Raw genomic sequence first — 71,896 nt, forward strand, 5'->3', positions numbered from 1 at the left:
TTAACCTTCTTAAAGAGCATTGAAAGCTCTACTTTGCTAAATAGACATCATTATGAGCTTTTCAAACTGAAGAAATAGAGTGAAAAATGAAACTAGCTTTTACTGCGATGGCTTATTCACAAACAGGAGCAACTCAGAGAAAGTCTTTGACCCTGAATATGACTTTAAAAACTAACTCTGGAAAGTTATCAAACAGTAATCTGTCAACTTCAAGAGGGGGTGTCAGAATAAAGCTGAGGCGGGCTCAGCCAAGCGTAATAATATGAGCATTCACAAAGAGGTCAATCAGAACTCTAAATGTGTGTAAATGTGTGTTTCAGTCCTGATCAGTGTTTTGGTTTTTTTTCCAGCTCTCATTAATAATAATAATAATAATAATGGATTGGATTTATCGGCGCTTTTCCAGACGCTCAAAGCGCTTACATTGTATATCCATTATTCATTCACACCTCATTCATACTTGGTGACGGTAAGCTACTATTGTAGCCACAGCTGCCCTGGGGCAGGCTGACAGAGGCGTGGCTGCCAGTACGCGCCAACGGCCCCTCTGACCATCACCGGAACATTCATACGCATTCAAACACCAGTGGAGCCACACTGGAGGCAAGTTGGGTTAAGTGCCTTGCCCAAGGACACAACGACACTTGGCTGGCGGGAGCCGGAATCGAACCGCCTATCCTTCGATCATTGGCCGACCCGCTCTACCACCTGAGCCACTGCCGCCATTAAAACTCAGATGGCAGCATTTTGGATCAGATGAAGGCGTTTAGAGAGGATCAGGAATATGAAGCAGAGATGTTCAGTTGCAACACAACAGAAGATAAATGAGAGTCAATAAAAATGTCTCAAAAGATCACTTCACAAATCTAGAATACAGGATCCTGTTTGTAAAAAGTATTTTAACTCAGGAAAATAGTTTCACTTGTGTACCACCTGGTATTCATCCTGCATAAGCTTGCACTGCAGGCTTTCACCTCCTTCTGCTCCTTAACTCTGAAATATTGACAGTAAATTGGTTGTCATGCTTGATCAGCATTCTTCTCTTGACTGTGATTGGCCGTTTTAAATGTCTGTAGATAACACTGCAGCGATATGATGGCATGTAAACGTTCTTGTGGTAGAAGCTCAGTCTTGGGCCTGCATGTTGGCTTCATGTGTCTCTCTAGCACAGGGGTCCCCAACCTCAATCTGATTCTGAAGGAAGTTTTAGTTTTGGAAAACTAATGGATTCTCTCCACCACAACTGACTTATTTTTGATGCATCTCAAGTCGTTTGGTTACGTGTCCAAAATCAATCCAGCCTGCAAGGCCAAGTGGGCCCCATATGGTTTAAAAGAGGACAGCAAATGTGAGCCCAGAATGGGTTTGTCCGCAGTTTCTGTGGTTCACACGTGTTTGCCCACAATGACTTAAGTGGGAACTCAGTGAGTTGGCTCGCTGTGCTAGCCAGCCGTGCGGTGAAGGGCATAGTGTGCTACGGAGCTCCATTGTATGGGGCTAGCAAGCCCCGCTGTATCCAGCTAGCGAGCTCCATTGTTTCATGCTAACAAGCTCCTCTGTAGTGAGCTAGAGAGTTTTGTTGTAGCGAGCTAGAGATCTCTGATGTATCAAGCTAGCAACTCCTCTGTAGCATGCTAGAGAGCTCCACTGTAGCATACTAGCGAGCTCCACCGTAGCATGCTAGCGAACTCCCATGTAGCATGCTAGCGAGCTCCTCTGTAGCATGCTAGCAACTCCTCTGTAGCATGCTAGCAAACTCCTCTGTAGCATGATAGCTACTCCTCTGTAGCATGCTAGCGAACTCCTCTGTAGCATGCTAGCAAACTCCTCTGTAGCATGATAGCTACTCCTCTGTAGCATGCTAGCGAGCTCCTCTGTAGCATGCTAGCGAGCTCCTCTGTAGCATGCTAGCGAGCTCCTCTGTAGCATGCTAGCAAACTCCTCTGTAGCATGCTAGCGAGCTCCTCTGTAGCATGCTAGCAACTCCTCTGTAGCATGCTAGCAACTCCTCTGTAGCATGCTAGCGAGCTCCTCTGTAGCATGCTAGCGAGCTCCACCGTAGCATGCTAGCGAGCTCCACTGTAGCATGCTAGTGAGCTCCTCCGTAGCATGCTAGCAACTCCTCTGTAGCATGCTAGCGAGCTCCACCGTAGCATGCTAGCGAGCTCCTCTGTAGCATGCTAGCAACTCCACTGTAGCATGCTGTCGAGCTCCACTGTCCTGAGTTAGCAAACTCTGCTGTATCTAGCTAACAAGTTCCACTGTAGCGATCTAGCGAGTCTTGTTCTAGCGAGCTAGCAAGTTCCGTTGAAGCGAGCTACCCCCTGAGTGTCCACTTAAGCCAATGTGGGCAAACACTTGTGGGGCCACCACAGAAACAAACACAGAAGTCAACACTAGCATCTTCAGCTATCAGCACTAGCATCTTCAGTGGCCAAATTCAGCTTACAGCATTCACACTAGCATTATTGTAATGCTATATATCTAGTTCAAAATTATGTTAAAAGTTATGGTTTTAAAGTTTTAAAATGTAGTTTTAGAGTGTTCAATAAATGTTTATTCTGTTCGACCTAAGGTGTGATTTGGATTTTGCCCCATGTGCGATTGAGTTCGACCCCCTGCTCTAGGTGTTCCAGGGGAGAATGGAGAGTAGTGAGCTTGTCATCTGTTGATCTGTTTGACCTGATATTCAATTCAATTCAATTCAATTTTATTTATATAGCCCAAAATCACAAAGGAATTTGCCTCATTGGGCTTCAAAATATGAACAATAGTTGGGGTAAAGTTCCGGAGGGATTTAAGGTGCTGAAGAACAAGGCCTTCATAACCACAGACGTCAGAGAGCTACTGAGTCTTGTTCTTTGGCTTGTCTTCCTAAAATCGGGAATTTGTGTTGTCATTTGTTTTTCGAAGCTCGAGCCACAGATGTCGTCGTTATCTTAAGACAGCTAAGCCATCACTCTTCCTGGAAAAGGATTTGACAGGCTTAATAAAGTTCTCTGGTACAGATACCAGGAATCCTGCAACACCTTCAAACATTTCTCATGGACAGACGTGGTGTAGTGAGCAGGTAATTGTGTTTATTGACATATAAAAAGTGCCCTTTATCTTCAGAGATGGTAAAGAATCCTGGTTTGAGTTTGGATTTAAACCTGGAAAGGAGCAGGACTCGTATCTTCAACGCCCCCATCTGCAGAAATGTGAGAGAGCCGGCGCCGTCTCCTTCTGTGACCATTTACCATTCACTTTTATTCTCCTTTCATCTTTTGGACTCTCAGTCTTCTGCATAATACCAAATTAAATTTGACAGATTATTCACTGAAGATTTCCTGGGTTTTCTTCATGTCATCCAGAGAGCAGATCAGTGGAAGCGAGCGATGAAAACACTCCTCCCTGCAGTTACCACACTGCAGCAATCAGCTGAAATCTTGTACGGATGATGAAATGCTCTTATTCATGCAGAAAAATATAAGCATAGCTCATACATTTTTTAACAACGCAACTGGCTTTTCCAGCTTTTGCTTATCTGCCAGTGATTCTTCCATCAGCTTTAAGCAGGAAGGATGTTTTTATCAAACTGAAGCATTTAAGCTCATTGACTGGGTCAGTGCTTTACCTGTGTGAGCAACACCTCAGAAAAGTAATAATAAAGTGTTTTTACACAATTTTTCATAACTCAAAGAATTCCTGCTGAAGGTTACAAAAACATTTGATCTCACACAGATCTGTTTTGGAACAGCATATTAAAGAGCCCATATTATGAAGCGGAACAATAACAGAGCAGAATGCTGAGCTGACACTCACTGATACCTGTGTAATGCAGAAGGGATTTCCGCATTAGCCGCCCTCCAATGATTCTGTGAGTAACGGACAAAAAAAGAGACCTTCAGTCCAAGCCGCCAAATTAAATGTATTTCTCCAGGAGCTGACTGACGTTGAAAATAGAATCAATTAAAAAAGCTTCTCCTCCTGAACAGTCAGGTGTTCAGTTCATTGTTTGGCCAAGTCTCCTCTCTGAAACCAGCAGCAGCCATACATTAGCTGCATGTCCATCTTGGTTTTAATCCAATTTTGATTACCTCAGGATCCAGCCTTTGTAGTTGTTGTACTAAGATGTCTTCCTGTATCTCAGGTTTTTGTGTGCCACGTCACAAAAATGGACAACATCAATGCAAGGGTAGAACTGATGTTCAGTAAATTTTGAAACCACGAAGTAAAAAGAGTCAAAGATGTTCTGGGTATTCTGTTTGTGTTTGGGGAAAACATCCTTTGAAATCATCTTGGTTTTCTTGCCTGGAGTGTGGTGACACTGTAGTCCAGCCCTGGTCTGTGCAGCTGAAATCACAGACAGCACACAAAATGCACAATACCATTAAAACCAGTGAAAAGCAGACTGTGCAGTACAGAGTAGGGTTTATGGGAATAATAAATGGTGTTTATTTGTATTGCGCTATTTCCTTCAAAGACCCAAAGCGCTTTACAGTCACAGACCCATTCACACACTGATGGCAGCTTCCCATCAGAGGCAGTGTGGGGTTCAGTGTCTTGCCCAAGGACACTTTGACACATAGGCGGGCAAGGCGGGAATCAAACACGCAATCTTCTGATCAGGACTCCACCGTCCTACCACTGCCCCACAGCTGCCCCAAGACTTGAATTGCATTTGGTGTGAATGCAGCTTATTGTTATTTTTTCCTTTTTTTTTGTGATACTTCTCCGTTGTCTGAGTTATTCAAGTTACAAACTGACGAATCAGACGCCTCAATAAAGGTGTGTGGTGGCCGTTGTTGTCACAGGGTTTATGGCTTAGCCTAAACTGCCGTCATGGGTAGATATGGGCTGTCTGTAGGTTAAAAATGGGCAAACTTGTACAGGGCACACAGGTGGCCCGCACAAGATATTAAGGATGTAGACCGCTAAATAAACATGTAGAGAGGAAATGTTCAAGCACGTTTTTTGCTACACACATGCTGCAAACGACAGGTTGTGGTGAACACTTAAGCAACGCACAAGAGTAAAGGCTGAGGTAGAAGTCATACAAATTTTTCATGTTTTCAACCTGCCTCTACAAAATCCTGTAGATGCACAAGGAGTCTGTAAGTGTGTTCAACTTCCACTATCTTAACAAATACTTCCCAACACACGTACAACAATAGTACGCTCATTTTCAACTGTTCTGTAGGTAAGACACACCTGCACTCCCAAAAACATCTCTGCAGCCCTCCACAGACCTGGACAACCTAACCTCCGGTTAGACACACGTGACTATACTTTTATAAGCTCCTGATCATACGGGGTTTTATTTAGTTTAAACTGCCTGACCTTTATTTGAACCTCTGCTGTGGGACCAAATTCCCCTCATGTCAAAAAGAAAAAAAATTAATAGAATATTCCTGTCGACTCCCAGCTCCACATAAGATATGAAAGGCTTTAAGCATCAGCTCCTTCTGTGACAGAGGCTCTCCTCTAACAGCACAGAGGGGATTATCAATGAGGATCCCCACTCCAGTACTGACATTATTGACAATGAAATGTACCCGTGACCTTCAGTTTAACTTCAAGCACACTGAGTTGTTAAAAGTGACATCATTCTCATTCATGGATCGTTCATCTCACACAGAACAGATCTACTATAGCAGCAGTGTCAAACTCAGTCACACAAGGGGTCAAAATCCAAAACACACTTTAGGTCACGAGACGAACAGGATAAACATTTATTGAACACTCTAGAACTACATTTTTAAAACTTTGAAACCGTTACTTTTCACCATTATGAACTAGATATATAGGATTACCTGGAATAATGCTAGTGTGAATGCTGACCTATGGTAGTGTTAACCTGAAATAGATGGTTAAAAAAGCTGAAGCTGATACCCAGCTAAAACACATTAACTAGAGGCCAAATTAGCCTAAAAAATATTAGGTTAGCCATAACAGCCAGCATGAAAAGCTGAAAAAATAGCAAAACTTCAAAATAGATTAAGAAACTTAGATAGAGATTAAAAATTAAATAGATTAAAAAGCCTAAAATAGTCAAAACAGCTATCATGTAGCTGAAATACTAGCTAAAACAGCCTAAACAATCTTAGTAAATGCCAAAATAGTCTAAAAAGCTAGCAGAATGTAAATTTCTAAAACTTTAAAATAGTAACTTTTTAACATAATCATGAATAATAAAAACGTAGGAATATCAAATCAACTTAAACCTTAAATAACTTTCAATATTTTACACTCCATAAAAACATATTTTAATGAGTGCAAGTTAACAACGGGTTTTTAATAACAACGATGGATAGATAGACAGATAGATGATAGTAGAGCTGCTGTCTCGTGTGCCGTCAGTGAGTGATGGATGTGCCGTGGTGAAGATGAAACGGCGGTCTCCATGCAGTGACAGGTGAGGCTGTATCTCTATGGAGCTCTTTTAACTGCATGAGGCTCTTTGCTCAGAGACGGACTTAAAAGGCCCTCCAGGCCTTCTTTGTTTCCTGCAATCAATACAGAAGTACAGTGTTCAAAGGCGGCCCAAGCACTCTTTGGGGAGTTCAATTAAAATGATAAAACACTGTTTATCCTGGTAGAGTGCTTCGGCAGCATAAACAGGACCTTGAACGTTAAATATAAAAAGATGCATTTCAGCATCTTCACAAAGATGATGTCATTCTGAACATTGTTTACAATGATACTTTTTTCCAACACTCCATCCAAATTCATTCATTGGGTTTTTGCACCACAAGTACTTTAATTTTCTCAAAACTCAACAGCACACTACATGCATTAACTCTTACTGATATTAATTTGATTAAATCTCTAAATGTTTTAGTGCAACTTCAGCAAACTACGAAGCAATGCAGCTCAATGACTTGTAGGCAGAGCCTGGTGGAGTGATATGTACAGTACTTCAGCATAAGAGTGTTGTTTGGTACTGTGTGTCAACTGAACAATGTTGTGTTGGAGTGTTTTGTACTAATCTGTCGTCGTTCTATCCCAGCAAAGGAGGGGGAAATAGGAAGAACATACTGTGAATGCAAAAGCTACAACACAGCGTCAAAAGCTGAAGCACAACGACAACAAAAGCTGAAGCATGATGACAAAAGCCGACCACACGATGGCACAAGCCGCAGCACAACAACGAAAGCCGAAGTACAACAACAAAAGCTGAAGCACAATGACAGATGCTGAAGCACGACAACAAAAGCTGAGAGTCACGGGGTTGCTGGAGCCTATCCCAGCTACCTTTGGGTGAAGGAGGGGTATAGGGCTCCAGAGGGATTGGCTGTTTCTTATTTTTAAGGTCAAACCTCAGATGAAAGCTTCCAGTGACAGCTGCTGGTGAAGTATCATGTTGTGGTGAAACAGCATGACGTTTTCCTTTCTGCGTTTCTGAACAGTCAAATTGCAATCACAAATCCAAACAAAGTTTTTATGTCATTTCACAAAAAAAAAAAAAAACAGTTGTTCTTGGTTTTGTCTGTTCTCGTTTGATGGAATGTATTTTATATTTGCCTTTTAGCCAGATAAAAGGACCCACATCTTGACTTATTCTTAAATAAATACAATAACTGACAGAGGCAGCAATTGTGGTTTCTTATTTTGCCCTGTAGATTCTTTAAACAGAATACAAAGTTTCATACTTGTATATATTTTTTTCATGTTGTTTGCATACCATGTCTTATGAAAGTGCTTTCTTTTTTCTTTTAGCCGCTGGCAGAAACTGGCAGTAATTATACAGCACAGACTTATATACGGACACATATGGAAACCACAGTCTGACATGTATTTACAGTTGTTCTTTGTTTTCACTCAAAAATAGCTGTTCTCTTTTTTCTCCATCCTTTTTGACTTCTTTTACATTCTGGGAAAATGACCCATAAGCATCACCTCCATCAGGAGAAATGTGCACGGCTCCAGATTCCTGAGCCTCACACTCACAACTTCACTTGTTTTTAGATATTCTTCTTTTTAACTCAAACTGAAGACAAAAACAGAAAAACTAACAGGAAAGCTTCTGTGTGCACACCCTAAATGAAAAGAAAAAACAGAGTTAGACCAAACCTAAATTAGAAGCTCGTCCAGAAACAAACAGCTGGAACCAGATTACCTCAACAGAGTCACTGTTTGTGTCTGCATACCTTTGGACGAAGACACGGACGCAGAAGCTGAAACATGAACCTCCCTCTGACAAATACATAGGTAGCTTCAGTAAGCGCTAGCAGACAGCACACGGTAACCGTTTGACATCAGAGGTGAGAGCTCCTCTCCTTTCCCAGCAGCCATCAGAGGGAAAGGCCGCCTCGCCTTTTTCCTCAACAGCGCTCGACCAACATGCTGTGCTGCACGCTATAATGACATGTGTACATTGCATAATTGCAGTATTGCATGCACCCATATAGTTACAGCATGTTTTCCTACATGAGGTTGAAGAAGGGCCAAATCAAATTACAGACAGATCCTGCTCCCCTCTGCAGCACCGGCCACAGCTGTGGTTTCTGGAGAATAACCGGCGAGGAACCCATTCAGTACAAAGAGACGTTGTTTTCTTGAAGCACTTAAGAACATATTGAGATTTAATCACACAATCTCATGTTTCAGACTTTTGCTCACCCAGAAATAGATGCAGAAAGCCATTACTACAAAACGGTGTAGCAGAAACATGATCTTTACCTTCTGGGTCACCTGAGGGTCACATTTAAGAAGAACCGTGTGTGGATGTCAATGTGTGAAAACATTCATCTCTGTCCTCCAACACATTCAGTTTGAAGAAGACGGGACTTTGTTCCTTTAGTTTAAATCAACACCATTTGGTGAATTTGATTTTTAAAAAGTAACTGTGACGAAAACAAATCTACAGATTCTGAACTCTGATTTGGTCTTTTGATGTCTGCAAATAAGAAAAAAAAAGCATCAATCAAAACCCATATATGCAGTTTTTGGTGGTTCTTTACCAAATCATAAACCAATATTTCCAGACTGGTTCTTTAAGCAGTTGATTATTGATTTATTTGCTTGAGTCTGGTTTGGTTTTCTTCTAAAATGATCAAATTCTCTGTTATTTTCTGTGCAGTTCCCATGTCCCTCTCATGAGGTCAGCTCCTCACCAGCGACACCATGCAGCGAGGTCATAGAATAGCAATACTTTATTCATCCCAGGTTGGGAAATTAGGCCCAGTGGAACGCCGCCTGTTGCCCATCACAGCATGTATATTCCTTTACCTCATATGCATTTATGTTATACGATTATTCTTTTGAAAGACTATTTTCTAATAAAAATAGTGTTTTAAACATTTTTCTGATGATGGCGGACATACATCTTTATAGTGAGGAATGAACAATATAATGCATTTAAAACCTCAAAAAGCAGAATTTTCTTGGTAGGGCCCCTTTAAAAGTTTGTCTAATAAAAAAGGTGAATGTACGTCTGACTTTGTGTAGATGTGGTCTTTCACAGCTAAAAGATAACATATTGATTGGTCTGAGCCAAAAGTCTGACTAACTGATCAACCTTACTGGGGGTAGAGAGTTCTATTAAACTCCTACTGTTGACGATATAAGATTGTTTTAAACAAATAAAAGCTGAAATCCCTCCAGCGACATTAATCTGCTGTGATGCTGAGCGGTTTGGGCACTGAGGTTTAGGTGGATTATTGTTAACCCTTAACATCGGAGATGTCACTGCACACATGTTCTTTGACCGACCATAACGCTTCAACCGTTCTCAGGATCAACAAGAATCAGCTGATTCTGACACAGAGAAAAGTGGCTTTTCACATCGGGTTTGCACCGTAAAGTAACATTAAGTGTTGCCTTACAGCACAAGGCTGCTTTTCTCTGCTTCTGCATCTGCTGGAATTACATTGTTAGCTCAGAACGGTTGAAGAGTTATGGTTGAAAGAATGACAACCCTGGAGCTAAAGCTCTAGTGTGAAAGGGCTAAGAGTGTGCATTTATTTAACTAAGACTGTGTTTAAAATTAAAACATTCAAACAACTAAGAACTGTGGTTGAAAGCAAATAGATTTGTTTAAGAAAAAGAGACAGGTTTAGCCCAAAAAAGTATTTTGAAAGCCTCCAGCCGCAAAAGTGTTCCCTCTCTTCAAAAGTCCGTCTGCAGGCAGAAAGAAAAATGGGAGAATGTCTGAGATGGCAGAAGAGTGAGATGAAAGAGGACTTCACCGCGTGAAGGGAGATAAGAGTAACGGAGGAAGCAATAGAACAAAGCCCTGATGAGAGGCTGCAGGGTTTGGGGACTGAAACAGAGAGGAATCCACACGGCATGCCCTTCTGTCTGCCTGCTGCTCTTTCTTCCTGCAGTTGGGTTCCTGCTTCCTCAAATACCACACTTTCCTCTCTTCAACTGTGAACCATTATCACATCTGGAACATTCTTCCCGACATCCTGGGATCAACAAACATCAGCACCTGCCCAACCTTTCGCCTGACCGGAGACGGCCGGGTCACTGTCGAGGGAGCACCTGGAGGTTCAACTCTCTCTTTAAAGTGAAGCCGGAACACTGTGGAAAACGAGGAAAAGCACACGAAACATGTGTTTTTCTGGTTCTGTTTATCCCAAACTGATGCGAGGAGATCCAAAAGGTTTCAGAGTAATTCTCTGGTTTGTTATGAATCACAATTTGCTGCTACTTCCACAGAGAACGCACTTCTGTGTACAGCTTGCAGTTCAATGCCCTACAAGGACATGAGTTTAACGGATGATTACTCTGATTCTGCTAACCAGTACAATAACAGTCTGGACAGAAATCCTTCATTTAAGAAAACATGTTTCTAAGCAGCAACGTTTTCAGTAAAAACCAACAGGATCCTTCCTCTCCCAAACTGCAGTCTTTGGTTTTACTCCCAAAATGAACATTTAGCTAAAAGGTTTAAACACAGGATCACTGACACAAAGTTGGTTTAATGTTCTTCTTTTTTGGGCTGAAACGCTCCAAATAGTTGGTTTGGTTTATCAAGAAGAATGACACCTGCAGGTTTAAGCACTGGTGTCATACCCCCCTCTGGTAAGGACTGGGACATTCGCTTGGCCTTAAAGTCCCCCTATGACAATTTGTTTTTTTTAAACGTTCCCAGAAGTGTTTTAATTATGATTATGAAGTTTTTAACCAAAATCCCACAACAATACTACAAAAGTTCCCTGAAATGTTGTGACAATTACTTTTTAAAGAACAAAGTAAAATGTCATCATCTCAACAGAAAGTGCTGAACATTGATATTTGTTTTTTTAGCTTGCCATTGTTGGTAATTATATTGAGAAATCAGTGTCTTCAAATAGAGGAGTATCATTATTCATTATTAATAACATATAAATAAAGGCAAACTGAGCACTTTTTTATTTCAAAATGGTAGCCCTCCGTACAAGTTAATACCCATGAAGCAGCTCTCAGCCTCAAAAAGGATGGTGACCCCTGACCTAGAAGAACTGGCAAAGATGAACTTTTGGCCAGTGCTACATGTGTTAAATTTTCCCATTATGATAAAAAGTGTACGAGCACCATGGCCCTTTTGCAAGCTCGCCACAGTTTCCACACTAACTTTAAAAACCAACAATGGGTTTTCCAATGCTGCTGGAGGAGTTAGGAGGGACAGATCCACATGCGTAGACAGAGTTTACATTTGTACCTGGTAAGGATGTCCCGATCCGATCACGTGATTGAAAGTCGAGCCTTATCATACGATTGATGACTTGATCGATCAGGATCAGATATTTCATTTATTCTTATAATGATCAGCGCTTTATATTTCAGTCTTATTATTCCAGATAAATACTCCAGTAGAAGTCTGCATGTCATGAACAGATCAGTAAATGTTATTCCTGGAAAACGCAGCAGAATACAGCAGCAGTTTAAACAGCAGGCTAACCTAAACATTTCAGTTAAGCTGTGATCAGTTTCAGACTTCTGGGATCAATAACTCTTTTACCCCTCCTGCTCTCTTTGGGGTCCAGATGACTCCAACCACATATTGATGTGTGATTCCTTCCATGACAAATGTGGACAAAGGTGGACAGGATTATATCTCTCCCATGGACATTAGTGGAACTCAAAAATCAACGATAAAAAAAAGTTCAGCGCACTGTCTTGTGGGGTCCAGATGACCCACTTTTAATGTAAACGAGCCAAGGAGAGCAGAAGGGTTACAAACGCATTAAACTGACAGCTGGTGTCACTATTGGTTTTTCTTAACACAAACAACAACCTATAAAGGCATTTCAACAGAAAATGAGGGTTTCTGTTTATGTTTAATGCAAAGCTCTTCGTGCTGCTGACAGACGGCTGCTAACTGTGCTAAGCTAAGTGCTAGCTTCGTGATTTTACTCCTTATAACCCGAGCTGTTGTTTGATATCCCAGTTTTATTCATCTGACAGATAAAAATTAACTACTGTGCTAATAAAACTGAAAATGTGATGTCTTAAGAACTTAAAAAAGAATCCCATAATCTTAAAAAACTAATAAATGGCTCTAATGATATCAGCTATTCATGAACACTCATCAAATTTTATTCTAAAACAAAATCATGATTTATTTTTAAGAATTTTAAATGAGGACAGGAATCACATTTGGTCAAAAATGTTCAATAGCTCTAAAGATGTTAAAGCTAAAGTCACTAAACTTTCTCACATGACTAATTACCACTTATATAACAAGAAAACTGTACTTTTTTCCTAGTTTATATTTGCTGTATTTTTACTTGTTTATTAAAGCTACTTCACAGAAGTGTTTTATTTAAGTTTTTAATGATAAAAGAAGGTTATTGAAATATAAATAAGGGACAACACTAATCTGTTTCTTCAATTTATTCATGTTTTAAATGTCTTATAAAAGTATCGGATCGGGACTCGGTATCGGCAGATACACAAAATCAGATGACTCGGAATCGGATCGGGCCCAAAAAAACCTGATCGGGACATCCCTAGTAGCTGGTACTGAAGAGGATTTCCTTTAATTCAAGATGTAGCCTTTTCCTGAGGTCAAAGGCCAACAAAACCCTGTGGCATATTTTCATGTAGATCACTCAAACAAAAGTTTTCTTTTCCATATTGTTCTCCAAATGTGTGAAAATATTTCCGTATTTCCATATATGTGAAAATGACCAAACTTCACACTCTAGCCCAGTCTGTCCTGTGGCCATCCCATTATCATTTCAAAACCTCCGTTCGCTGACTTGTGTTTTGGTTTCAATAGAGAATTCTGAAATATATATTTTTTGCTTGTTTTATGACATTTTGGCCTCAGGTTACTCGTTTTTTTTTATCACCAGGTTGTAGGGCGGCGGAGCTAAATGGGGCTGTCTGCTATAAGAAATCCATTATTTTGCGATAAGGACCTACATAAATTTTCCCCAATAAATTGCGGAAACTCCGTGGTTCTCTGCGGAAGTCCCGCCCACCGGCGTTGCAGGAGGAGAGCAGTTAAGAATGGACAGACACACCTCCACCTGAGAGCAGATTCCAGAGACCTGAAATCCAGATGGATCAAAATTCTCCAAAAAAAGTCTTATTTTTCACGAACACAACAAAGAAACTTTATGAGAAAAAAAAGGAAAAGCTGAAAAAAAGGAAAAAAAACAGATTTCCATGAAAAATGTCAGACAGCAGAACTACTAGAAGAGAAATTCTTGCCTTTTTTATGGCTAAATCCTCCCAAGCAGACTGAAGCCACATAAGAAAGATCACATCACGGAGCTGTGAGGTCTGTGATGTTCCTCTATCAGCAGAAACTGTTCACGTGGCCCAAAGGAATCTGGGACTTTCACCTGGATTTTTTCGTATTTTCAGCATCAGGTACAGCAGTTGCATGTGGAGTGAGGAGGCGGGTTTGGGCAGATCTGATCTGAGGGCTGACATCCCAGCTTAGCTGCTTTTCACAAACGTCCCCATATGTGCTGCTTTTTTCTTATTGCAGCTGCTTTTCCTTATCAATACGGTCAATGCAAGACAAAGTCCCCATAAAAATGACACAAGCTGGTGGGAAGCTGAAGGTGCCTGAGTTTGGGAAGTTTCTTTTTCAATCATGAACTGCAAAGTCACAGCATTTTTTAAAATGTTAAAGGCTGTTTCAGTGACAGGAGGCTGAGCGCATCAGTTTATTCTGAATGGTGAATAATTCCAAGCCTGATTTCTCAGAGGAGTCAGTGTCTTGGTCTCCTAAAAAGATGGACAGACCTCGAAAAAGGAGAAGAAAAGGCAAACTGCTCCTTAACCTGGTTAGCCTCGGTGCCGAACCTGTCCCCCCCTCACAGCAACAGCAGCAAAAGCAGCTCTGTGAGCGTGAAGAAAGTGATGCCCACCCTCGAGCTGTGAAGAAGCCCCTCGCTCAGCAGAACACCAGCTTTAGTCCTTCAGTTCAAAGCCAGAGTGATAAAACACAAGCAGACGATGGGACTAAAGTGAATCGGAGGGGGGAGGCAAAAGGCAGCAGTTGCCTAGCAACCCAGGGGCCTGACAGGTGCTTTGTGGGGATGGGATGCTGGGTTCATCTAGTAGTTCGTGTTCCCTTTCTGATCCGAACATACGGACGTGATGCTGTCAGTTAGAGGGCTGCAGGAGAACTCAGCAGAGGAAGCAGCACCCAGATGCTGAAACATACAGGTTTGTTCACATGCAGGACCTTACAAATGACCAGAAAGGTTCAATTAATCTGCTACAGGCTTCACAGCAACCTCTAAGAGGATCCAAAATCTGTTTTAAAGTGCTGCATGATTGGATTAAAGATACTTAATCTGGAGTATATGATGCTTAACTCTTCAGGATTGGATCAGAAAAAGAGTCAGACCAGCAGAGGAGGCCCTGATCTTCATGCTGCAGAAGCAGCCACGAACAGCTCCTCATCTAAAACATAAGGGAGATTCAACTTTTATAATAACAAAGCTTACCAAAGATAAATGGAATTTATAATTACTCATTTTAAAGGTTTGCTTGTAACTCTATAGCAGGGGTTCCCAAACGTTTTCTTGTGAGGACCACATCACGGTTTTTCTTCTCTGATGGGGGGACGGAGTCGGTCTGTACGCTAGCAGAGAAAGTTTAACAATCACAGCCTAAAGGTGAACATTTTTGGTTTTCCAGAAAGCCAAACATAGCCAAATTTTGAATAATTCTTTACAGAAAAACAAAAAGACTAAAGCATTTTAAAAACTAGAAAAGTTGCATTACCTACAATAATACAACAGTGTGAATGCTTTTAGCTAAAGTTGCTGAAGATGCTGAAACTTTTTGCTGAAAATAGAGATGCAATTTACTTTAATCGATGAAGAGATTTGCTGAAAATTCAAAAGCTATTTGCAAAACTTCTTCTTCTTTTAGTAAATTTAACAATTTGCTAAAAGATGAGAAATTTCATTAAAGAACTATGAAAGAGTGCTGAATTTGACCTACATTTCTGAAAAAAATAGTAGTAAAATTGCTTTAAAATCACTAACACATGCCAATTTTGCAAAAATATTTAGAGCATTGCTTAAATATGAGCTAAAGTCCAAATTGGCCCAAAAAACCTTAGTAGATGTTGAATTATCTTAAAAAGCTAGCTCGTTGCTTAAATACTAGCTAATCTCCGAAATAGCTTAAAATTCCTCTGTAAACTAAATTGGTCAAAAACGTTAACCTGCTGCTAAAATAGAAGCTAAACTCTTAGCCTAAAAAACATCAGTAGATTACAAAGTAGCCAAAAAAGTTAGATTGTTGCTAAAATATTAGGTAAACCCCAATTTCATTTAAGTTACCATGAGAGACTTAAACATAACCCGTGAATGTATTTAAAGGCTTGTTGCTAATCTATTTAAAATTTTGAAATTTTAAGACTTTGTCGTTGGGGCATATTTGGTCAATATTTAAAAAACTAGAAGGTTTATAAATACCAAGAAATACAAGCAGTAATATCCTGAACGAGTTGAATGTTTTGATACCAGGATTACTGTAATTGCTGAAGTGTGGTTGAGTTTTTACGTCCTGAAAAACATACGGAAAGGAGCAGGAGAATCCCTATAGAGTGAATGTTTACGAAGCATTCACACAAGTAAACCAGTAAATATTCTATCCTCTCCCGTCATAGTTCAGTCTGCTAAAGGATAAAACAAAAAGTCTCGATCTGCCTGGTTGAGGGGGTAAAAAAAAATTGTGCGTCTCTAATAGTGTTTGGGGGGTCGGGTCAAATGTGGAGGAGGGCCGGATCCGGCCCGCGGGCTGTAGTGTGGGGACCTCTGCTCTACATAAAGTATTTGACAGAAAGAAAGATTTGGAGAGCTTCTTCGATCCCTTAAGGACGACAGGTGGGACAAAGCCGAGATGGAGGGCTTCACAGGTGAATGTGTCGAGGATTCAGACGCAGAAGGAGAGGAGCCTGGAGGTCAAGTCGACAGCCGAGGCGCTGCCTTTCATGCCTGTTTGCCTCCTTTCATCTGCCGCTCCAGCCTGAGGAGGGGGGAGGATCAGGAGGGGGTGGCGCAGAGCAAGAGTAGAGAAGCAGAAAACCCTCGTCTGATGACTGATCAGTGATGAAGACGACTGTCATTCAAGTTAAGCTAAAGCTCTTGGCAGCAGCTGCTGGTTGACACATCTCTGCTGAGACGTTCCAGGGTGGTGGGGGCAGTCTAAGGACACAGCTGGGCAGTTAGTTAGAAAAAAACCTCCACATGCAAATTCTGTAAACCCTCACTCCAAACGTTCCTACGAGAACAGGCTTCTAATGCTCAATGCTTGAAGGGAAGCATAAACAAAGCTGAGCTGCTGCTGCATGCACATAAACGTCTTCTGTGCTGCAGCTTAAACGTTTCTACATGCCTGATTTGTTATTTCAGGCTGTCAGCATGTGGTTTTCCATAAAGTAGATGAAGAATGAACGGAGAGAGAAATTATCTTTCTGCGACTTCTGTGATTACATGAAACAATCAGCATTAGCCCGAGGCTGGGGGTTGAAGCCACGCTAATGACCTCTTGAGGATGCAGCACAGATTACACTCAAACATCACATGTTCAGCATTTCTTCAAACAATCAACAGGCCATTTTCCTCTCCTAAGGAGCCTTTCTGACCAGAACAACATTTGCATCACGTTTTCAGCTAAACAAAGGAAACAGACTCAAACAAAGAAAAGAAAAAACAAACTTTCAGGCTTTTGATTCACATTTAATATTTAACTGGAGGCTAGAGAGTGAATCCATCCATTGATAGAGACAGTGCACATTAATGAACATCCATCCATACACGGATCAAGGTGAACATACAAAATGATTACATTTGTAGTTCCAAAGGATAGAACAAGAACATAATGAGACGTTGGATAAGACATTATATCGCATTGAAAACACACCAATAAGACTGTTCAATAGAGCCTTTTCACAGTGATGTCAGACATAACGGCAACAGGGCCGAAAATACGAATAGTGAATTCAGGTGTTTGGATTTAGAACCCCAAAGCTGACAGCTGAACGCTGTTTGACATAATTTTACCTAAATAAAAGGTAACACTAACAATTTCAACAGAAAAATGTACAATATTTATTTTATGAATGTTCTGCTGAACTGTATTTTCATTTCCTGTCTTAGATTGTTCTCAAATCTAAACACAAATTTGAATAATCCTCCAATATTGGATGTTTTATTGAAAATATTGACCTTTCATTGAGCAGATATTATTCTAACTGGTTCTACTTTGGCTGATGTTATTTGCAAATATTTTAAGTGCACAAAAACTGATAGAAATTCATGTTGGCTACATTTAATAGTTTCAGCACATCTCTGCATTGACCGTACACATTTTAATCTCTTCCCAGGATAAATGTACTTGTTGTTTTACGGGATATTTTAGAGGATAATTGTAAAAACAGGAATGGTTTGGTTCAGTGAAAATGTTCAGAGCAGCTATCAGCCACGTAGTTTCAGCTTTCAAAATAAGAGCGGGCAAGTAAAAAAAAATTATCTATGTGTGAACGTATTTTATAACATTATGTGGAAATAGTCACTTTCATATTTTTGTTTCAATTAATTTAATAATGTTTTTACCTTTATTTTCCCACAGATCAGACACAGTTATGAACAAAATCAAAGAGGAGTGATGTTAGAACCACGGCTGAGCTAACAGCAGCTCACTGACCGCAGTAGAAAACATTACAACAGGAATACGTTTGACTTTAATGTCAGACACTTTTGACTTTAGATCTGTTTACAGGATTATGAGCACTGACATTTAGGAAACGTTTAACTAGTGAGAAAAGATCTTCTGCAGCTCCACGTCTCAAAGCCAAAGCTAACGCTAGTGTTAGCATTAGCACAGATTAAAAGAATAAATCATAATTACCTTCATAATCAAACAACCAGCACTTAGTGAAGTTCTTGTAACCTTTGTCTAACTTTGACTGGTTTGTCAGAGAGAAATAATCCACGACTCGTTTAATATCATCCAGAGGAATTTGGGGAAACAGCTGAGCTGCTGTTCTGACTGCAGACAAGATTACTGACATCTGAACTTTGATTTGTGAACAATCTAAGAGAAGGAAATGAATACAACCAGGTAGGACATTAATGAAATAAAGATTGTACAAATTCCGGTTACAATTGTTTAGGTTACGCTTTATTATTTCTGTAAAATTGCTTTAAACAGCGATCAGCTGTCAACTTTGCTGTTCTAAACAACAGACACTGCAAGTGACTCTGCACGACCGGCAATGTGAGATTTCACAAGAAAACGTGAAAAGCTGTGGCACATTCCTTTAAAACACATATCAAAGTCAAGGCCCGGGGGCCGGATCCGGCCCTCCAGGTAATTCTATCCGGCCCTCCAGATCATTTTATTTTATTGTTATTAATGACCCGATGTTGTCTTGATCTCATTTCTAACTTGTATAATTTTGACAAAATATATTTTAATGGAGAGTAAAATATTGAAAGTTATTTAAGGTTTAAGTTGATTTATTCTGGAATAATATTCCTGCCTGTTTATTATTCAAAGTAATGTTAGACATGGGAGGTGGGGCAAGTCACCTAGTAACTAACAAGTAATAGTATATCAAACAAAAAAAGTGCTTAAAATTCTCAAAATGTAATAATACTTTAAATGTTACAAGCATGAAATGAGTGGGCTTCTATCAGAGACCTTTAGTGAGTTTTCCTATTCAGAGTACACAGTATTCAATATGTGACAGAATCATCCCCTTCCAGAACCCACTAATGTCTTCCAGGATCCCAGAACTGCTGGAGCCAACCCAGCTACTGTTGGGTGAAGGTGGGGTTCACCCTGGAAAGGTCTCCAGGGGGTTGGAGAAAACTCACACATGCATGAGGAGAACATGCAAACTCCACACAGACCGGACCCAGTTGGGATTAGAACCAGGATCTCTTCACTGTGAGGCCAGAGCGCTAACCGCTTCAGCCTGTGACAGAACGCTTGAATGTAAAAGCATTCTGGCGTTAGAAAAAGGTCATGTTTTTTAAAAAATGTTCAAGCAGAGTTGCATTCTACTAGAGATTCCTTCAATGTGGCTAATGAAACAGTTTGATCAACATGTCATCAACAATTATATCACCATTCTTGAATTCAGAGAGGATTTCTAGTTGTTTTTAGCTCCATAGTTTGCTGCAGTACTATTTACTAGAAGTGTGCCAAAATAAGAAATATTATCATATATCACAATATTCAGTCCTGTAACTGATTCTCGATGAGTTCTCACCAAGTATCAATCTTTTACTTTCATTTGAAGAAGCTGTAAAACATTATATTCATCCTCCTCTGGTGAGACGTTCCTTTGGAGGTAGACAGGGGGCGCCCATTTTAAGAATGGCTGTTACGAGCACCACTGTGCCAGGCAGCTGCTTGAATTATTTAATTTTGTTCTGTTGTTTACAGAAATTTTGCACTAAGTAGTGAAACTGCTGTTTATGTTTACTATTGTTAACACTGAATTTTACAGATACTGTCATTCCAGTTCAGGCGTTGTCAGTGCTTGTCAAAGACAGTGATTTGGGCAAAAGTGTATATTATTTGTTGCACAAAATAAGACAAAAGTTGTTTATTATGATTGTGTTAAAGCGAAAAAATAAATTGGGACATATTTCCCACCTAAAATGTGTTATTCTATATAATTTACGTTACTAGTAGAGACAATTGTTTACTAATTATCTCTCTAAGTATCATATCGTGAGGTAACCAGTGATTTCCAGCCCCACTATTTACTAATGATATAAACTCAGGCTTTCTGTTGTGCAAAAGACTATATTTATATCTATAGACTACAGTCTCTCAATTGACAGCCCTCCATCCCTCACTATTGTAGAAAAAATGTTAATGTTTCAACTTTGAACCATATGTGGTGCTATACATAATAATGACTATGCAGCCCTGAAAGACAAAGCATTCCCAGCCCAGAATGTTCTCACATGTTGTTCCACACTGGAGGGCTGTTTTAATCTGTCCTCATCAACCTCCTGAAGACAACGAACTAACAAACTTCAGGTTTGTGGCTCATGTTCTCAATCTGTCACTCTTTGCTTTACATCATTGGATGTTTTTTTTTACTGCATGTTCAAATTTACCCATTTCTGAAATTGTATCAAGTTCCTCTTTTGGAAGACACTTGAAATCATACACAGCATCTGACAAAAACTTAGACTTAGACTTAGCTTTATTGATCCCTTTGGGACGGCACCGTTGGGGAAATTAAGTTTTCAGCAGCCCACAAAAGTATACACAATAAAAATGTCAATGTACAAAGTATACACTAGAATTAGATAGAGATAGACTCTGTGACTTCCTGTTATTCATTCCCATCTGAATTATTCAGATAGGAAGACTCATTTTATTGGATGATAACAGAAGCATCTGTAAACTTGTGAAAAGCTGATAAAATCCTGCTCTTCATCTCATCTTCCTCATATGGTGACATTTTTCTATTTTTGTCAGAGCTCACACGGCCATGTCCTCCTCCGACCACCAGAGAGACACCTGCACTTCAGTGCAAAGTCTTGATTGTATTTATCTGTCAGTCTGAGCAGTTTTCCATAGCTTTAAAGCACGCAGCAGCCGGGATTTATCATTGAACTGGATCCCGCCGTGGGGTAAATTCACCCAGCGGGAGGGGCAAGGCTGGGCTGGGGGCTCCTGTTCTATGAATGAATCCCACCCAGCCTCTATCAGAAGGACTCGGCACCAACGTGACACCGGGCAGACGGTCTTTATGAAGTCTGATCTGAGGTCTAACACACATTGAAATACCACCATCATCCTCCATAAAACATAAAGATCGATGATCCTGCTAGAAAACATGGAAATAGTGTGAAGTCTAAAGCTGTCATTGACTTTGAATAGATCAGCCTAAACGTTCATTATTGAGAGTAAACTCACTCAGATCTTGTTCAAATGTTTCTAGAAGTTCTCCTTTATCAGCTGACAGCAATAATTTACTTGTGAAAAGTCACATTCTTGTTTTTCCAGATCTGTTTGTACAATTGTAACACAGCAGTAAACAGACATCTAAACCATTCCAATATGGCGGCCAACTTTGCGTACACAACAAGCTAGCATGTCATCTCTAAGATATACTCATTGATAATAACAATAATAACAAGAACAACAAGAATAATACAGACATGTTTGATTGGGAGCACACAACAGCTTAGCTTATTTAACCCTTCTGCTCTCTTTGGGGTCCAGATGACTCCACCCACATATTGATGTGATTCCTTTCATGACAAATGTGGACAAAGGGGGACAGGATTTTATGTCTGCCATGGACATTAGTGAAACTCAAAAATCAAAGATAAAAAAAAGTTTTTTGGTTAAGCCCCACTAACACAAAAAAAATAAAATAAAATAAAGCAAAACAAATAAAAAATAATCAAAAACCAAAAATAATAGAACAGAACAAAAAGAAAAAATACATGTTCAGGATACCAATATTAATATATTATAATATTAATTATATGTTATTACTCTTAATTATGTTAAGGGAAACATGTTAATCATATTATAACACTAATACTCCGATTTATCTTCCCATTTTTCAGTATTTTGTTTGAACGATTTCTCTGCTCCCTCGGTTCTCAAAAATTTTAGAAAAACTTTTTAATGACAGATTAGAAAAAATTGTAATAAACATAAACTACTAAACGATAGCCAGTACGGGTTCAGATCAAACATGTCAACATCAATTGCCCTGATAGAAGCCATGGAAGAAATTTCTAATGCAATGGATGCAAAACAATTTTCTGTCTGAATATTTATTGATTTCCAGAAAGCTTTTGACACAATCAGTCATTCTGTGTTACTATGGTATCAGGGGGGTAGTATGGAACTGGATTAAAAGTTATTTGACCAATAAACAACAGTTTTTTAAAATGGGGGAATATCAATCAAGACATGAGGGCATTGTACGTGGTGTCCCTCAGGGCTCAATTCTAGGTCCCAAATTATTTAACCTTTATATAAACGACATTTTCAACGTGTCACTTTTATTAAAAATAATACTGTTTGCAGATGACACCAACACTTTTTTTTCGAGTGACAACTACAATACACTAATACATACAAAAAATTATAAACTTAAAATAATCAAAACATGGACTGACATAAATAAGCTATCTCTAAACTTAAAACAACCTAAGGCGATTATGTTTGGTAAGTATAAAGACAACTCTGAATTGCCAATATATATAAAAGGTACCCCAAATTAAATTCCTTGGCATAATCATTGATAACGAATTAAACTGGAAGCCACATATTAAGTATGTCCAGAGTAAAATATCTAAATGTATTGGAATAATTCATAAAGTAAAATACGTTCTGATAAAGACAGAAAGAGATAGGCCTAAACAAGTATTTGCTTCTGCCTATCCCCTTTTCAAACACGTATTTATTGACTTGACTTTTTCTTTACAATTGGAGATTGTATTGTTTTTTTTTTACTGTGTTTTTTATGCTTTCTATTTTTCTTACATGTTTGAAATAAATCCAAATCTAACTTCTGGATGTTTTTGTTCAGGGTAAGCTGTTCAAGATTTTTGGTCTGCACACTGAGAAATCAAATCTTCTGCGATTGGTTCATGCTAATTGTAGTTTAAAGTTTCCAATTTCTCTTAGTTCTTGGGGATTTTCTTTGAACATAAATAATTCCTGTGTGTTGTCTGGTAGTAAGAAATGAAATGCCCTACACATTGATAATTGTGTCTGACATTGTATTAAATTCTGTCATTTTAATTATTCAGATTGTGTAAAAAGTTGGTTAATATGTTCTTAATTCCTTGCTTTGTAGATGATCCGGATGGCTCATTTTAGTAATATGTATAATGGATGTAATTAAGATTTATAATTATTCCCCCAAACTGCATTACAGTAGGTGAGGTACCATAAAACGAATAGAAGACTCGGTGACTGCAACAACAGGATACTAGCAAGAAGGTGGATGAACATCAAACAAAAAGGAAAAGAGAAATCTGTTTGTTTTAGCAGTCATGAGAGACCAGCAGGTCCCCCAACATCTGCTATAAGACAAAATATGAGTGGCTGTCAAATGGCAGGAATCAAAATCCCAGCAATGATTGTGAGGAAATCCCATTTGAAGTTGAGTGACAGCTGAGCACAAACAGCTGTGTGAAATAATGGCCATAAGCAGGAAAGTGGAAGACACCAATAATTGGAAAAAAGATCCAACTCTCCGAAAAAGTGAAATCACAGAGGTAAGAGGAAGGAGAAACAAAGCAGAGATTATGTTTGTCAAGCGCACTCATTATGTAACTTTATAGCACCACAGCACAGCCACGGATGTCCATTCCCAGAATTTCTCATGCAGTAAGACAGTGTCTGTTGTTTTTGAGCTTGGCAGCTGTCACCCTCCCAGGCTTGTGGTCTGGACAGGATTGTGGCCCAGAAGATAAATGTAGCAAACTGCAACACCCAAAGTATGTCAAACCTGCCTCAGTGCTCTTCCTGAAATTATAAATGCAATGATCCAATAAACGGATGCTGAAGGCTCTTCATAAGCCACATTCACACTAGGCGTGGAGACGCCGTTTGAGCGGTAACTTCCACAGAAAAGTCTGTGTGTGTGTGTATATTGGCTTCCACCCTCAAAACTCTCACATTCACGAGTCACTACACAAGTTTTTAAGTTTTATTCATTTATATAGCGCCTTCAAATGACCTTGGACAAACAAGGCGTTGTACATTAAAAGCTCAAGGAACAGTAAAAAAAACAATTAAAATATTAAAGAACATTTACAGTTAAATAGTAGACTTTAAGAATAAAAAGTATAGATAAGTAATATAAAAGCATAAAAACACCAGATAAAAACATAGATAAAACAATAGAACAGTAAAACACACCAGCAGTAAGTACATTTTAAGTACGTTTTCGGGCTATAAAAAAAATGCGTGGCCATTGAACACACGATGAAAGTTAAACCAGTTGAACTTTGACCAATCAGGGACTCTTATTTATTTGAAGGGGCCATACCATGAAACAGCAGCATTATGAGGTTTTAAGGGCATTTTACTGTTCATTCCTCACTGTAAAGAACCCCAAGGCGCTATTGTGATCCGTTCACATATTTCTGAAGCTATATCCGAATTCCCCCCCACTCACTTTATAGTGCACTATCTAGTGCAGTGTTCCTCACTCCAGGTCCTCGAGAGCCGCCACCCTGCCTGTTTTCCAGATCTCCAAGCCCTGCTAGCTGCTGATTAGTTCAGTCAGATGTCTCCACATTCTGATTGAATGAACACACCAGACATAAATAAACGTTGTGAAGCTTTCATATTGATTTGATTTTGACTTCGTTAAATTGGTGACGTCATATCCGGCGTTTGGAGACACAAAAGAAAAGTAGTGAGCATCGTGTCCGAATTGCCTTTAAAATCCAGGCCACTAGATAGTCCTGCACTATAGAGTTTTTTAGTAGTTAGGGATTGGGGGGGGTTTGGACAACCTTCTTGAATTCACATCACATGTCCGGTGTGTATGTTACATTAGAGGACAAGGAAGATCCTTTTTTCTCAGAAACTATGTGGTCAAAGTTGTTTTTTGTTGTGCTATTTGGAGCAAAGCCGGGGTTTAACTTGGATAGGCTGCTGAAGGGCCACACTAAGACAACCACGCACTCACACAAATTAACCAATGAAGCATGTTTCTGGACTGTAGGAGGGAGCTAGAAAAATCCACACATGCATGGGGAGATCATGCAAACTCCAGAAAGAATCCAGCCAGGATTTGAACAAGGACCTTCTCACTGTGAGGCAACAGTGCTAACCGCTCCACCCGGAGTCCCCAAACTTTTTTAATGAGGGCCACATCACGGTTTTCTTCTCTGAAGGGGGGCTGCGGTCGGTTTGTAGGCTAACATAGAAAGTGTAACATTCACAGCCTAAACATAAACATTTATGGTTTTCCAGAAAGCCAGACATAGCCAAACTTTAAATGATTCATTTCTGTAATCTTCATAGATAAAAATACTAAAACATTTTTAAAAATAGTGTGAATGCTGTAAGCTGAATGCTAGTGCTAATGGCTGAAGATGCTTAAATTGATAACTAAAAACGCAAAGCTACTAGTTGAAAACGTTGAAGCTGATAGCTGACCAAAATATTAGCAAAAATCCTTCTTAAATGCAAAAACAGTTTTTCCGTGAATTCCGTTTCATGGTGAATTCAAAGGCAGTCGAATATCAATAAAGAAATAAGTGTGTTTGACTATTTCAAACTGGTATAGTGGGACTGGAAATAAATACATAAAATATCTCTTACGTGTGCAGAAGTTGTCTTGATTGGTTTGATTTTAAAAACGTAGTAACAATATGAACCACAGGCCTCTCAAATGCTGTTGTCAGCATTTCCCCTTCTGGCTCCACATACGACCACCAGAGGGAGCCCTCACCCGAATATTGATCCTGCACTCCCTCTCTACACCCAGCCAGATCTCCTCAGCTGTTTTCAATCCACCTCATCACCACCAGTGTATATAGTCTGCCTGCAGTCACCACCTCAGTGTGAAGTCTTGTACTGCCCTGCATACATCTCTGAGCGTTTCTAGTTACTTTGTCCCCTGGTTTTGATCTCTGCCTGCCTCCTCGGTTTCCTGCCTGCCTCCTCCCTCGACCCACACCTGGACTCTGACCACGCTTATGTCTTGCCCTTGTCCATTAAACCATTTGCTTATGGATCCAAATGTCTCAGCCTCTTCGTCACAGCTGTAAAAATAGCATAAGTTGAGCATATATCAGCATGTTGACCATTTTATTTCTTTGTTTTTTCAAAATGAAAATTGCAAATGAATATTGGCCTAAATAATAACAATCGAAGGACACCTTAGACCACAAAGTGAAAGTCAAGGCCCGGGGGCCGGATCCGGCCCTCCAGGTAATTCTATCCGGCCCTCCAGATTATTTTATTTTTTTATTAATGGCCCGATGTTATCTTGTGCTCATGTCTAACTTGTATAATTTTGACAAATAATATTTTTATGGAGGGTAAAATATTGAAAGTTATTTAAGGTTTAAGTTGATTTATTCTGGAATAATATTCCTGCCTGTTTATTATTCATAATTATGTCAAAAGGTTATGGCATTAAAGTTTTAATATTGTCATTCTGATAGCTTTTTGGATTATTTTGGCATTTATTAAGAATGTTGAGGCTATTATGGAGTTTAGCTAATATTTCCGCTACATGCTAGCTGTTTTGGCCAATTTAGGTTTTTGTTTTTTAGGCTAATTTGGTATTTAGCTATTATTTTATCTGGCTATCAGCTTCAGCATTTTCAGTTATCAATTTCAGCATCTTCCGCCAAATTCAGCTTACAGCATTCACATTAGCATTATCCCTTATAATGCTGTATATCTAGTTCATAATTATGTTAAAAAGTTACAGTTTCAAAGTTTTATAAATTTAGTGTGTTTATCTTGTAACAAACTGTTTATCTTGACCAAAAGTGTGTTTTAGATTTTGACCCCTTGTGCGATTGAGTTTGACACCCCTCTTCTAAATTCTCCCCAGCTGTGTGTGTGTGTGTGATTGTGGCCCTGCGACAGACTGGAGACCGTCTAGGACGTGTCCTGTCTTCACACATCAGTCGCCGGGTTAGGCTACGGCACTCCATGACCCCGAAATGGATAAGCGGCCTAGAAGATGAATGAATGAATGACTGTTTTAGATTCTGCTAAAATTATAACAGTAGGAGATTTAATTATTTACTGTATGTCTATGACTTTATGTAATCTGTTTTTGTTTTAGTGTTAAGCACTTTGTCTGATATTATAAATAAAAGGTCCTATATAAATATTGATTGGCTGGATCTGGTGACTATCCTGGAAACGCATTTGTATCTCAATTAAATAATGTTGGTTTACACAAAATGTAAATCAACCCACTCACTGTCACACGCACACCCTGGACCTTGTTTTAACTCTTGGCATAGAGATAAGCCAGCTGAGTCTCCTTCCTCATATCCCATATTTTCTGATCACTTTCTAAAAACTTTCCAGTTCATATTAGAAAATGCTCCTGATCCAGTGATTAAGAAACAGCTTGGAAGAACGTCATCTGATCGTTCTGTGTCTGAATTTAAACTCACTGTTCAACCAATTTTTGTTTAAATGTAGGGCTGCCACAATTAGTCGACAACTAATAAATAAAACTATTAAAATAGTCAACCACTAATTTAATAGCCGATTAGTCATTACTTTAAATTATATGGAGTAAGTGTAGTAAAGTTGAAAAAAGTTGTGAGTGTTCAGCACCAAAATATGCACTTTTTATATTTGAGTCATTGAGATCAACACTTTAGTGAAAAATAGTTCCTTTGTTTCAGATGCTGACCTCATTAGATTTAATCTTGTTTTAATGCCTGAAACTAATAAAAGACAGATGCTGCATAAATTATTTACAATTTAATAAACTATCAACCTAATTGTCTTTGTTTGTAATTAGTTCAAAGTCCCCCTCCAATGAAAACCTTGTGTCATTTTTCTTCTGAAAGAGAACAAATATAATAAGAAATAATTTTCTTTTTTTCATTTCCGAGTAGGGCTGCACGGTGGTGCAGTGGTTAGCGCTCTTGCCTCACAGCAAGAAGGCCCCGTTTCGACTCCCGGCTGGGACCTTTCTGTGTGGAGTTTGCATGTTCTGGAAAGGATTGTAAATCAATGAAAGATCGGTCCACCAATGTTTTCACTTCCTCATCCGAGCTGACATCCGGGTCAAAAGCATACAGATGGACATTTTTATGTAGCAGTTGTAAAATGTATGCTTTACATCCATTTGACCCGATTAGTCAAGTATTAAAATAGTTGTTTGTGGCAGCCGTAGTGCCAAAACCTCAGTCCCATCCAAAATGATCAGTTTGTCAATGATACCATACAAGCCCTCAGAGGAACACTTGATGCTGTTGCCCCTCTGAAACTCAAGCTTGTTAGACAAAACAGAGTAGCACCGTGGTTTAACGCTGAAACACGTGCCCTAAAACAAGTCACCTGTAAGTTAGAAAGAGAAGGGCGCTGCTCCGGCTCAGAGCTCTCTGAATGCTTGGAAATGTAGCCTCTTAAGGTATAAAAAATCCCTGCATAAAGCAAGAACCCAATACTATTCAACTTTAATAGCAGAAAATACAAATAAACCAAGATTTCTCTTTAGTACTATAGCTAGGCTGACCAGCAGTCACAGATTGGTAGAACCACATATTAAGCTTGGAAGATTTCATTTTTTTTTAAATCTCATATATTGAATAAAGTTATTGAATTGAATGAAGTTATTCCCACTATCAGCCCAGAGCAGACTGAAGTGGTTGAAATGGAGGCATCCATAGAAATGCCTGACTGCATCACTGCTGTGGACCAAGCAGAAATAGCATCAGTTATTACGTCTTCTAAAACCTCCACTTGTCTCTTAGACTCAATCCCCACTAAACTTTTTAAAGAAATCTTCCCCCTTATTAGTGAATCTATTCTAACCATAATAAATGCCTCCCTAGAAACTGGTTATGTGCCTCAGTCTTTTAAATATTCGGTTGTTAAACCTCTTTTGAAAAAACCCAGCCTGGATCCTGACATTTTGGCCAACTATAGACCAATATCTAATCTCCCATTCATATCTAAAATCCTAGAAAGAGTTGTAGTAAAGCAGCTGCAGTGCCACCTACAGGACAATAATCACTTTGAAGATTTTCAGTCAGGGTTCAGACCTCACCATAGCACTGAAACTGCACTGGTCAGAGTTACTAATGACTGTAACGAGTCTCCGGGTGCTCGGGTATTCGCGATCTGCTCCCAAAAATTCGAATACGGATATTCGCGAGGTTCAAGATCGCTGATTTGCGATCTTTATTAATGTAGTAAATTGTAGTAAAATATGATCTCAGTTCTGCTGAAGGTGTGATAAACCGAGCCCGTCGTCATGGTAATCTGCATTCCTCCCCTGCCATGACCTTCACCACAAATTCAACGCCTTGGTGACTGTGCCTTAGAGCGCTGTGCTATCGCGCACGGCTGCCACCAGGCTGGACGTGTGGGAGTCAGTTTGTGGACCTTTTTGTCTTGTGAAATTAATGTGCTTCAATGTTGATGTATTTTTGCTTGTACTTTTAACTCATGCCGCCCTACTGCGACACGGGCTGAAGATACTTGATTTTTGACATCTTTCCTTTACTGTACCCTCATGTGTCTTTTTCTGGGCGATAAGCGCTGTCGAGAATGGCTGCTGCCCCGCACCTGAATTTCCCCCAGGGTGTGTCCCAAAGGGATTAATAAAGCTATGTCTAATGTCTAATGTCTAATGTCTAAATATCACCTGGGGACGATGTATTTTTGCTCTGAAATGCAGATTAATGTAGGATTTTAAGTTTACGAACTAAAACAAAGAGCCGCAGTACTGCCAACGGAAGTAAACATCTTCGTGACGAAGAAGCTTCCGGTTTTCAAAGTAAAACTAGCGAGAGCTTTTTTCTGTTCAGAAACTGAGACTGAAGTTCCGCTCACAGACATAACTTCTGAAAAAATGAATTAACTTTAGCATCGGAGCTTTAGCTCCAGTGTCTACATTATTTTGGTTATGATAACTCTTCAACATTTAAAGCAATTAACGAAACTCCAGCTTATTGTGAAGAAACGCAGCCTCACACTGCTGAAAGGTGGATGTAATCAGATGATTCTGCTGCAAAAAAAATAACTCTTTTCATACGGGCTCTGCAATCCTTTATGTAATGCTTAGAACGTAAATTGTTGAAGAACTTTGAGGATAGAAAACTGTGGAGAACATTTTCAGATTCTTTTGTTAAATGATCCAAAACAAAGTTTAAAATGACAACATTTCTTTCTATCTGAATCTTTGTGTTTTTCTTTTTTTTTTTTTAAATCAGTTTTGTTGATTCTGATCTGTTCTAAATAAAGATATAAACGTTGGTGATTTCATAAAAATAATTTCAATTTTCATCCTTCCAGTAAATAGACACACACATAGCAATAAACATTATATTAAAAAGTAAGAATCGTGGTTCAACTCGTGAATCGAATCAGATCGACACTTAAGCAACGATCCACAGCCCTACTCAGGACAGACACTCTAAAAAAAGTGTTTCCATTGCAGTTTTGAGAAAAATGTCCATTTTGATATGCCTCAAAAACTAACTCCTTTTAACCGCAAAACCTCTTTTTTACTTTGAGTTTTTTGAAATTGTGGTGTTTCCATTAAGAGCATTTGTTTTCGAAAATCCAATTTCCACAATTTCAGCGTTTACGGTGCCTTAAGTGAGCCGGTGCACTCCGGTGCTGAGCACCGGGACTTCTCTCAAACACACCGCCTCTTCTCACCTAATTAGGACCGTCCGGTGCTCTATTTGGACTTCTGTGACCCAATGAGTCATGAAGCACTTGATAGAAATCCTCCTTATGAGATCTGGTAGAGTATTTAATTCATCATTTTTCACCTTCAAATACGCAATTCGGAGACCCAACAACGTTCTCAGGACCCAGGCTTTTTTATCACAGCGCCCCTACAGGCTGGAGGACTAACAGCACCCTCTGGACAATTCCAGGACTTGTTTTTGAAACAGCGCCTCCTTGTTGCTGGGTGCCATTAACCATATTTTTTTTTCTTAAATACATTTTAATAATGGTGAAAATTGGGTATGTGTCACTCACTCCAACCACTAGGGGGGGATGTGTTGAAAAAGCCTGGGTCCTGAGAATGCGGTCCTGAGAATGCTGCTGGGTCTCCAGGCCTGCAGGTTAATATTACTGGCACTGTTATAACAGGACAACACAAGCTCCTCATTATCCTTCCCCTCTCTCTCTTTTATGGTGCAAAAAGAAGTAAACACATCTGGATAAAATAATAAAGAGAAAAACAGAGTTAAACAACCAGACAACAACTCACGTAGACAAAAACCAATATTTAAAATTGAATTTACCTAGAAAAAACAAAAGTAAAGGTATCCCACAATTCATTGCGCTTGGCAGATAGCAAGCCCAATTTGTACATCGTCAGTGGGCATCTCTACAGCATGTTATCACTAGACAGAGGGAGTAACATCCCCGTATAAATGCCTTAGCTCCGGCACCAAATGAGGCCAAATCTACTGACAGTGACAGACCGAGTTTGTCTGAGTCGCGTTTTTAGGGCAGCTACAGTCGACAATCATGAGTAAGCTTATTGGCTGTTCACATCCCTCCTTCCACTGAAAGCAGCTCGGGAGAAGATGTCAATCAAATGCTCAAGGTGGGGGCCAGCGGGCACCACACGCTGTCGTTTGACGTGTCTGATTGGTCAGTTTTTAACTTGACTGACTTACGGTAAAGACAAAAAATATCCTGGAAAAAATACTAATTTGCAATAAGGACATGTTAGGAAAATACACACTTGTTCAAAAAGTGTTATTCTGACAAATAAAATCAGTATTTTTGTTACAGTGTTATTTGTTGCCTGTTTGTCTATTATTACATCAAACTGAAAATGAATGTTATAATTGTACACCCATTGAAATTTTACAAACACATGTTAGTGTTTGATTACATTTATTTTTAGACTAGACTTGAGCTCCCTCTTTCTTATTTCATATTAAGACACGTTGAAAAAAGGACTTCTTTTTATCGATTAATATTTACATTCAAGATTCTATTTTATGTTTCGACTTCCGATACAGAGAGCACCGCCACTTCTTGGTGTCCACTTAAAGCACTGAACGTTTATGGAAATGAAGCTAGAATCATCAAGACTTGGATGACAATTACTTACCTCCTCCTGAACCCAGATAACTGAGCTCGTTATACTAGGCCCGAGGGCTGGCCGGCCTCGCTATCATCTATTTCAGACAATTTACATTTAGGAAAATCGCGATTCCCCCCCTCCAGCTCTCTGCTCTCCTGGGCTTCAGTAGTTTGCTGTGAAGTCAGCCCGTCCTCTAAGCGCAGACCTGAAAGCTAAAGCTAGCACAGGAGCTTCTTCCGCGAGGCAGAGACAGAGAGTGAAAAAGTTGAAAAAGAAATGCAGATGCTGTGAGGAGCCCACACCTCACCCACCGCCCCCTTCTGCTAATAGTCTCTGTTTATGTAGCCGTTAGCTTTGGCTGATGCAGCAGTGAGACATGCTACGATTTTCTACAGGATCCAGACGGAACTGGAGGGTAAAGCTGCTGGTCTGCAGCAGCAACAGAACATTTAATAAAAGTGTTGATTTGACGACAGCTGTTGTTACACACAAGCTACGTTTACATGGCCTGAAGTAATGGGAAGAAACGCCTGATCAGAATAAAAACACGCCATGTAAACACACCGTTCTGAATACTCTGACCCGATCAGACTCATTCGGATCCAAATTTCTTTCCGATCGAGACAGGTGGGTTATACCGAAGGTTGATCCGATCAAGCTGCATGTAAACACACATTCTGATCGTGTGTCATCACTGCGCTGGACTTTACCTCATGCATAGAGGCTCTGGCAGTCTTTGGAGTTGAGCTGCTGAGTTCTGGAAAGCCGTGTCTCCCAGGAGAACCGTCTCTCTGAGCGGCTTCAGGACGGTACGAGCCGGCCCAGGCGGCTTTTGAACGCAGAAATGCTGCTCCACGCACCGAACAGTCCTGAGAAACTTGTAAAAAATCAGGTCCAGACAAAGTAATGGCTGATGTTATTCCCACGTATTTACGTGCAGCCAAGATGTACATCACTGCATGGATTTAGAAAATGATGAGCAATCAGTCACTTCAAAATATTATTGCTAATAATGAAAGCACATTCAGGGAACACAGGATCTTTGTTTGTTTATCATGGAACTCTCTATTTCTTCTTCTAAGACTATTGGGGGTGTTTAAGACAGTTCCGCGAATGTCAACATGATTTATTCCAATCAACCATGTGGGCAATAGAAACGTTTGTGACAATTGGATAAAGTTTTCAAGCCTGTGTGAACAGCTCTATTCTAATCTGATCTTTGATCCACTTAAGCTCATTTTGCACATGTAAACGCAGCTAATGATACTAGCATGCTTCAATACTAGCTGCTAATGCTAACGAGCTGTTTCTGAGCTAATGCTGATAAGCTGCAGCAGCACTAATTCATAGGACATTTATAAAAACTGTATTTTATAAAGGTAATAACAGGCATGAATCCCCGTGTATTAACTTTTTTGGTAGACTCTCTGTAACATTACAGAGCTGGCGTTGAGCTAAAAAATCCCCCCCTCATGAAGAGAGCTGCATTTATACTGTCAGTGACATGATGGCAATAATGCTAAACATTCAAATGTTTTTACGTTCTTTTTGTAATGATTTCATATAAAAATCCTCTGGAGGAAGAATTAAGAAGGAGAGCATTTTCCATCTGCCCCCCTTTGTTAACCTGTCCATGTTTTCTCTGCATGTTTTGAGTTTACAGTTAGATAACAATAATATTTATTAATTGATTGGATGCCATTTCCTTTTTTTATTAGCTAAACTACAAAGTAGCCTAAAAAATCTAATGCTAAAATAGTCCAAAAAGCTAGCAAAATTACAATTTTTAAAACTTTAAAATTGTAACTTTTTAACATAATTATGAATAATGAAAAGGCCGGAATATTATTCCAGAATAAATCAACTTAAACTTTAAATAACTTTCAATATTTTACTCTCCATAAAAGTATATTTTGTCAAAGTTATATAAGTTAGAAATGAGCGTAAGATAACATCAGGTCATTAATGATAAAAAAATAAAATCATCTGGAGGCCCTCGGGCCTTGACTTTGACACGTGCTCTAATGGTTAGTGACTTAAACATTATGCTGATTGTCATTTGCGTTGGGGATTTAAAAAAAATCATAGGAAAATATCGTTTGCACAATAATTTGGAACACGCTGTTGTCCCATTTCCACGGCACCATGTCGGTGGACAGCACTGATGGCAGACGTGGTTAACCCGGCCTCGACTGATCTGGTCGGATTTGGTCTGGCAAAGATTTTATGTCAGATGCCCTTCCTCACAAAACTGAATTTATTCAGACTTGGGACGAGTGCAGATAAAATTATAACATAATTCATTGGAATGTTACTTGCTTTCTTTGCACAGCTTCTTAAACTAACCTCAGGTTGGAATTGGTGATTCAAACATGAACTGAACTAAACTGAGTTATTGAAGTAAAACTTTTTCATGAAAAAATGAGAATACTTCCAAACAATAAAGAACTCTGACCGTCCAGAAGCTCCCTGGCTCTGCAGTTCTTCTGTAAAACTCTCTGAACGTCCTCCATCAGTCGAGGGAAGAAATGAGTCTCAACATCTGAGGAGGACACAGACTTCATCAGCATTGTGTGCAGATCTTCACAGCATAGATGCAGCTTCTGCAGGCTCACCTCTCTCCACGGGGTCATAAAAGTAGCCCTCCCTCCTCAGTGAGGCCAAGACTGAAGGCACAAGGTCAGCCAGCTGCTGCTGGGTCAGCGCACGAGCAGCAATCTTCTCTGCAACCTCCTTCTCCTCCTGCAACGCCCTCTTCTGCTCTGCCATTCTGCGTTCCTGAGATCCACAGCAGAGATCAGTCTGACCAGGACTTACTTTATCTCACTGACCTGAAGGCCTGCAGTGACTTTGTTCACTGATGAAGTCCTCTTTCTAAACATAATCAATGTTGCAGCTTTTTTCTCCATGTTTGTCAAATATTTGCGTTGTGGTTATTTTCCATCCCGTCTCTTCCTGATTATTCCTGTATGTTTGGGTCAGAATCAAAGACATGAACTTTAAGACAGTTTGAAGACTGTGCTTACTCTCTCCTCACGACGGCGTCGCTCTTGCTCCTGCAGCCGATGGACCTCTGGAAGTTGGTTATTTCGGCGCTCCAGAAAGGCCCTTTGCTGGGCCATCAGTGCAGCCAGCTCCTCCTCCTCCATCACCTCCAACAAAGACTGTTCCAGCGTCTTTCCCACCAGAATTTCCAGGATGGGCCGCACTTCCTCCTCAAAGTCAAACAGCTGCACAGGACACGTGCAGCGAGCGTTCATCGTGTGTTAAAGCACCAAATCAAGGTTCTTCAAAACACATTTTAAATCCTAAAAGAAAATGGACCCACATCTCCCTCATCTATCTGGGTTTCAGCATCTTTGCCAGTTTTTGCAGGTATGAAGATTGGAGTTTCAGGTCTGTCCAGGAAAGCATCAGTCTGACACTCAATCTCCTTCACCACAGGGATGTCACTCAGCTCTTCCAGGTAACTTTCTGACGGAGAACAAAAGGAACAAAAAGAGGAACAAATCAGCTCAACTTTTGTAAAGCTCACTGGTACAATAAAGGTTCGACAGACGGTTCACCTGTTTGAATTTCCAGGTGTTTCCTGCCCTGAACAGGCTCAGGAGTTCTGGGTCGGAACTTCCTCCTGACCCGTTTCGGACCAACGGCTCCGGATGTGCGCTCCTCCTGAGTGCGCATGTCCGCAGAGTCCATCGGGGCTCTCTGTCATCGGTGGGGGGGAGGGGGGGGACTCGATCAGTCGGAAATGTGGGAGAATCCTCTTTCAATAATGTTCACGTGCATATGATGTTCACACGTGCGAACCGCGCGGGCAACGTTTCTTCGAGCTCACGTTGACGCTGAAATGATTGACTGCAGGCTCATGCGCATGCGCACTTCCCCGTGACAGCGGTCCGTGTGAATGACGTCACTTGACGCTCCTTTGACCCGTAATGACGATTACAAACCTCACGCACTGACCTCAGAAGAGCTAATGTTGTGTCAGTTGTAGAGGATATTACCTCACATGACGTGCTTTAGCATCATCATCTCACTGATATAAGTCCCTGATGTAAGTCAAGTCAGAGCTTCGATAAGCCGTTCTCTGAGAACAAATCTTCCAACCGGACAGACACTCTAAAGAACACCTAAAGAAAAGATGTCAAGAAAAGGAAATAGAAACAATACACCCTATGAGGTGAAGAAAGGCCACTATTTAGTGGGGAATTGTGGAATCTATAAAGTTTTGCAATTCCTGGGGGAGGGAACCTATGGAAAAGTGGCCAAATGTATTAAATTTGGTACTCAGGAAATGTATGCAATCAAAATAATGAAAAATAACAAAGCAGGCCAGAAGGAGGTGGAATCAATGAAACTGATTGAACACCTGGATCCCGAAGAGAACCACCTGGTTCAGATGTATGAATGCTTTTCATTTCAAAATATGACTTGCATTGTGTACGAGCTCTTGGGGAATAGCTTGTTTCAAGTTATGTGTGATCAACCAGATCCAGTACATCTTCATGGTATCAGAGCCTTCGCTCGGGATGGTTTGAAAGCTCTCAAAGCTCTCAAACGTATCGGGTTGGCACACTGCGACATAAAAATAGACAACATCATGGTTGCAAATACAAGTTATATAAATCTAAAACTCATAGACTTTGGAATGGCTACAAAGACAAAGGATCTTTCAGTTGGAACTGAAATCCAAGTGACCCCATTCAAATCACCTGAAGTTATCCTGGGTCTCCCCCTGGATGAAGGCGTTGACATGTGGGCATTTGGCATGGTGTTGGCCTCTCTATACTTTGGAGAGTATCCCTTTCCATCAGAAACAGAATATGAAACGATAAGAGCTATGGTGCAGATACATGGTTTACCTGAAGCTGAAATGATCCGTAAGGCAAGGTTCAAAAAAGCCTTCTTCACAAGGGACAATGATGGCTGGAGACTGTGCACACCAGATGAATACACCCAGGCAACAAGAATCCCAGTGGAGGACAAGAATCATGTGACAAATCTTGATGAAATGATTGGCATTCATCAAAGGCTGTTTGTCGAGCATGATGAAGACGACCACAAAGTTTTCATTGACCTTCTCAAGTGCATGCTGGAGATCAATCCCAAAAACAGAATCACACCAAGGCAAGCCCTTGCACACGACTTCATAACCATGAAGCACCTTTCAGGTGAGAGTAAAGCCAACGCTGTGGCTCTCATGGGAAAGCCCCAGCATTCAAATCCTTCCCCATCATCTTGTGGAAGTTTGAGCCCGAAAAAAACAGTGGCATCAACTCACGCTAGCCTTTACCACTCACCTGGTGAAATCTATAGTTCGAGCCCAAAGACACCAGTGTCATCAACTCACTCTAGCCTTTACCACTCACCTGGTGAAATCTATAGTTCGAGCCCAAAGACACCGGTGTCATCAACTCACTTGAGCCTTAAAAGGTCACAGAAAGGTCAAAAGAAACACATGTCCCAGGAAAACTTGGAAAAAAATGATCTGAAGACAAACAGGGATAAGGCGAAAAAGCCAAAGGGAAAAAAAAAGGAAAAGGCCTGTGTTGTAAAGACAGGCCAAATACTGGTAGGAAATTTAGGAACTTATGAAATTGGTGAATTCCTGGGGAAAGGGAGTTATGGTGAAGTGTTCAAATGTTGGAAAGTGGGGAGTGAAGACTTTTTTGCCATTAAAATCATTAAAGATGTCAGCGCAGGCAAAGAAGAAGTTGAAGCGATGAAATTAATCAAAGATCTGGATCCTGATAAGCACCACTTATCAAAGTTGTACGAGCACTTCTCATATAGAAATGTGATTTGCCTGGTGTATGAGATCTTGGAAAAAAGTTTACAAAATGAGTTGGGAAAACCTTTACATCTGGTTGGTATCAGAGCAATTGCTGGGCAGATGTTTCAGGCTCTCGATGCTCTCAAAAGCATCGGTGTTGTCCACGGGGATATAAAACCAGACAACATTTTGTTTGTGAGGAGTGAGGAATATTTGAGGCTGAAACTAATAGATTTTGGTTTCGCAACAAAAGCAGAGGAATTGTTGAGAGGAACCGAAATCCAAGTAACCCCATTCAGAGCACCTGAAGTTATCCTGGGTCTCCCCTTGGATGAAAGTATTGACATGTGGGCATTTGGAGTTGTACTTGCTTCGCTGTACTGTGGAAGATATCCCTTTCCACGCAAAACTGAATACGAAACCATCAGAGCTATGGTGCAGATATTCGGATTACCAGAAGATGAACTTCTTGCTGAAGCAGACTTCACAGAAGACTACTTCACTTCGGATGATTCGGATGATGACTCCAATGATCCAGGCTGGAGGCTGCTGACACCAGATGAGTACACCCAAGGCACAGGGGAACAGCTGCAAGATGAGGATCATGTTGTGGATCTTAAGGCATGGACGAAGACTCACCGAGACCTGTATTCCAAACACAATAAGGACGACCACAGAGTCTTCATTGACCTTATCAAGCGCATGTTGGAGGTCAATCCTCAAAAAAGAATCACACCGAGTCAAGCCCTCGCTCATGACTTCATCACAATGAAGCACCTTGCAGGAAAAAGAAAGGCAGGGTATGCCGCCATAGCTAAAGAAATCATGGAAGACGCGGGGCTTAAATCCTGCACCATCTTCAAGTCTAAGCGCAAGTGACCTAGTTAGATAAAATGTAGGAATCTTTATTTGTAGGATTTTGGGGGGTTAAATGTTATAAGGTCTAAGGAAAAAAAAAATCAAAGGTTGGAGTTTTACCAGTGACATAGTTAGATAAAATGTAGGAATCTTTATTTGTAGGATTCTTGGGGGTTAAATGTGATAAGGTCTAAGGAAAAAAAACAAAAACAAAAAATTTAAAGATTGGAGTTTTACCAATGACCTAGTTAGATAAAATGTAGGAATCTTTATTTGTAGGATTCTTGGGGGCTAAAAGTTATAAGGTCTAAGGGAAGAAAAAAACTCAAAGGTCAGAGTTTTATTAGTTTTTCAGCTATTTTTTTAACCTCTGATTTACCACAAAATATCATTCACGAAGTAAAAACAAAACTTTGAAAAATCAAAGTAACAAACTATTTTTTAAACAATACTTTTTAAAAAATAATAAACTAATGCAGTCACAACATATCATTCATCTAGTAAAATAAATCATATGTTAGTTTTAAAAAATAAATTGACACATTTTTTAATGCAACCACAAAGTGGCACAATACAGTGCCCCTTAGTGTCGGTCCCAAGTCCGGGTAAATGCAGAGGGAAGTGTCACAAAGATCATTCAAAATGAAAAAAGAGCCAAAATAAGCAATTACAGTATCCATCGAAGCCTAGATTAAAAGCAACCGATTCACTGGTGTTGTTAACCTATAAGGTCCAGATAGCAATCTGACGTCTCCCAGCCAGCAGAGCCAAGTGGGCCCCATATGGTTAAAAAGTGGGAGGAAATGTGGGCCCCAAATGGGTTTGTCCGCAGTTTCTGTGGTGGTCCCACCAGTGTTTCCCACATTGGCTTAAACCATGTGCTACCCTAGGCATGTTTACATTTAAGTGGGGTCATTTGGACCCCTAAAGAGAGTACAAGGGTTAAGTGGGGATTCAATGGGTCAGCTTGCTATTTTAGCCAGCTGCCTGGTGGACAGTGTAGCATGCTAGTGAGCTCTGCTGTAAGAAGCTAGCGAGCTCCACTATAGTGAACTAGCTCCGCTGTCCACCAGGCGGCTGGATAGCATCGCAAGCCATCCCTTGAGTGTCTATCTTAAGCCAATGTGGGAAAACACAGGTGGGTCCACGGAAACTGCGGTCAAACCCATTTGGGGCCCATATTTCTGCTCACTTTTAAACCATATGGGGCCCATGTGGGACTTTGCTGGCTGGGAGCATGTTTGGAGGAAGAGGGGTGTATAAAGTCTGCCTCAAGTATCTCAAGTCTCTGGAAGCCAGGGGAGTGTCTTGGCTGACATGTCTCTGGAGCGTTACATGGCAGTTGTGAGCTGTACCACTGGACTGTTTCTGTTCAAGTCTTGGAACACTAGCTCTACATCCCTCTGGTGGAGGGTTTGTAGGAGTTTGTTCATCCATTCCTTATGTGTTTTGTGGATTCAGAGAAGGCATTTGAGGACCTCCAGCATGCATTAGGGCAGTTTGTGGCCAAGTGTGAAGAAGCTGGGATGAGGGTCAGCAACGCTAAGTTTGAGGCCATGGTTCTTGACCAGAAAAAAGTAGTTTGGTCTCTCTGGGTGGGTGGAGTGCCCCTGCCCCAGCTGAAAGAACCAGGTCCCACATAGAAGTAGCTGAAATAAGCTCCATCCAGCTGGATGTTCCCTTAGAGATAGGGTATGAAGCTTGTTCATCTGGAGAGAGCTCGTATTAGAGCCGTTACTCCTCCAGTTGAGGCAGCTCAGGCATCTGGTCCAGGTGCTTCCTTATTTTCTCCCTGGGAGGTGTTCTGTTTATGTCACACTGGGTGGAGACCCCCAGACGCGCTGATGAGACTGTGTCTCTTGACTGGCCTGGGAATGCCTCAGGGTCCCCCAGACTAGCTGGAAGGAGGGGCCAGGGAGAGGAGAGTCTGAGCATCTTTCCTTATACTGCAAACCGGCCCCGGGTGAGCGGAATAAATTATTTAAACTGAATTTTTAACTTAAAGTGAAGAAAGATTTACCTTTTGACCAATCCCTGATGCTTTTCTGCATCCAGCTCCAGACACACTGGTGCAGCTCACACTACACTTTGGATATACCAGTTGATTCTAGACATTGCATTTGCAACAAGGTTTTAACATATTGATAAATGATCCATACAACGGGACTGGCGTAGTTATGGGCCGGGTGTAGTTAACCACTTGAGATAACAAAGTGGAGGCATTTCTATTCCTCAGGGCCACTCTGTCTGTTTCTTCAGAGACGCCTTGGTTTGGTCCAGTTCACTGAAGGTAAACTATTTTTTTTAATAACATTTATTTTTAAATTTGTAACGTTGATAAATATTTTTAATCTTAAACATTTTTTTTCTCTAACTTTTGTTAAGCTTAATCTTTTCCTGAAAGTTTCTCTACTACTAGATCACTCACTAAAAACTTCACTCTCATGAATTAAGTTTCTTTAGTTTTCAACCCGAGCAGGTAATGTGACCCCAAATCTCAATAGATTATCAAATTCTTCGATGGGCTTAACCTTCATGTGCTGACTGTGTTTGGATAGATTATGTTTTCCTAAAATAAACTATATTACCAAAAGTAATGGCTCACCCATTCAAAATGGTCAGAATCAGGTGTCCTGATCACTTGGTCTGATCACAGGTGTATAAATCCAGCCCTCAGGCATACCGACTGTTTTTAAAAACATTTGTGAAAGAATGAGCCACTCTCAGGAGCTCAGTGAATTCTAGCGTGGAACTGTCATAGAATGCCACCTGTGAAACAAATCCAGTTGTGAAACTTGCTAAGTATTCTACAGTCAACTGTCAGCTCTATCATTACAAAATGAAAGGCTTTGGGAACAACAGCAACTCAGCCACCAAGTGGTCGACCGTGTAAACTGAAGGAGAGGAGTCAAAGGGTGCTGAAGAGAATAGTACAAAGAGGTCGCCGACTTTCTGTACAGTCAATTGCTACTGAGCTCTGACCTTCATGTGACCTTCAGATCAGTCTGAGTACACAGAGAGCTTCATGGAATGGGTTTCCATGGCAGCAGCTGCATCAAGACACACATCATCAAGTGCAATGCAAAACCTTTGATGCAGTGGTGGAAAGAACACCATCACTGGACTCTAGAGCAGTGGAGACGCCTTCTCTGGAGGGAGGAGTCACACTTTTCCATCTGGAAAGCTGATGGACCAGTCTGGGTTTGGAGGTTGCAGGAGAACGGACCAATGTGCTTTAGGAAGAACGGTCCAGAATTCCTAGAAACACTCCTCAACCTTGTGGACAGCCTTCCCAGAAGAGTTGAAGCCATGATGGCTACAAAAGGTGAACCCACATCATATTAAACTCTATGGGTTAGGAATAGGATGGCACTTCAGTTCACATGTGAGTCAAGGCAGGTGAGTGAATACTTTTGGTAAGTTAGCATTTCTGGACAACTAGGTTTTCATAGTAAGTTCCAGTGAGCAGGCAGCAATGGAATTCCCTCTGGTACAGTTTCAGTTTTTCCATTAATTTTCAAAAGAGTGTTAGTTACGGCCTTCCAGTTCCTTGTTTTTTTGTTTTTCTTGTCAGTGACTCAGTCAGTTTAGAGGTGGAACAGAAGGGGCATATCAGCTAATTAAAGGGTTGTTACCAGAACAGCTGATTTTAAGAAAGAGCGGTGTGAGAAGAAACTGCATTGTGTGAAAGAGGGCTGCTGTTGTCCAACTAAGCAAAATAAAACTCGTAAATTTGATAACTGGTCCTCCTATTGGTTTTTGCGTCCCATTTTCCTATTGTGTTCTCTTGTTGCAGCTCGTCCCGCTGTACAGCAGATTTGGGTTCCTAACAATTGGGGGCTTGAGTGAGATTTGGAGCATTTTTGCATTTTCTTTTTCTCTCCGCTGTGGACTTATATTTGCCTTACATTTCCACAACTTCCTCGGTTAGCACAGGGATGTCCAGCCGAGCTTTTTTTAAAGGTTTATCCTTTGGGCACCCGTTTGTTATTTTACCTTTTTTGCGTTTGGGGGAATCTTTGAGGGAAGAAATTAATATCTCCGTCATGGGGAGGTGTGCTGCGGCTCCTTTGGGATGCATTTGCGTTTTACTCCTGTGCCATCCTAGGCCTGTTTAAAAGTCTGGATCCCACAAGACAGTGCACTGAACTCTTTATTTTTCAAGGATTTCACATCTTCACTGGTGTCCCCGGCAGACATAAGATCCTGTCCACCCGTGTCATGGGAGGGATCACCCATCAATATAGGGTTGGTCATCTGGACCCCATAAAAGAGCACAAGGATTCGACCTTTAAAGGTCCCCGAGACCAGCAAGCCCAGAAGATAGATATGTTAGGGGTGGTAGGCAGATTCTGGGGAACTTGATGGTGGTTGTTTTTGTGTGGGTCCTTGTTGGTTTGTTTTGTTTGTGATGGCGTCATTTGAATTCGCTGCTTTAGTTGGTGATCTGATTTTCTCCCAACTTGGGAGTCTGATTTATGAGAAATAGCTGCTCATTATGGGATTTCTGTTTCTATGGGTGTGTGGAAATACAAGTTATGGGACGATGTGTTACCAGGCCTGGTTGCATTGGATGTCTTGCCCTTGAAGCGGTCTACTGGTGCCACGGGTCGTTATTGTAAATGAGAATTCACTCCAGCCATGAAGAGGGATGAAGGGGGCCCTGGTACTTCAGACACCTCATCTGTTGTTTCGAGTCATAATCTTCTTAGCCACTTGTGTCTTTTGGAGTCATGGGGGTGCCGGAGCCTAACCCGGCTACTGACGGGCGTAGGCAGGGTTCACCCAAGACAGGTTGCCAGTCTGTTGCAAGGCCTCGATCACACACCCATACATACTCACAATAACCAGTTAACCTATGAAGCACGTTTTTGGACGGTGGGGGGAAGCTGGAGCTCCTAAAGAAAACCCATGCATGCATACTGAAGGCAGTCGTGTAGAAACTGATGTTATGTCCAGTTGCTGTTCCAATGTGATGTTACTATTACAAATGGCAAATAAATTGACTCTGATAATGTTGGAAATATTAATTAACAAAATTATGTTTATGTGTGGGTCTTGAAGCCAGCGTGGCCTCACCTTGCTCAAAATGTTCCACTCAGATCTCATGGAGGGTTTTTAGAATGTCTTATCTGATGTCTGGTGATACAACTTGTTGTTACTCCTTCCCCTGGGGCTGTCTTCCAGTCTTCGGAAAACTTTCAGAGATGTCACTCCTTCCCCTGGGGCTGTCTTTCAGGCTTTGGAAAAGTTTCAGTTATGACCTCTGACACAGGACCCCTGGAGGATAAGACCATGCCTGTATTTCGAGTTCCTGTACTGTCTATAAAAAGTGCTTGTCTCCATGTGTGGGGCAGAGCTCCTACGAGGTAACTCTGAGAAGTTGTCTGGTCGGATCTCTCTCTTTTTGCAAAAAGATAATAAAAGTAACTGTGTTCAATAAGGCCTGGTTCTTGGATTTTTTAAGAACATTTATAGAAATCTTTTTAGGGAAAAAGTCATTCCTAACAGATAAACATCCAGAAGGTGACACATTAGGAGGACGGACTCAGAGGTTGCAAAATGAGCTAATGTTGAGTGTCAATAAAACTACAGTTAAAGAACTACAAGAGACTCCTGAATCTTTGGTCATGGGATGCTCAGACATAACAGTACAGAATGCACAGAGAGAACATCCAAACTCCACAGAGAAAGGTTCCCCATTGATAGTTCTGTTTCAGGTCCCCCATCCAGGACTTCAACCGGGGGCCTTGTTATTGCACTGTTTATGAACTCTTTCTTCTTATTAACACTATTTACTTAACTTTTTCTAATAATGTTCTAAAATAAAAGGTGAGCTAACAAACTCTGTCTGCTGTAGTATTCTAGCAAGCTCCTCCTTAGTGAACTACCAAGCTCTGCTGAAGTTTGCTCTTCTGTAGCCAGCTAGTAAGTTTCGCTGTATTGAGGTAATCGACTCCTCTGTAGCGAGCTCCACAATATCAAGCTAGCGACCTCCCCTGTTGCGAGCTAGCAAACTCCAGTGTAGCATGCTAACAAGCTCCTCTGTAGCAAACTAGCAAGCTCCACTCTAGCATGCCAGTGAGTTGCTCTGTACTGAGCTAGCAAGCTCTGCTGTAGCGAACTAGCGATCACTGCTGTTGCGTAACGAGGGCCGCTGTAGCGAACTAGCAAGCGCAGCTGTAGCAAACTAACGGGCCCCACTGTAGAAAAACTAACAAGTGCCATTGCAGAAAAACTAGCAAGCGCCACTATAGCAAACCAGCAAGCGCCGCTTTAGTGAACTAGCGAGCACTGATGTAGCGAGCTATTGAGCGCCGCTGTAGTGAAGTAGCGAGTGCCGCTGTAGCGAGGTATAGAGCGCTGTTGTTCATCAGGCAGCATCCTAGCGTAGCAAGGCAAACTAGTGACTCTACACTTAAGCAAATGTGGGAAAACACAGGTGGGTTCACCACAGAAACTGTGGACAAACCCATTTGGGGTCCACATTGTCTTTCCACCTTTAAACCATATGAGGCCCACTTGGCCTTTCTGGCCAGGATGGCATACAATTTTAAAGTCCCATCCAATCATCTCTTGACCTTTTTTCAAAGTGCTCCCAGTGGTCTTTAGATAAGAATCTTTATGATTATTAAGTTTTTAGCAAAAAAAGAAAAAGCGGGATCGATTTCTCAGACATACTTTCTGCAGACCAGGAGCTGTTCATCTGAAATTTGCCTCTGAGTCGTGGAGGTACCATTAGTGTGGAGTGAGCTTGCCCTCCATTTTCCATCATGCCTTCCCTTCGTTTACACTCACCCTGCTAGCTTACAGCCCCTCACAACCCAAGCTAACATTAGCAGGGCAACAAAAATAGTGAGCAATATTGGAGCTATGCAGCCTTAGAGTTTAGAGTCAGATTCCAGCTCAGACGAAGAAAACAAAAACATAGTCGTTATATTGTACAGACAACAAGATTTTTGAAGAGTGAGGGCTCTGAGACAATCTTCTTCTTCTAGATATCATATTACACCTTGAAACACTGGATCTGAATTTATCCCACACCAAGCCCCCACTTTCCAAAAAGTCACAGTTAATCCTGCCACTGCAGCCTCATGTCAGCTGTCTGCACCCCCTTCCAGCTGTCTTCTTAATGATATAGCTAATGAGACATCTGGGAGGTCCCTCTCTTCACAGCGAGAAGGCATGAGCCAGCCAAGGGGGGCACAGAGGGGGCAGCGCAGCAGCTTTCCCACATGGCCCAGTGTAACAAAGTGACTGAACTCTCTGTTGCTCTTTCATGAAATTTCATCAACAGCTCACTGAAGTTTTTACCAGTGGTAAAATAAAACCAGGAAGATGTGTAGCTGAGCATGGCGTGAAGCAGGGGGTTCTGATTATCATAGAATCAAGTAGTATTTATCATTCAGAAGTACCTGGTCACTTGAAAGGATAAGTCTGAGTCAATCAGTCACATCTATGGCAGAATTTCTGCATAATATCACAGCAAATCAAACAATTTAGGCCCCTGGATTTGTTCCTCATTTCATCTGGACCCCTAGCAGGCATCCAGTCCCTGCAGGGTAGAACTGCCTGGAAGCAACTTCAGACTGGCAGCCTGTTTTGGGTGTACCCCACCTTTGCTCAGCACCAGCCAGGACCCCATGACCTCCATAGGGACATAGCAGGTTAAGAAAATGGACAAATAAATGTTAAAAAAAAAGTAATTGCCCAAATTTGATCATTTTGTCTCTGTTAGCTTTAATACTGATGTTTGACATTTCCTTTTTATTTATTTTCATTTTTTGTGTTTTGGTTTCAGAAATTTTGTTGTGGTTTCTAAAATGTAAGGCTTTTTTTTATTTGCTTTACTTTTTTATATTTTGCTTTGATCTTTAATATGTTTTTGTATCAAGTGATTTGTTGTCGTGATTTAGAACATCTCAGGCAGGCCCATTTTTTCATACAGGTGAACCAGCCGGTTGCCTAAGTTCCCCGAGCCACTAGGGGGCCCCGAAGCTGCATATCCATTCTCTTGTACTGTGAGGAGAACTAAAATGTCCATTTTTACATGTAGATATTTCCTGTGTTTATTAAACCTCGTATGATTACAAATAAGCATTGGACATGAATAAATAAAGTACAATAACCAGCTGTGACAGATGTTGAGGGTATTATTAGGTCGTTAGTGACGTAAACGGCGACGTTCTCTGGTTTGGAATGATTGACAGCTATCAGTCCCTTTAGCGAGGGATCAAAAACAAAAACGCTGGTTGTGTCAGAATCCCCCATCACTCACTATAAAATGTGTTTGATATTTTCTAGTGCTGTCTGAATCTACTAATTCCAAAATGAATTGCACAAGAATTTCACAGAAGTCTTTGCAAATACTAGCGTGCATCGATGCTCAATACATCCGGGAATATAGACCACAATGCACTGCGGTCGAACAATTTCTAACAAAAAAAATGTGTTTAAATGTCATTTTTGAATAAACTATTCACATTTTCACTATTAGAAGACAGTGGAGTCATAAATAAATGTCATGAAATGTTTGTATTGATTCAATTTTGACCTTGCAGAGGTAGGGCAGTCGACTCCTGATCAGAAGCTTGCAAATTCAATTCCCGCCTTGGCCGCCCTTGTGTCGAAGTGTCCTTGGGCAAGGCACTGAACCTCACATTGCTTCTGGTGGTAGGTTGGTGCCAGTGTTAGGCAGCAGAGCCACCATGTGTGTGTGAATGTGTGACTGGGTCTGTGACTGTAATGCAGTTTGGGCCTTTAAGGAAGGTAGTAAAGTAAAATAAGTATACACCATTTACTTGTGAAATCGGTGAGGTCATGTCTGGCGTTTGTAAAAAGAAAAGTAGTGAGCATCGTGTTCGAATTGACTTTAAAACCCTGGGAACTAGATTGTCTTGTTTTTTAGTTTTTTGTTTGTTTTGTTTTTTAGTTATTTATTTTTTAGGGGGCCAAATCCAAAACATACCTTAGGTCACGGGCCGAACAGGATAAATATTTATTGAACACTCTAAAATTAATGTTTTAAAACTTTAAAACCGTAACTTTTAACGTAATTATGATCTAGATATATAGCATTACCTGTGATAATGCTAGTGTGAATACTGTAAGCTGAATTTGGCTGCTGCTGGTAGTGCTGATAAACTGAAGATACTGAAATTGATCACTAAAAACCCTGAAGCTGATAGCCAACTAAAACATTTACTACATGCCAAATTAGCCTAGAAAACAAAACAAAAAATTAAGGTTAGTAAAAACAGCTAGCATGTAGCTGAAATACTAGTTAAACATCAAATTAGCCAAAACAGTCCAGAAAATCTTAATAATGTCAAAATAGTCAAAAAAGCTAGCAGAATGCCAATTTTTAAAACTTCAAAACTGTAACTTTTTAACATAATCATGAATAATAAAAATGCAGAAATGTTATTCCAGAATAAATCAACTTAAACTTAAATGACTTTCAATATTTTACTCTTCATAAAAATATATTTTGTCAAAATTATACAAGTTAGAAATGAGCCAAGATAACATCGGGTCATTAATAACAATAAATTAAAATGATCTGGAGGGCCGGATAGAATTACCCGGAGGGCCAGATCCAGCCCCCGGGCCTTGACTTTGACAAATGGGGGTTAGAGAGGAGGAAAGGTGATAAAGGAAACACTAGTTATTTTTTGGTGATATGGGCTACAGATGAAATGTGTTTTTTCTCCACCAAAGGGCCCAAAACAGCATCTTGCCTAGGACCCCCACAAAGCTAGAAACAGCCCTGACTTCAGAGACAGCATATCAAAGTGTCATGTGCTGTCACAGTGTAACATACAAAGTACAGATTTATTGTAATCTTCAACACATAATGTTCATATAACTCAGTAAGAAGGAAACATACAAAATGGGACAGAGAACCAGCAGCTGTTTTTTTCCCACCGAATGACGTACAGTACTGCACAAATCCATACTGTGCCCGTCCACTGTGTCCTGTCAGAGAGGTTGTTTTGGCCGAGTAATGAAAATAAATGGCAATGTGGCTGTGTGGCAGCGGCGCTGCATGCAGCCTCATCTATCCACATCTGAATTAGCTATTTGCAGCCCCACAAGCTGTCACTGCAGTTCCACCTTCAGAACAAACCAAGAGTCTACAATCTGCTTAATCCACATGACCTCGTCCCTTTCCACGGATACTCTACGGAGCACATCAGGTGAAAGCTGGGAGGAGTCACTGAGGACGATGTCGTAGGCCTAAAATAATAATAATGCACAGTGCTGAGCGCACTGGTCAGTTAAATGCAATAACAAAGCAAATCATCAGTGCTCCTGTCTTCACCCGTACGAAACATCATTTTGTCTACAGCATAGCCTAATTTAGGCTTTTTTTCTGGTTTTTAGGCTATTTTGAAGTTAAGCTAATTTTTCAACTACATGCTAGCTATTTTGGCTAACCTAATTCTTTTGTCCACTGATCCCCACCCAGATTGGGTCCTTAGCCAAGACCCTTGACGCTGCTGCCTAACTGGGTCCCTGTGCCCCTCAAGCACAGGGTTGTGTCAGGAAGGGCATCCGGCGTAAAAACTCTGACAAATCACTGATGAGAAACAGTGGGTGCTGTTACGCTGTGGCGACCCCAAAAAATTGGAAAAGCCGAAAGGTGAAGAAGATGTTTTAGAGTGTTCAATAAATGCTTATCCTGTTCAGCCCGCGACCTACGATGTGTTTTGGATTTTGGGCCCGTGTGCGATTGAGTTTGACACTCCTGCCTTAATGAATGCAGAATCACAATAAATTCTTTATTTTCTCTTTTTATTTCATGAAATGCAAAACAAAAAACAAAAAAAATTGTATTTGGCCCTTTGAGCTAAAAAGTTTTGGTGCCCATGGTGTAAACATCTTAAAGATTGGTGATTTTGTGTTTAAGCGTTACGCGACGCCTCGGGTGTTAAAGGGTTACGTGGAATAAAAGCCTCCCTCGTGGTGAGAAAGGGTCAGAAGAAAAGCAGTTCCTCTTAGCAATAGCAAACCAGAGAACAAAGAGAAAAGGTGCAAGAAGAAGCAGGGCGAGTCATGGCTTTGACAGGACTCTTGACACAGATAAATACGTGAAACCTCAGCACAATGGATTTAATTAGATTTACAGAGAGTTTTAACAAAATAGGCAATAACTCACCCTGAGACTCTCTGACAAGAGAAATCTACAGAGCCAGTGGCTCCGCTAAATCCAAAAATCAATCGCTCACTCCCAGAAATAGTAAATTAGATGGATTTTTCTAAGCACAGGAAGAAGAGTTCTGTAAAGGAGAGATGGTTTGAACTTGCTTTACCTCTGGAGCAAAGTACAGAACACAAAAGTTTTGGCCTTGACACTTTTGGGGTCTAAACATTTTCAGTAAAAGTTACACTAGAAATCCCCTGTTGAAGCTTGATTCTTCACTAGAGTGCAGATTGAGGTCTGACAGGCTGTTCCAGCCAGCTACTAGAGGAGGAACTGAACGTGTGGATCCTCATCACTGTGCTGGATGGAAAATGCTTCAACTAGTGGAAATGGACATGCAGCAGGAATAAGGTAAATGAGTTCCATCAGTGCCATCTTGCACCTCCTACCTCAGGGGTCTGCAACCTTTAACAGTAAAAGAGCCATTTGGTCTCGTTTTCTACTGATCAAAACCTAGAAGGAACAGCATAGTTTTACTCTAACCTTTAAGAAATTTGGATTTGAATTCATGACCTTCTTTTATAAAAAGAACCTAACATCTATCAAAATGTGATTTCTTCTTCTTTTTTTCTACTTCTTTTCAAAATAAAAGACTGTGTCAAACAGGATCATCTCAGTGCAACTCTTGGCAGCTAGTAACCAGTGTTGTTCAGCATAAGATAATATGTGCTTTTAACTCATAAAGATCAAACTTTTTACCAAAGTTTTCCATATCAAATCTGTTCATTCTGGAGGTAGAGTTGATCAAACAAGACGTCTTCAGGTCAACAGGATGTAAAAACCTACATAGTTTATCATCTATGTGAACCTCAGACATCAATTTATACATTTAACTCATCTAAGTTAAATAAATACTGATTAAGTAATCCTTAGTTTAAACAAAATGCTATTTTATTTTTCTTTTATTTATATTTTGTCCTCAGCAGTCTTACTCTGCTGGTTTTGTTATTTTAGTTTGGATCTTGGTAGTCTTAGTTTACAGGCTTTGTTTATTTGTTTTCTTTAGGTAGTTTTGGTTAGACAGTCATTATCAGGAGCTGCTGACTCTGACGGTCAACATGTCTGGATCAGCAGTCTCCATGACTTATTTTATGTTTGATTAAAGAGGGAGAACTAAAAGAGACACGTGTGGATCTGGAGCTGCAGGTTGCAGACTCCAGGACTTCCTGGACTTCCTGGTGAAATTGATGAAACAAATCAGTTTGACAGTAGTGGAGTAAAGCTGCGACACCATTCGCGTGACACATTTGGATCTGCTGCCTTTGTTTTGATGAGTACTGAATTTGCTGGACGCTTGTACAAAAATGTGTTCATAAACTAGACACTCACCGTGTGCGGGAGGACCAAAGTTTAAGGTTGACACGGCGCATCAGCCAATCAGCACCACACGTTAGCTTTGGGCATGGAACATTTTCATTTACTAGATCAAATTTTTTCACAAAACATGGCTAAAAATAAAGTTTAGAAAATGACTGATGTCTTGGTGTATTTACTTTGTAATCATCTCTCAAAACTAAGCTGTAAATAGTTAAAGAACTGCACCTTCTAGTGTTACAGCTACTTCAAGCTAAGCTAACTGTCAATCATAGATCCAAGCCACACCTCCGCTGCTCAGTCTGGCTCCACTAGCCCCGCCCCCCTTTTGGGGGCATTCTGGACTGAGAATGGTGTCAGCCTCCAACTGCCCTGTTTGGTTACCTTTTAACATCTCTTCATCAGCACAGTTAAATAAGTTTGGTTTCAGCCTTAGTGTTGTAGTGTAGTTCCTATGATAGTGTCGTTGATGACCAAACACTGAACCACATCGTTCCTGGTGGTTACAGGTTGGCGCCTTTGGCAAAACGTGATTCTGCAGGTTCAGCAGAACAGCCATAGCAGCAGTGAAAGAGGGGTGGGGGGGCTTAATCCACTTCCTGTCTCATGTGTCAGAAGCTTTTTTTAAAGGTTGAGCTTAGATAATGAAATGAAACTAAACTTTAACAATGAGAACTTCATTTAACCCTTTAACACCTAAGGCGTCGCTGGTGATGTTTAAACACAAAATCTTTCACATACTGGAACTTTTCAACCGCTTTTCTCCTTCAGAATCTACTGGAATTACCGTGTTAACAATAAAAAAAATGACAGAACTTAACACAGTACCAGGCGGTGAGGGGATTAGCTTTACTTTTCCCTTTTGGATGAACGTTCATTTGCTCACACGGATACGGATCCTTGAGAGTGACCACAGAGGCTGGGTGGCCGTTGGTGATGAGCCAGGCTATGCATGGACGCCAAGATGAAGGTTAACCCCACGCCGGATGGTGAGAGTCGCTGGTGAGACAGAGATGAATGTGTGTTTGGTCTGGAGGCAGCACAGAGCACAGGAGCGAGCCCACTAACGTGCACGTGAAACTGAACGGAGCAAGCACAAGCAGCAAAGCTGACCAACCTCAGTGTGCGGGGAATTACTGAGAGCTCAAAACCTTTTCTGAGAGTTTAGATCACATGTCAAAGTCAAGGCCCGGGGGCCTGATCCGGCCCTCCTGGTAATTCTATCCGGTCCTCCAGATCATTTTATTTGATTGTTATTCATGACCCGATGTTATCTTGGACTTATTTCTAACTTGTATCATTTTGACTAAATATATTTTATGGAGAGTAAAATATTGAAAGTTATTTAAGGTTTAAGTTGATTTATTCTGGAATAATATTCCTGCCTTTTTATTATTCATAATTATGTTAAAAAGTTACAGTTTTAAAGTTTTAAAAATTAGCATTCTGCTAGCTTTTTGGACTATTTTGGCATTTACCAAGATTATTTAGACTTGGAGTTTAGCAAGTATTTCAGCTACATGCTAGCTGCTTCAGCTAATTTAAGCTTTTTTGTTTTTTCTTTTTAGGCTGTTTTGGAGTTAGACTAATATTTACATGCTAGCTGTTTTGACTATTTAGGCTTTTCTTTTTAATTTTTTTAAGGGTTTTTGGAGTTTGGCTAATATTTACATGCTAGCTGTTTTTTTGGCTAATTTAGAATGTTTCCGTTATTCATGCTATTTTCAAGATTAGGTATTTTTTCAGCTGCATGCTAGCTGTTTTGGCTAACCTAAGATTTTTTTGTTTTTAAGGCTAATTTTCATTTAACCAATATTTTAGCTGTCTATCAGCTTCAGCATTTTTAACTATCAATTTCAGCATCTTCAGCTGCCAAATTCAGCTTACAGTATTCACTCTAGTATTATTGCAGGTAATGCTATACATCTAGTTCATAATTATTTTGAAAAGTTGCAAATTCAAAGTTGATGAAAGCTGATGAAAACAATCTGCACAAATTGTCTTTTTTCATGAGAATATTGCGATTATTTTTAGCATTAAAAAAATGAAGATGATTCTTACTTATTACTTTTTGTATTATTACAATAATTCTTTGATAAATACAATATTTTTTAAATGAGAATATTTAGATTATTGTTATTGATACACATAAATGATTTGTATGTGAATGTCTTGAAATTTGATTACATCACTGATATTAATGATCCTTTATAACCTGAATATAGATCAACTTTATTCATCCCCGCATATATGATTGTAGAGTATAAATATTTGAGATTAAGTCCTGAACCGGATATTGATCATTCATGTAGAGAAAGTGGTCGAGTCAGGGTGGGATTATATAAGTTCACTTCCTTCCACTCCCTTTCAAGTGATCTAGTGTAATTCAATGTGATTAATTATTTCATGAATTATTCCTGATTGCTTGAAATAAACCATTTCATTCATTCATTCATTTAAAGTTTTAAAAATGTAGTTTTAGAGTGTTCAGTAAATGTTTATCCTGCTCGTCCCACGACCTGATGGGTGTTTTAGATTTTGGCCCCTGTAGGATTGAGTTTGACACCCCTGATTTAGAGAGACATTCACACACATCTAGACTAAGCCCCAATCCAAATTCTTCCCTTCCCTCTTTCCCTTCATTTCCCTTCTCAGCACAACACAGTTTGCCCTTGTGATGGAGGACTTTCTATCCCTCTCTTTGGATCTAAAAAAAACATTTCCCTGACACACTTGGACTTATATGCCCCTTCAAATGGAGGGAAAGGGAGAAGAAAAGAATTCTGATTGGGCCGGAGTTTTTCCATAGATCTGTGTGTGCTCATTGAACATTTGTTTTACATTGAATGACTTCTAATTCTCAACATGGATTTTTGGTAGTTTTTCAGCTACTTCAGCTACAGGCGATCTTCAAGCATCATCCTCAGCTGCGCTGATTTGTGGTCAGAAGCTCCTCATCATTCACAGGGTTGCAGTTTGTTCTCGTTTCTGCTGAGGAGACAAGTCAATGAAGCATCACAGACACGTGAAGCCTGACCTGAAGCTGGTAATGACATCCCTTCTGCTGCCACAGGGTTAGTATGACAAGCGTTCGGACCCTACCCTCCATCAGAGGGCGGGGTAATGCACACTCCATACAGCTTCACCAGGGGCAGGGCACCAGGACCAGAACATGGTCTCACACTGCCATCTAGAGGCCAGAAGGAAAGCATCAGACTCCTATCTCCCTTAAGTCAAATTACTTGAGGGTTTTTAACAGCATCTCCACATGTTTTTGCATGTCCTTGACACAGGAAGCAGGGTTTGTGGATTCCACAGGGGCAGAAGCTTGTTTAGTGTGAACAGCAGCCTTCAGGGCCTGAAAATGGATCATTTGACCGAAGAAGAAGACGGCGAGAGAGCTGCACAGAGATTTATTGCAGGTTGTTGAAGCGATAGCAGCAGCCGTACAGATGTCAGGTTCTGTTGGACCCGCTCAGAACAGTTCCACATGAAATTGACAGGCAGAACAGACAGAACCACAGGGTTTACACACAGCAGGCAGGTTTCAGACACCAGTGAATTGTAAATTCAAACCAAGACTTGAGTTCAACTCAGTTTAGATCTGTTGTTAGTCTGCCTTTTTCTGCTTCTTCCTGAACCGTTTAGTTGAAGTTCTGTGAACCTTTAAGCTTCTATAACGCTCAAGTGCTGTGGTTTGACCTTTTTCTGACAACAGAAGAGCTTAAGTTTGAAACACAACATCGCATTGAAATAGTCTAATTTACATAAATAATTGACAACATAACATCTACAAATGTCTGCATTTTCAGAATGTAATTTTAAGGATAGACAAAATGTGCATCAAATTAAACAGGATTTTCTCATCAATAGGATGATGTTATTTACATTCATGCTTTCATTTTTAAAGGGTAACCAAACAGGGAAGTTGGAGGCTGACTCCGCCCACAGCTGAAATGTGAAAATCCAGTCAGAGGGGGAACGGGACTGTTATCATTACTGGAGCTGCAGATCATGATGTGAAACTTCTGAAACTGACATGGTTTGACCAATCACAAAATTCAACTGTAATACCTCAATTCAACCTGTAGGGGACAACACACAGGTGGGTTTTGTCAAAGATTTGGCAATGACCAACGGACAGCACTTTTAAAGCCCCATTTGTAGTGATAAATAGACAGAAAAAGTTAATTTGGGGTTTAGTTACCCTTTAAAATACTGTCAGGTAGTGAAGTAAAAACCATCACATCATGCAGTTCTTCTAAGTGTTCTCCAAAACAACTTCATTCGTAAAGGAAGTTGTGGTCTGATGCATTTTCAGACCTTTGGAGGTAAAACATTCATTGATGTACAACAGCTGTGGTGAATGAGCAAACGACTGCTTTTTCTGCTGAGTCACCAATAGAGTCGGAAACAAATTTGATCACAAACTGGATCCAATAGAATGTTGACTGAGAGCAGACAAGGCCTCTGGTGCTAAAACTATGATGTTTGTTGTTTATTGTACTCTAAGAAGCTCAATTTTTTTTCGTACCAGCACTTAAATAAAGTTTCGTCTCGGTTACAGGAATATTTCACCTACTATTTTAGTCTTCTCTAAGTTAATGCTAAAGGAAAACCCAGAGAGGCCATGGGACCAGAGCCCGGTCCAGAGGAGACACTGATTCTGCACAGTACAACTTCTTGATAAACTCTATTTTTACACCTTCAAAATAAGACCAAGACACGTGTGATAAAAGTGTTAACTTATATCTATTGTTGTTGGTTTAAAGCTGTTCAATGTGCATGAAAGTTATCGTGAACATTCCCGTTCTTAAATGTGCAGCTGTGTTATCTGTTCATCATTAGGTCATATGTTAATACATTTGAGCAGAAAGGGGCGTGACCTTTAGTTTGAAAAACGCTTAAGCCAGGAGACTCCAAACCACGGGCCGAATCTTAGAAGTCCCCTGGCTTAAGGGGTCTTCCCTGCTGCTGTATTCAGTTTAGCTAAAGACAGCTCAGGAGTGGACAGGGGTCTCAGGCACAGACGATGCAGAAAATCATGAGTAAACGAGACATTTCTGGAAGAAACTTGTGTCAAAAGCTTGAAGCACCTGAAACAACCCAAAACTGAACAATTCCAGCTGATCAGACGCGTTTTAGTGTATGAGTATGAAGACACAGTCCTGATTCTGTTAGAGATCCACTCCAGTGGTTTTGATATCCTCCTCCTCTGAAACATGGGACTCTGTTGCCGTGGTAACCTGTGCTGTCATCTCATCAGTCAGTCATAAACCTGCTTCACCTCTATTATAGACCTTTACAAAAGCTTTAGGAAAAACCTTTAACTCTGTTTCCTTCTGGTGTTCTCCCTCTTCTCTGTGACCTTTAACTGTTTTGGCTAAGTTTTTTTAGGCTAATTTAGCATTTAACTAATATTTTAGCTGGCTATCAGCTTCAGTATTTTCAGCTATCAGCTTCAGTATTTTCAGCTATCAGCTTCAGCATCTTCTGTGGACAAATTCAGCTTACAGCATTCTTACTAGCATTATCACAGGTAATGCTATATATCTAGTTCATGAAAATGTTAAAAAGTTATGGCTTTAAAAATGTAGTTTTAGAGTGTTCAATAAATGTTTATCCTGTTTGACCCGTGACCTAAGGGTTGTTTTGGATTTTGGCCCCCTGTGCGATTGAGTTTGACACTCCTGCTTTTAAGATTTTTATTCTGACACATTTTGAGACCCGGCCTCTTTCAGACAAGTGTGCAAAACCTGGATTCTCTATGATATCCAATGATCTTCATTATACATCACTAAAGTGCTTCTGCATTCATGCACTTCACACACATCAGGCTGATGCAACATTTACACATACTGTAGGTAGTTTATCTTTGTGAGACTTCACAACCTAACATTCATTCAGGGTCTAAGAAAATTCTCTGAAGACCTTCAAATTCTATTCGAGTTACGACCCTGTTTTCCCAGAAGTATCCCAAAGATCAAATCTATGATCCAACAAGTGTTCTTTTGAGTCTCAGCAGTAACATGGTCTGATCAGGAACGTCCCACACATGAGGCCCAGCAGCAGCATGTCTATGCTGAAGACGTCAACCAAACCTGTAAGGCACCATGAACCATCTCAGCCTGTCCTGCAGCTCTGATCTCTGCAGAGGAACCATGCTTGAACATGAGGGTTTTCTGCAGATGACAAAGCATCCACATGCAGGAAGGATCCTCAGCACCCATCTGTGGAGGCTTTTGGTGCATTCAAACAGCTGGATCTGCTCTAAAAGCCAAACTTGATGTTAGCTGGAACGGGATCACAGTAACACTCAGACTCATCTGGATGTTTGGCCACATTAGGCTCATGTCATTCCAGTCTCAGGTTCCTCAGATTCCACCATTCTGAAGGTCAGGGCTCGTCTTTGGAGAACAATAACTACCTTATTTTCCGAAGTACAAGTTGCAAGAGCAAAAAATGTCTAATCAAGAAAAAAACATACATAAGTCTGGAGTACAAGTCGCAATTTTGGGAAAAAGTCTGATGTTTCAGAACAAATCCGCCAAGCCCAGCATAGTTCAAATGATAATAATAAATACAATAATACTAATATTTTGATCTGTATAAGAAAAGAAAAAAAAGTTTAAGAGGAAAACAATCAGATTCTCTTCCATGTTTTTTTTGTCTAAAACTGGGGTTTCTGTTCTCATTTTAGTGCCATTTTCACCAATAGGTTGATGAAAACTCAACCTCGGGGAGATGTGGCGTTGGGATAGTCGGAAAAAAGATTATCCGTCTTGAAAATCCCACATGAATATTGGGAATAACAACAAATCTCCAAGCACTACATGAATGCAGAATAACTTTCTGTGCCTGAAAGGTCGAGTTACATGAGGTGCGCCATCTACAGGGTAGTGTGAGAGGCTGGTGGGACACAACAAACAACATGCATTTGTGAAAGTGTTAAAAAAAAACAAACACAAAAATATGAAGTGTGAGGCGCTGAGACATGAGACAAATGAGAAGGAATACAAGATCTTTCATCATTTATTTGACACTTGATTCTTTAGTAAATGATGCTCTCTTTACACAAACACAAAAAATTAAAAATAAAAGAAGTCGTCAAACAGAAGGTTCAGCTCAAACCAAACCCTGGAGTTTGGTTGAGGTCCTGTGCAGCGTCTGCACGCCGGCAGAAATACCCAGTCAATGAATAAATAACATTAAAAAAAAGAAAAACGCCTCAACTACGACTTTGCTCTTTATGTGGTTGCAGCTTTAACATTTTGAATTTCACGCATAAATAATGGAATCAGTCAGGATCACTTTACAAGCTTTTTTTCTGGTTCCTGAATGAGCTGCGTTCAGGAAAACAACTTCAAACCTGCCGTTTGGTCAGAGAATTACTTTGAGAGGAGAAGCTTTAAATACAAACCGACTAAAGCTGCCTAAGTGTCCGTACATAGTGCACTCGACGTCTTAGATGACCCTTTAACACCTAAAATCTTCAACGTACTGTAACTTTTCAATGGTTATCAGGATCCTTCCAGCAGATTTTAAGGATCCTGATAACCACTGAAAAGTTACAGTAAATCAAAGAAGATTCTTTAGACTTTGATCATCCAGTGTTAGGGTTAGTGACAGTGACAGAGAGGAGGAGCTTCTATCAAAACTTCCTCATCTTGATATGAATGTTTAAGAGAAACGATGAGAGCCAGAAAACGCTGAAACTCCAGAGAGGCTCCCCTCCAGCTTGACCTTTTCCCCTCTCTGTCGGGCCTGTGAGGCATCGGGGGGGACACAGATGCTTCCACGACGGCGCTCTGACATGTTTACGGCTGACTGATGTAGCAGAGAGCGTGGCACGCAGCGCCAGACCGCCTCAGACCTAAACACACCCCTCCAGCTCGGCTGGCTTCTGCCCTTGTATGGGTGGAGTGTTTACCCTGCACCCATCACCCTGACTCATCCCAGGCGGCGCTGAGCCCTCACCCGTCAGGCAGCTCCGCCTCCGAGCCCAAACAAGCTGCTCTAAAGACGGCGAGGCTCTTCATCATGCTGCTGTGTGACAACAAATTCCAGAAAAGGATTAGCGGAGTGATCTCAACTAGTGCTGCCACAAACGATTATTTTAATAGTCGACTAATCACCGATTATTTTTTCGGATTAGACGACTAATCTGGTCATACGCAAACTGGATGTAAAGCACACTTCTTAACCATGATTAGCTTTAAAGCTGAAGAAATCCTAAATAAGCCAAAATAGCTAGCATGTAGCTGAAATATTAGCTAAACTCCAAAATAGCCTAAAAAAACCTTCATAAATGTCAAAATAGTCCTAAAAGCTAGCAAAATATCATTATAACTTTCAACTTTACTTCAAATAATAACTACTCTACTGTTAAATTAGTCCTCGACTGTTTTAATAGTCGATTAGTCGTTGATTAGTCGACTAATCGTGGCAGCCCTAATCTCAAGCACCCCTCTCTCCACTGAACAAGCAACCCGATCTGGACCCAGAATGACACGGACCGACGGCCCAACACCTGAGCTGGGTCGCTGACTGCAACCATCTGAGGTCCTACTGCTTTCTAAACGGGGCAAACATTCAAAGCAGAATTTGTTTCTGAAAAAATATTTTAGAATAAAAAATGAACCAACTGTATAACAACATCAAGCGGTGTTGATGTGGATCTGTTACTAGCTCCGCCTCTGAGGTCACAGAGATACTTGAAAACTACCACAGATGTAACTCAGTAGGAAAGGAGCAGATGATAGTGAGAAAAACAATCCCAACATGGAGCCTGCATCAGTTGAAGGAACAATGAGCTGCGGCGCCAACAGCATCCTGACAGGACGGCGAAGCTTCTGCGAAGGTGAACACACACACGTCTCAAAGCTGTTTGTGCGCATTTCATTTACCTGAAAGTGTGTCTGCATGCTGGCAGGCCCCTCCCAGGACCTGCACACATTCATGGCTGTAGTGCATAGAAAACTCATCTGAGCTACACATGAAACGCTGCATTCCAAAGACCGTCAAGTGAAAACCTCCTAAAGTAAGAAAAAATAAATAAAGCTTCTAAAGCGTTTGTACCATAATACGAGTCGTTAAAGGCCACTTTGAAATTCAGCTCTGAATGACCAGACCTATAGGGTCAAATCAGGATCAGCTTAGAGTGAACCAAAAAACTGATTAAAAACTCCAAAAATAGACATTGTAAATGAAACAGAAGTTGAAAAATTTGAAACAAAACATTGTAAATTTGTAAGAATAAGAAAATTTGAAAAAAAAAAGTTTTAAAAATGTGAAAAACTGAAACTTTGAAATAAATCTTGAAAATGTGAAAAATTAAGATTTGAAAATAGTTTTTTTTATTTGAAATTTAAAAAAAAAGAAAACTTGGTAGTCAATGAGCTGAAAGCCCCGCCCCTAGCTCAGCAGCGAAAACTTGAAAATCAAAATTGAAACAAAACTGAGGATTGAAAATAAAGATTCAGAAAAGGAAAAAAAAAGTTGAAATTTCAAAACAGCAGCTGTTACTAATGGATACATTAATTTTGAATTGGTAATTTTTACATTTACAGTTTTTTTTTTCAAGTTTTCAGTATTTTTTTTTTACAAATGTTCTTTATTTTTCACATTTTCAATGTATTATTTTCAAATGTTCAAAAACATTTTTCAGCTCCAATGTCTATTTTTCAAGTTTTGAATCTGTTTTTTCGTTCACTTTAAGCTGACCCTGTTTTGACCCCATACAGACCACCTAAACTCATGCTGCATTCAAGAACATCACATTCAGTCATCTCATAAAGTCATAACAGGAGTTTCTGGAACGGATGACTAGTGATTTGTGCTACTGGCTGAGCGTGACCCATCAGCCGGCGGAACCACAGGCTGGAGGAGCCAAACGCTGCCGTGCTTGTTGCATTGCAGCATTTCAGACGCCGACACTTATGGAGTCTTTTCTACAACATGCAGCACCCTGTCAGGCGTGGAATCCAGCCGCTGCACGACACACTAACCCGCTCTCTGGACTTAAGAGTCCAGCAGCGACCACATAAAGACTTCTTAGAACAACACTACACAGTTCAGACTGAAACATCAGTCCCTGGCTTTCTGGACAAATGTGCAACAATTAATGTCATTTTCTAACTTAAATGTTGATTCTTTAATCTGCTTCATTTCAGTCCTACAATGTTCTCAGCTGCAGCAAGTGTCTTCATATTTGGTAACCATCAGCAGTCCAAGCAGAACTCAGCAACACTGAAAATGTGAGGAGCAAAACACACAGGAATGATGATCAGGAGTATGGTTACTGTGCAAAGTTCAGAAATGAGTTTCATTTCTCTGAGATGATATGAGTGACGTGAAAGGCAAGATGAACCACTACATAACTGCACCTTCTACCTCTCTACGGGTGAAAGGGAATACGCCTTTCACAACAATCATTAGCTCATTTTTGATCTATGAATGAAGCTATTTTCCTCTGAAACCTCCAAAGTGCAGGTTTTAGTTCAGAGCCCTGCAAAGGTACTCGTTGGCTCAGGAGTCTGTGAGGAGGGGGCGGAGTTAGCTGTTGCGTGTGGCCGCCTGCTCCTTCTCAGCCTTGTCTTTGGCCTTCTCCTTCTCCACCAGCTTCTCCTCCTTCTGCAGCATCACCATGATGTCAGCGACCTGCGAGGTGGAGATGTCGATGTCCTCTTTGTCGATCAGCTCCACCACCTGAAAAACACAAAGAAAAACTATGAAAGGATTCAAAGGCAAAATTGGAAAGAGAAACTCTTTTCAGCTCAGATCTTTCCTTTAACATAAAAAACCTTCCTCTGGGTTTGCTTGGAGAGTAACGGAGGCTTTGTAACAACCAGACTGCCTATAATCCTTACAGAACTCATCCAAAACATGAAGTGAATGACATATAGCATGTGTCAAAGTCAAGGCCCGGGGGCCGAATCCGGCCCTCTGGGTGATTCTATCCGGCCCTCCAGATCATTCTATTTTATTGTTATTAATGACCCGATGTTATCTTGCGCTTATTTCTAACTTGTATCATTTTGACTAAATATATTTTTATGGAGAGTAAAATATTAAAAGTTATTTAAGGTTTAAGTTGATTTATTCTGGAATAATATTCCTGCCTTTTTATTGTTCATAATTATGTCAAAAAGTTAAGCTTTTAATAATTTTCATTCTGTTAGCTTTTTGGACTATTTTAGCATTTACTAAGATTTTTTAGGCTATATTATAGTTTAGCAAATATTGCAGCAACATGCTAGCTGTTTGTCTAAGTTAGGCTTTTTTAAAAGTTTTTATAGGCTGTTTGGAGTTAGGCTAATATTTACTCGGTAGCCTTTTAGGCAAATTTAGGCTTTAAAAAAAAAGTTTTTAGGCTGTTTTAAAGCTTAGCTATTTTTTCAGCAACATCCTATGTGTTTTGGCTAACCTAGTTTTTTTGTAGCTTTTTAGGCTAATTTTCAGTGTTTTCAACCGTCAGCTATCAGCTTCAGCATTTTTAACTATCAGTTTCAGCGTTTTCAGCAATCAGTACTAGCATCTTCAACAGTCAAATTCAGCTTACAGCATTCACACTAGCATTATCACAGGTAATGTTAGTTCATAATTATGTTAAAAAGTTACAGTTTTAAAGTAGAGCTGTCAGGCGATTAAAATTTTTAATCGCGATTAATCGCATTGTCCTGAGTTAACTCGCGATTAATCGCATATTAATATGTGGCCTTTTTTTTAGGAAAAAAATGTGTGCTTCGTGGAATTTAGCAGTTCTACATTAATTATGAAAACAAGAATGGTAAAATTAATAGTTTTAATCAGAAATACTTTATTTTGTAACATTGTATTGAGATAAACTTTCTAAACAATAAAAGACTGTAACATAAAATGTCTAACAAAAGCCCAAGTGCAAGTGAAGGGCATTTTAAATTCAAAACTTCAATCAACGTTCAGTAAAATCAAATAAAAAAACATCAAAAATAAAATTTCCATAACACTTTCATGTTCATTTTTTGTCAGGACCAAATCTTTTCCTCCTCTGCTGAACTACAGTAATAAATGAAATAGAGATTTATCATTTCCAATGAACTTTTGTTTTTTAAAACATTAAAGACTGAGAAAAGCGGGATACTCTGTGGATAGTTTGACAGTCTGTTACTGCCGCCGCGTTCTCTGGCTGCAGCTCAGCGGAGTTCACGTGATGAATATGTCGGCAGACAGACCGCTATGCTGGGGCTGGATCACGCTTAAACCTCCAGAACATTTAAAACGTCCCCCGGTGCGCTGGCTGTTCGAAACGTCGGGGGTCCGCAGCTCTCGGGATGCGGCGCCGGACGCGAGCCGGTACCACCAGACGTGGTACTGGACGCGAACCGGAGCCGGGTTAGAGTGCAGGAGCTCTCCAGGTCCTAGCGCCGTGCCCGGTTCTAGCTAGCAGCTCGGAGGTTGGAGACCCGCCCATGATCTAGTGAGAGCAGCAGGTGAGTTAAAGGGGGGGACGCCCGCGCGCGGTATGGAAAGGCACGTATGAGAAAATCCCATTGACTGTAAAAATAATGGACTTATCGAACTATGAGGTCCCCCCATTATATACAGTCTATGGAAAATCCGCGATTAATGCGTCAAAAAAATTGTCGGCGTTAAGCACGTGTCAGATTAATGCGTTTTTAACGCGCTAAATCTGACAGCCCTATTTTAAAGTATTAAAAATGTAGTTTTAGAGTTTAAAATAAATGTTTATCCTGTTCGCCTAAGGTGAGTGTTGGATTTTGGATCCTTGTGTGATTGAGTTTGACATCTCTGACTTTTAGGTAAAAATGTAGATTCACTGATAATTATTGCACAAAAGTGGTGTCATGTTGTGTCAGTGCTACTTTAAAGTCTAGTTGCGGGTCTGCGAGCTGAGGCTCTTGGGCCTCATGCAGCTCCTTTATCTCTCCATTGGGGCTCTTTGGCTTTGAAGAAAATACCATTTGAATAAGTAATAGGTTTTGTACTTTTGGTTGATTAGTTTTAGTTCATTCAAATGTTGTCAATTACATTTAAGAGGTCAAACAAAAAAAGAACTGAACAAAATGCTGGTAAAAAGTTTCCTCTCCGTTAAACTGGTTTCTTATTAGAGTAAATTTAAGCCCATATTTGATCTTTTCCTGCACAACAGTCCAGTTGCTGCTCAGAGTTCTTAAAGTAGATGGATTTTCATCAGAGGGGGACTTTAAATGCTACATTAATGATTAATGCCCACATACAGATAAAATGTATTTGGGACTTTGTGGCTCTTATAGGTTTCAGTCAGTAAAAACCTGAACTAAACAACTGGTTTAAGACACCTGGTCTAGTACTTTCCGCGGAACTACTACTTCTGTTACAGTATTGTTCGTACTTTGATCACGTCGTCGATGTCGATCTTCCCGTCTTTGTTGTCATCCAGCGCCTCGGCGATCCGCAGCAGCTTGTCCTCCGGGATGTTCTGGATTTGCCGCATGACGTTGATGAGCTCGTTGATGCTGATCAGGTTCTCCCTGAAGGTGTAGAACAGACTGCATACAGGAAACAGTTACCGGCTTGGGCGGCAGGTAAAATGTGGTGGAGAAGTGTCAGGACGGCAGGCTGCATTCAGCGTTCCCAGATTATTTTCAGGCTTCAGCCTCTGTGAATCAGTTAGCTCATGCTGAAATACAACAAAGGAACTTGCACACAAGTTCCCCACTTCAGCAGTTGGATTAAAGTCAAAGAACCCATCGGCCCAAACGATGCAAATCAGGCAGCGAGGTGATGGGAGGCCTGAACCCCAACACCCGTGCTGGTGGATTGAGGGTCTGAATCATCAGAGGAAGAGCAGAAGCAGGTGAAGCTTTGATCATGTCAGCCACAATTTCAGCTTCTGACACCCACAATGCAACACCAGCATCTGACAAGCAAGCAGACGGCAGCTTGAGGCAGTTCAGCTTACCTTGTGGCATCACTATATTTTGTTAGGAATAATCTGTAAAATTTGCAGCGGATTAGGAACTGGAATCGTTTCTACACCTGCAAACTTTAAAGCACTGTGTTTGTTTTGAGGGGAAGCCTTTCATTCCTTTAGTTATCTCCACCACAGTTTACTGTGAATGATGATGAGCAGGTGAAGAAGGTGATGGGGATGAAGATGATGAGGTTCATAAAGATTAGGTGGAATGATCCACAGGCAGCACTCACACATTCATCAAAGTGAGCAGCAGAAGCTGATGGTCCTCTAATCTAAAGAAGCAGCTCTGAAGGGAATTTCTGAAATGTTTCCATTTCTGCAGCTGAAAGAATTTAACGCAGCAGTTTAGATTGAGCAGCAGGTGGCGCTGTGGATGAATGAAACAAAATAAAGTGTTTGTTTCTTCACTGCTCTCCTCCTGAACCAAAAGATCTTTATGATCATAGAGCTTAAGGAGGACTTTTAAGGAGGAATTTGAGCGTCTGAATTAGAAGGGTTTAACCTTCATCCGATGTGAAGGTCTTTTCATGTTGTAAAGCCTTTTTTCTCATGCTGCCCTCCAGGTTTGATCTAAAAGTTGCCTGTGAGTCATTTCCCTTTCATTTTATTTCGTGGACCTTCAGAGGAACAACTCTGGAAACGTTCGGATTTTTGGGGATGGCAATCTTTCCAACAGAGAGGACTGAATCCAGCTGTAGCGTCGGGTTTTAGCACAGTCATACAGACGTGGAGGAGAGGAGGATTTCCATTAAATCTCACACTCAAAACTGAAGTGGGATTGATTCCCAGAATCTGTTAACATTCAGATAATAGCAAATAGGACAAAGCTGACATGAAGCAGGACTGTATGTGCAGTGACTGGACTTTCTACTGTGAGGATTTCTTTTTTCTAGTGTTGAAGTTGCATATGCAGCTCTTACCCCACAGGCGGGGTGGCTCCGCTGTCCACCTGTCCGTCCAGGATGACCTTGTCATTCTCCAGCTCGGTGATGATCTTGTCGATGCGTCCGATCATGCGGGTGACTCTCTTGGACAGACGCTTGCTGGCCTTGGACTCTTCTATGGCCTTCTCCTGGCCGCTCTTAGAAAACTCTTTCTTTATCTCCTCCAGATCCTGGAGAACACAAGCAGTGAGCTTCATCCACAGAACATTCTGGGACAGCAGTGTTAACCCTCTGGAGCCTAGAGCCTAAAACTCTGTTTTTGTCAACTTTTGAATTTGCCTCTGTATTTTCAATCTGAAAGACTACTTGCTTCCTTATTTGGTATCATTTTAATCAGTACAACCTCATCTATGTGACACTACCTTTATTTTGTAATTAAAACTATCTTTAGTTCCATAAAATATCAGTTACAGAATCTAAACAACAGTTCAAGTAAATTTTAGACGGAGTTTATCACGTTTGTCGGTTTCAGAGGGTTAAAGCATCATCAGTGAATTGCGTCAGCACCTCATTGTATTCCTGAACGTCGTCCTTCAGATCCTCCAGCTCCTCCTTCTCCAGCGTCAAGAGTCTCTTCTGCTCCTTCAGCTTGGAGCAGGCATCACTCAGCAGATCGATCTCTTCTTTCGTGATCTCTTCATCCTGAAAGGTTGAGAAACAAATACAAATGAAAAACATTTTCTCCAACAACACTTGGTTTTGGTCCAGTTTCTCTGCAGACTGGATCCAGCGGGTCGAGTTCATGGGAACCCACATGAGGCCAAGCATGCAAAGGTGATACGTGGGGGGTCAGAGAGAACATGAGGATGCTGGGTTTCACTGACAGAAGGAGGGAAAGAGGGAAGAGGAAAGCACGGGTGTGAATTATTCAGAGGGGTAGGAGGAAGGATCCGAGGGCGTCTGAATGAACTCTCATAGCAGCTATTTCAGTTTTTTCTTCCCTAAATTCTGATCATAAACCAAGCCTATACAAAGGGGCAAACAACATAAGGATAACTGTGGGGTCATGGGGGGGCATAATGAAAGCTAACCTGGAAGCGTAGATATGTCTGCCACTGTTCAAATCAAATCCAAAAGGTGGCAACAAGTGAGTGACAGAGAAGAGTCAGAGTGAACAGAATGTTCAGTGATCTACAGACAAACAGCAGGCCCACATAACATATGTCTAGGCTCATTTCCCAGCATCCACCAGTGAAGGCAGCTAAACAGGTTACTACTCCTGATGATAAATTCAGAAGAGCAGAAGGGAGACACCAAACTGTAGTCCTGACACCCTCCGATCAACGGCTGATAAAAAACGATTTTAAATTCAAACCATTTATACGTTCATACAGCATTTATACATCTGAAGTGGGACACTTCTGTCACTTTTGAGCTAGTGCTGAGTGCCTGGAGTCATCAGTTGGTGAGGTTACCTTCATCCCTTCCATGACAGGAGCTGAGTCCCGCAGTGTCTCTGAATGGGATGCTCTGTTCAGGGACGCCTTCTCTGCCTCCTGTCTCATCCTGCTCGCCGCCAGCTCCAACTCTCCCTCCTCCTGAGGACAGAAGAGTTCAACCAAAACCAGGACAAAGCCTCAGACCAAGCTGATTCCTGCTGAAACCCGCCAGACTTCCTCCATCAAGCTGTCAACAGTGTAACTTTAGTGTCCAGCTTCCTGTAATCCTCTAAACCAGAGGTCTGCAACCTTTAACACTAAAACAGCCGTTTGGTTTCTAACAAAACAAGACTTTTACTCAAGACACTATTATTTACAAAAATATCCTTTAAATGTGCTTTTTTCACCATTAAGCTATTCACTTATCAAATGTACCTCTTAAGTATTTAAAATCATTTTAAAAGTCTTAAATTTTTTCTATATTACTTCTGACAGCAGAACATACAAGTTCCTTTCAAAATAAAATACAGCCTAATGTTAATTAACCGTTTAGTAGACATGTGTCAAAGTCAAGGCCCGGGGGCCGGATCCGGCCCTCCAGGTAATTCTATCCGGCCCTCCAGTTCATTTTATCTTATTCTTATTAATGACTCAATGTTATCTTAAGCTCATTTCTAACTTGTTTAACTTTGACAAAATCTATTTTTATGGAGAGTAAAATATTGAAAGTTATTTAAGGTTTAAGTTGATTAATTCTGGAATAATATTCCTGCCTTTATTATTATTCATAATTATGTTAAAATGTTACAGTTTTAAAGTTTTAAAAATTGGCATTCTGCTAGCTTTTTGGACTATTTTGGCATTTACTAAGAAAGTTTTGGCTATTTTGGAGTTTAGCTAGTATTTCAGCTACATGCTAGCTAAATTGGCTAATTTAGGCTTTTTTAAAGTTATTTTAGAAAAAAAAAAAAAAAGGCTTTTAGGCTGTTTTGGAGTAAAGATTTTGTGTTTAAACATCACCAGCGATGCCTCGGGTGTTACAGGGTTCATGTAAGATTACCTCTATTTAAAAAAAAAGAAAAGAAATCTAAAAACGTAACTAACAAACCTATTATTTATTCAAATCATCAGCATTTTTCTTCAGAGCCAAAGAGCCACGTCGGATTGATTACAGAGCTGCATATGGCTCTGGAACCTGAGGTTGCAGACCCCTGCTCTAAACCACTAAGTCAGCTTCATTGACTGTTGAAGCCTCGCACTTCCTCACCCTGGCAGCTTTCTCGGCAGCGTCAGCCAGCCTCTCCATCTCGCGGTCCTTGGTGTCCTGGCGTATGGCAGCCTCCTCCTGCAGCATCGTCTCCAGTTTGGTCTTGTTGTCCACTTTGGAAAGCTCCATCTCTGCCACCTTCAGCTGTGCTTCTTTGGTCTGCAGGGGAGGGGGAGAGGTGGGGGGACCACGATCAACTTCTTACGTAAAAACCGGTTCGTGCAGCACAGGTCACAGAGAACGTACCACCATCTCAGGAAGGGTCTGCAGGGTGGTTTTCAGCTGGTCAGCAGGAGACAGCGTGTCAGGCAGGTACATGGCTCGAGACAGCAGGAGCAGGGAGGTGGGGATCTGCTGGTTCAGATGCAGCTCCAGCCACTAAACCACATCCCAAGACACAGACAGTGGAGATGTTACAACTCCAGCAGAGACACCATAAAACAGCTGAGTGGGAGCTGAGTTCCTGCTGAAGCTGGTACCTGCACGAGCTGCTCCCTGAGGCGCTCCTCTGTGACTCCCAGAGACCTCATCCCTCGGACACGACAAGCCGCCTGCACCTCGTTGACGTTCAGGCTCTCCACTCCCTCCTCCGCTATCAGCTGGAAGTACCGAACATGGACATGTGTAAAAACAATTTCCTCTGCATATCACATGAACTCCGACCTCCACATCTTTACAAAAGCAAAAGTGGCTGGGGGCTTTGGGGAAATACCTTGTCATCTGCACGGATGGCCCTGAGCTTCATGATGAGCTGGAAGCGGAGGAAATTGTTGGTTCCGATGGACTGGAGCTCCAGCAGCCGGCACAGAGCCACCAGCTGAGGTCTGGTCAGGTTGTCCAGGGTCAGCTCATCTTCGAACAGCTTGGAGAACTTTATGATCTGTTCGTTACTGGGACGCTCGCCAGAGTCACGGATCTACAGAAACAAGGAGTTAAGTCACGTTATTTCAAGATTTTTATATGCAAAAACATTCAACTGTCCTCTAAGTGCGTCACTACACTGATTTATCAAGCTCCCTCTGTTAACCAAACAACGCACTGATTGTAAGGAAGTCTAAATTAGTGATCCCCAACCCCAAGACAGAATCTTCCAAATTCTGCCCATCACATGCGACTACGACTTACTCTAGACTCCTAAATACATCAACTGCCTTCTAAAAGCAGCTGCCATGACTGCTAATTTAAAAACACCAAAGTCAATGAAGCAGAAGTTTAGAAAGAAACAGAAGAGGAGCCTTCAAACCCAAAATAAAAGTTGTTCCACACATGGAGCTCTGCATGGTGACAGACTCTATTGTTACAAAGACGCTGCTAATGAAGTTGGATTCCAAAACTACATCCCATTTTGATGGATCTCTATGGGTCAAATCAGGTTCTGCTTAAAGTGAACAAAAAACAGATTGAAAATGTGAAAAATTGGGATTCTAAATTTGAAAAAAAAAAATTTGAACATTTGAAAAAACATTATTGAAAACTTGAAAAAAAGGAAATTTGGAGAAAAAAAATTAAATTTGAAACTTGGAAAAAAAAAATAAAACTGTCACCAATTAAAAAATGTTTATTTTTACTTTCAACTTTCTTTTTGTCGTTTCTTCCTCTTTGCTTTCAGTTCTCTGTTTTCAGTTTCAATTCAGAGTTTTTGAGTTTTTGCTGCTGTGCTGATCCTGATTTTACATGGGGGCGGGGCTTTGAGCTCATTGGCTACTGGGACTATTGAAACTATTATTGTCTACTATTGTCTGACATGAGGCCTGACATTAGGGGGGTGCTGCTCTGAAAGGTTCAGCGTCTGAATCATTGAGTGTTTCAGCCAGCAGAGGGCAGTGCTGAGGTTCACATGTCTCAATCACAGCTCAGTGACCTTCTGGAAGAAGGTGGAGAACTCCTCCGTCACGTTGCCTTTAGCAGCCTTGTTCCTCAGGGCAATCTCCTCTATGGTGTCCTGCAAGAACTTGGCCATCTCCAGTTTGACCCTCAGCTCCTTCTTCAGCCGCTCCTCCTAGAAGCAGAACAACATTTCAACTCCAGGTTAGGTTTCCTTCATATCAACTTTAAGCTAGTTAAGAGACTTGAGCATGTTTGCATGATAACTTCCACTCAACAACACTGGTATCCTCGTTTGTGCCTTTAAATAAAAAAGATCAGCGACACAAACACCAACTAACAGAATTAAAGTTAGCTATAACTCCAGAAGCAGCTGTGATGTTCCTGCTGCTTACCTTCTTTGACTGTGTCTCGAAGGTGGACGGCAGCATGTTGGGGAAAAGCTTCAGGGCGACGGGAAGAAGAAACTCCATGAAGGGAACGATGATGAAGACCAGGAAAGGAAGCAGCCTGAAGACGTCCGCGCAGGTTCTCAGGAACTGAGAACAAAACAGGAAGATGCGTTATGGAGTCATCACACCCTGGTCTCATTTGTGAGGTTCTCTCATGCATCTGGAGACTCTTGTGAAGGACAAGATGCAGCGTGTGTGCAGAGCAGCAGCATAGCGGCACATGTTCACCACACCTTTGTGTCTGAGCTCAGTCAGCGTGTTTAAACCGTCAGCATTTTTATTCCTGCGTTCCCATGAACCAACACTGCTGCTGAAAACCTATGGGGATAAATCAGGGCCAATATTATTCGAACCTCAAATGTAACTAATTGAAATAAATATTGGTGGTTGGCCAAAAAAAAAAAAGGTAAAACATCCAAAACTTTTTGCTATTCTAAAATAAACGTAATTATTTTCAGCTTCAAATGTTCTGTTTTTAGGTATCAAAACTCAAAATTTCAAAACTTTTTTTTCAGTCTCAAACCTTTTTTCCCTCTTTTAAGTCGTTTTGCTTTGTTTTTCATTTTCAAATCTAAAATTTTCAGTTTCAAAACTTCTGACACAAAATGAAAATAAACATAAGAATGAAAAAAATACAAATATAGGAATTAAAAAATATAAAAATACAAATATCCAAGTAAAGCAACCAATGTGCTTGAACTTTGCAAGTTTTGATAGGTCCTTCGTGTTAGCCCCGC

The 71,896-nt window shown here is 40.7% G+C and overlaps 2 protein-coding genes across 10 annotated transcripts in view; both read right to left on the reverse strand.

Annotated features, from left to right (window-relative positions):
• Positions 1–3,932: 3,932 nt before the first annotated feature.
• LOC112139944 (radial spoke head protein 3 homolog) lies at positions 3,933–36,031 on the reverse strand. 6 transcript variants are annotated; one of them, XM_036209975.1, is made up of 7 exons: positions 35,749–36,031; positions 35,511–35,656; positions 35,209–35,412; positions 34,798–34,960; positions 34,638–34,724; positions 32,893–33,137; positions 4,179–4,335 (listed from the first exon to the last, which is right to left on the reverse strand). In XM_036209975.1, exons 1-7 carry the CDS (start codon positions 35,879–35,881, stop codon positions 4,276–4,278), a joined length of 1,038 nt encoding a protein of 345 aa, XP_036065868.1. In that variant the 5' UTR covers positions 35,882–36,031; the 3' UTR covers positions 4,179–4,275. The 6 variants fall into 6 exon arrangements, with proteins under 6 accessions (XP_024118693.1, XP_036065868.1, XP_036065869.1 ...); XM_036209976.1 differs by having other exon boundaries at positions 32,893–33,059; positions 35,749–36,029; XM_024262925.2 differs by lacking the exon at positions 32,893–33,137 and having other exon boundaries at positions 3,933–4,335; positions 35,749–36,028.
• Positions 36,032–61,462: 25,431 nt separating this feature from the next.
• letm1 (leucine zipper-EF-hand containing transmembrane protein 1) overlaps positions 61,463–71,896 on the reverse strand; it is a 24,484-nt gene continuing 14,050 nt past the window's right edge. Inside the window, exons 4-15 of one of the 4 annotated variants that reach the window (XM_036209962.1) lie at positions 71,103–71,246; positions 70,745–70,882; positions 69,596–69,799; positions 69,363–69,482; positions 69,130–69,261; positions 68,884–69,042; positions 67,653–67,775; positions 66,745–66,879; positions 66,214–66,407; positions 65,279–65,311; positions 64,709–64,847; positions 61,463–62,043 (exon numbers count right to left, since the gene is read on the reverse strand). In XM_036209962.1, coding sequence (XP_036065855.1) covers positions 61,891–62,043; positions 64,709–64,847; positions 65,279–65,311; positions 66,214–66,407; positions 66,745–66,879; positions 67,653–67,775; positions 68,884–69,042; positions 69,130–69,261; positions 69,363–69,482; positions 69,596–69,799; positions 70,745–70,882; positions 71,103–71,246 — 1,674 coding nt within the window. In that variant the 3' untranslated portion in view covers positions 61,463–61,890. Of the gene's footprint in view, positions 62,044–64,708; positions 64,866–65,278; positions 65,312–66,213; positions 66,408–66,744; positions 66,880–67,652; positions 67,776–68,883; positions 69,043–69,129; positions 69,262–69,362; positions 69,483–69,595; positions 69,800–70,744; positions 70,883–71,102; positions 71,247–71,896 lie in introns of all 4 variants that reach the window. The other 3 variants (XM_024271791.2, XM_024271809.2, XM_024271800.2) reach the window with 3 other exon arrangements.

This window comes from Oryzias melastigma, linkage group LG22, assembly GCF_002922805.2.
Source record: "Oryzias melastigma strain HK-1 linkage group LG22, ASM292280v2, whole genome shotgun sequence".
Taxonomy (NCBI): domain Eukaryota; kingdom Metazoa; phylum Chordata; class Actinopteri; order Beloniformes; family Adrianichthyidae; genus Oryzias; species Oryzias melastigma.

What these genes read in the sequence shown, in the direction of transcription:
- LOC112139944 (XM_036209975.1), bottom strand. Translation starts at nt 35,881, where the DNA reads ATGGACTCTGCGGACATGCGCACTCAGGAGGAGCGCACATCCGGAGCC. An exon ending in GACGCCGTCGTGAGGAGAGA is followed by an intron (nt 34,961 to 35,208) that starts GTAAGCACAGTC and finishes TGTGGATCTCAG; the next exon opens with GAACGCAGAATGGCAGAGCA. An exon ending in AGCCAGGGAGCTTCTGGACG is followed by an intron (nt 33,138 to 34,637) that starts GTCAGAGTTCTT and finishes AAATCCATGCAG; the next exon opens with TGATGTACATCTTGGCTGCA.